The sequence below is a fragment of the Ischnura elegans genome (genome assembly GCF_921293095.1).
Source record: "Ischnura elegans chromosome 13 unlocalized genomic scaffold, ioIscEleg1.1 SUPER_13_unloc_3, whole genome shotgun sequence".
Lineage (NCBI taxonomy): Eukaryota > Metazoa > Arthropoda > Insecta > Odonata > Coenagrionidae > Ischnura > Ischnura elegans.
Window position 1 is genome coordinate 1425876 of NW_025791659.1, and position 72089 is coordinate 1497964.

General features: G+C 37.5%; 1 protein-coding gene and 1 long non-coding RNA gene across 2 annotated transcripts; both read right to left on the reverse strand.

Annotated features, from left to right (window-relative positions):
* Positions 1-3968: 3968 nt before the first annotated feature.
* LOC124172822 lies at positions 3969-7837 on the reverse strand. Its single transcript, XM_046552313.1, has 2 exons — positions 6765-7837; positions 3969-5946 (listed from the first exon to the last, which is right to left on the reverse strand). Exons 1-2 carry the CDS (start codon positions 7818-7820, stop codon positions 5941-5943), a joined length of 1062 nt encoding a protein of 353 aa, XP_046408269.1. The 5' UTR covers positions 7821-7837; the 3' UTR covers positions 3969-5940.
* Positions 7838-12048: 4211 nt separating this feature from the next.
* LOC124172824 lies at positions 12049-45239 on the reverse strand. Its single transcript, XR_006868283.1, has 5 exons — positions 44869-45239; positions 42111-42200; positions 39552-39641; positions 29280-29359; positions 12049-13494 (listed from the first exon to the last, which is right to left on the reverse strand). It is a non-coding gene; the product is annotated as an uncharacterized LOC124172824 (long non-coding RNA).
* Positions 45240-72089: the final 26850 nt, after the last annotated feature.

The following is a 72089-nucleotide window of genomic DNA, read 5'->3' on the forward strand; positions in this document are numbered from 1 at the left end:
AGCATTAAACAACAACTATAGGTATATTAGCAGGGATAAGTTCCAACGAATAAAAATCTTCCATCTGCAGCCAGTTTCTTGCAAGCGAAAATCAAGAGAACCCGAAAGCTGCCGCCCACCTTCCATGAGTCGATGACGTCACGAGGGATCTCGTTTGTGGTAAACCCAACTCATTAAATAAAAGCCTTGATAATTTAGGACTACATATCCGAAGCGCTGGCCTTGTATGATTTTTCGAACAAAAAATATGAAATGCTAAACTACGAGAAATTCTAAACTAGTGAAATTGGCAAAGAAAAATCAGATCAATCTCTGCGGAAAGCGTAGTAAGAGTACTCTTTACGCTGAACTTTTATTACTAATGATCACAGAACTTAGAGCAATCTGTTTGGACCACTCTTATTTAAAATACATTTACTCTTTTTCTTCCCCTTTGAAATTTTTCTTATTCTCTAAAAATTTTTTTCCTTATAATTCATTGCCAGCCGTGGTAGGTTTACCATTGACAAGAAATATTACGTCGTTGCTGGATAGCAGGATATTTTTAAGTAATATTAAAAAAAAGACCTCAGTAGACCTTGCAACGCACGGACTCGAATGATATATCTATAATAGATTAGAATTTTTATATTAGCTGTAATAAAAGGTGCGACCCACTTTTATGTCAGTAAAATCTCTCCTTTAATTCAGAAACAGGACCTTTCAAGGATGAATATATATGATTGAGATCACGGATGTTAGGAAACAAAACTAAGATTTATGCTGTTACGAACAGATGACTCAAATTACCAACGATGTTATGCGTTGCAGGGACGCAGTTAAGAATAAGGCTAAGGAGGTGCTTTAGGCGCAACTAATACTTAGAGGTGTGGGGGTATCGCATACCCACCTGGGTAAGCAGGAGTTGCGTGGGCCCTCCTCCAAAAAATGTTATGAATAGTGGTTCGAAATTGCGGGTTTTACGGCTTTCTGAGGGATGTTTAATCAAGCCTAACACTATTCTATAAGTAATATCGATCCAAATAAGTAAAATGGATTACACTTACAAATTTCTCTGAGCTCTGGGGGGGAATGGGGTTTTTATCCCCCAAAACCCCGTCTCGCTGCGCCACTGCGAAAAACGATCATTAAACTCCCCTGTTACAGTTTTTCCTTTTTCCACGTATTCGATATTGATTATTCCATATGCATCCCAAACATCGTTTCCATGACCCTACCGGCCCATTTTACCATCTTCGCCTGCTTTGGAGCCTTTATCTTCAAAACTTCCTTGTTTTACCTGTGTATTTGCCTATGCAGTATTGCGATGAATCCATACTTCATCGAAGATAATGTTTCAACGCGGAAAATCTCCATGACTGCGAAGTAAAAGCACCCAAACAACCTTTGAGTTGACCACGCCATTGTCTTTACTATCAATTGTGAGCAAACGTGGCAGTGATCTTACCGATATTTTTTACAAGTTTTCGCTCAAAATTAAAGCAATTATGCATTGCGATGTGCTAATGGCCGCAAACTAGGTATAAATTCACGTCCAAAGTTGGGAAAACGCAACATTATTAAGAAATGCAAAAAGGTGTTTCAACTGAATTTTATTGATAGAGAATTCACTTTTTTCGATAAATGTAAGGTAAAACTTATTCATAGAGATATTAATGACACTTCATAGGTATTTCAATATTTAAAAAAAACTCAAAAAATGTCTATAATCAAGTCACCTGATACGCAAGATAAATATGTTTTCCTAAGAGTAGCTATTTCCTTTATTAAGTTCTCTAGTCGTCCATATAAACGTCAAAATTTCAATTAATAGATGTTACAGCTTATATTTCGTCGGGCAGTCAACATTAAGCGAAAATCGGATCGGAAAAATAATGTTGCCTCTTTACAGCTTTGCCCCTATTCGGTATCTATAGTAAGTTAGGCAATCCGCATTACCTTCCATTGCCGTCTCGTAGAAATATGCCGTTTTTACTGTAAAATTATGATTACTTAGGATTATCTACGCCTTTTTTATGCCACGTATTTGACAGAAATCGTAATGTTTCATAACTTAAATTCATAGATATTATTTTTCCAGTGAGCTGTTGTATTATTTAACCTATCCAAAATATCTAATTTACGCATTACGGTTTGAGAGAATTTAAACCATAACGAATATCTGCTAAGAAAAAAATGTACATGTATTTCACATTTTTCATTGTCATTAATTCTATCGTTGCAGATTGAATTACAATAATTAACGTCTAATAATGAAATACATGAATGCATTTTGGTGCAATGAAACACAAAATTTGTACACTCATATAAATTTTGAAAATGAGGTTGGTGACGTAAATATAGGTGCTGATATTGACGGAGCCTTTGAAATACAGGACGAGACATCTGATGTAGTGCATCATGGCGATCCTCTTTCTAAACACCCAATAAAAGGTATTAGTAATTTTCGTTAAACTCATTTTCAAAAGGCGGAGTTGTGTCCTAAGTGGAGGAAGAACTAAAGAATTGCATTAATGTTTTCTTCTAATTCCCTAGGCGGAATTTGTGGACAAAATCAAAAAAAATTGCGTTGATACACTTCAATTTAAAAATTTTACCAAGTCTTTTAATGATTTTGTACGAGAAAAATTACGTATTTCTCAAATAAATATTCTATTGATGACAATAGGCATATTTTGCGTGTCAGTAATAGATATCAGAAAAGTTCCGTTATTTCAATGTTTTAGGTGATCACCGACTTCAACAACAAGATATTGATCGAAAGAAGACGATAAGGCGTGGATTTGGTTAGGAAATCATTGAGCCAAAGCATATTTATATTAGTGAAAAAATAAACTTTTCAAACAATTCCTCTCTGGACGGAAATGACACATTTGTAAATCGTGGCCTATATTTGTAGACTTGAATTAGAAATTTTTATTATTTGGAATACTTGCGCATCATTTGTCAGTTGACGAGCAAATGATACCTCACTTCGCCATAGTGCCTAAGTGTTCTCTAAAAACAAGTCGTTTAGATTTGGCTTTAAACTTCGGTGATTGTGTTCTTCAGACGAGTTAAGGATTCAACCAGGCGATGGTAAACGACTTTGATCGAAAGTTAGGCTAGGAAGCAAGTGTTATTCTGGAATTTCTTAGGGTTATCCCTGAACCCTCTAATAATCGTATGTTTTTCAATCACTTCTTTATATCGTGCATACTATTTATTGTTTGAAAGAAAAAGGATTTTTGACACTAGCACCATGCGTGAAAATAGATAGGGTGAGTGCCTGATATAATTTAGAGAAAACAACGGTATAAAACCAAGAGGAACGCGAAAACAAGCATTTGATGAAGCCGTAGGTCAGTATTGTTTGATGGAATGATAACTCAGTTGTCACTGTAGACAGCAATACATGTTCTGTGCTTCCATTGGGCACAGGGAAACGTTTCAGCAGACAAAAAATACCATTCCACAGCCTCGAGTTATTGGGGAGTGTATTAAATACATAAAATGTCTGTACATACGTAAATATGTAAATTCAAATTACCGCATTAGAATTCGGGGGGAAAAAGGTCCTAGTTAATCAACCTATGAATGGAAGGAAATGCAATAAAGTTACAATAACAGAGGCTTGAGCTGGATATTTATCATTCTTACTCTTTAAATGGATTCATATCATATGCATAACAAAATTTAAAAAAATATAATAATACCTTTGATTAGCGATTAGATTAAAACATTTCAAGGATAAGGTGGGCTATGGAGCACAGCACTAAAAAGCATCATGGAAATTAGTAGGTGAACATCAGAAGGTCCTTCTGCACTTTGTTACAAAATTTGTCATGATTGAATCTTATACACCTGATACGGGATACAGCTTTCAAACCAAAATAAATCACTGAAACTTTGAGCCATACTACATTTATTTTATCTGTATGAAGCATGAAATGCAATATTGGATAAAGCTCCACAACAGTCTGCAGCAAAAATTAAAAAAATTCTGGTTTAATCATATCACATTCAATGAAATGCTATTTCCCCAAATGTGCCTTGAATGGCATTGTATGCAATAAAGTGTGATACCATATAAGTAATTTAGTTGCACAAACAATATGCATACATTTACAACTACATGATAATTGATTTGATTATTGAAAAAATAAATACATTAGGTACTTCCTCTTATTATCATGACATTTTTAAAAAGAAAAATTAATGTGAAGAAAAATAATGCAAAATAAATAAGAACAGGCAATACCTTCAGTGAAGATATCTTGCCATTCCTCTTCAGAGATAAGCCAACAGATACAAAAGAGATTCAGAAATGCATTGTTTTTCTCAATGATATGCATTCATTATCCTAGATTATCAATTACAAGTAATAATCATAAAGCAATTTACATATAAAATATTAACCATGAGACATAATTATACAATATTTATTAAAATCCACATATAATTACTGCAGATTAGTTAATGAAATAATTATATTATATTTATATCTAATGGAAGATATTTAGAAAATATGAATGGTTAATCTTGTCTTATCAACTTGAGTGTTGTAGCACAGGTAAAATTATCAATTCAGAAATACTATAGAAAAATCAATTAATTAAAATGGATTTTCTTTTGGAAAAAAACAACACATCATATGAACCACATTTCTGTTACCCTCAGGTAGCAGAGAGACGATAGATATTGTTTAACAAATAATAAAATTACAGAAACGAATGAGTAACAAATACTAATGCCGAAAATAAGAAAAAAGTAATATAATGAAGCATTAAAAGTAATAAAAAAACCCAAATCCATTTATCAAATGGAAGATTGGACAAATAAAGAGCCATTTAAAAAAATATGCCCTAGATATACGATGAAACCAAAAGGAAGGAGGCCTCAAAAAGGCATGAATTAAGAATAGCTACATTTCTTATAAAGAGAACTGGCAACATGTATAACCGTTATATTCACTACAAACCTTGAAAACCAAGCACCAATCCTGAGGATTAGGAGAAATTTACTGTTGCTTATAAATAAGCAGATGCACATTTCCAGTCAACTGAATACTATACAAAGGATATGTGAATGTTGGAAATATATACGTGCATGAATGATTGCAATGATCTTCTCTAACGTCAATGAAAGTTTGAAAAAGACCAGCAAGAATATAAATGGACTAAGGTCACAAACATGTAGGAAAATGAATTTAAGAACCTATTTACTTAATGATGACATTTTATAAATGCCTTCCAACTAGGAAAAACTGAAAAAAAAACATCTTAACTATTGTATGTCAAATATGACAACATTGTAAATTGATGTTCTACATCACATTTAAATTGTATAGCATATCTTTGAAATTAATAATCTTTGACGAATAATTCCAAACTAAAGGGAAATGTCTCTCAAGTGAATGGGTCAAACAAGGTGAGAGCAAGGAACTAAAACAAACTAATGTTGATCAAAGGGTTACACAAACATGAGTACATCCGGCAAAATATGATTATAAAATTGGGAAGATCTGCATATCATGCAAATAGATTTACGTGCACGATTGCTTTCAGATAAATTGTAGGATTACATTGGCAAGCCAAAATGGTACGTTCCTTCCATTTACTTATAGCGCAAATGAGATGCAAAGTGATATAATAAAAAATAAAAAAATCATTGTGGCATGGTCAGGAAAAGGCTGACGATATTATGTGTCGACAAGACTAAAACAATATGCACCTAAAATGTGATTACCTACCGAATGAAAAAGTGCCATGTAGCAAACATTAAATCAACATTAAGGTCTTATTATAATCATACAATTGGTGAAAATATTGCACTTAATACACAAGTAATTCAGTTTACCAAATAAAAGCTGAGTGGCTTAAAGAAAATAAATGAATATGAAGAAAATTTTCATCTTCAGGACTGGCTCCATCACAATCTCCTATGTATACCAGGCCAAATTCATCTCTGAAACAGAAAATATAAATAAATAAAATGAAAAGTAGTGCAATCACAATCAAAATGCAATGTCAATATTAGTTAAATATTCATAGTGAGATAAAATATTACCTCTATTTACACAAATGCAATGGCAGTATTTATGAGCATCAATTATTAAATATCTTCCAACAAACCAAACAATGTTCTACAAGAATCTTTAATTTTATAATTGAAAAATATTGAAAGACTTTATTATTGTTTTGAATTCAATTATGAATCAATGGATTGGTATATCATGGATTTGAATATAGGCACTCTTCGATGTCGTGATATTATTTTATCTTTAACTTCGACATTTATCCATTAGATTAGAGTTTTTAGTTTAGAAGTCACTTCCTTAAACTTATGACGCATAAGACCTTAAAAACATGTTACCTTTTCACAAGAAATCTTCATCTTGGAATATTGAGAATTAGAATGTTGGCCTAAAATGAATTGCATTTAAATGTTCTAACACTACAAAACCCGACTCTCATTAAATCAAACTACTCATAGAACACATGAGAGGATGAACTCCAATGTACCAGAAGTTTCATTTCACCTTTACTTGCCAACCAATGTACCAGAAGTTTCATTTCACCTCTACTTGCCGAACCAATGAGTTGCCCACTTTTGGGAAATCATGGAAAATTAAATTACGAACAAATCTTTCAATTATTTAAAAGTTTGTTTGCATTTACTAATTACCGATTTATTGGTTAAAACGGCTTCAAATGATGATTTAAATGTTTTAATGAAGACCATGATGTAAAGAAAAACCCGTAAGAAATAGACATATGACCCACCTTTGCACTGGCTAGAAGTGTTCCCATCACATTTTTAGAATAAAGAGAGAAGAGGAGAGGGAAATTCCTCTGCAGAAAAGCTCTTCCTTCTGTGGATCCATAATCAGCGATAATCCGAGGGACAGCTGCCGCAAGCCAACATACCTTTGCCTTCGGTGTCTTCCCAAACAATGCACGATTGATCCACTGATGTAGACTCTCTCCCCTCTTCCTCCTCTCCTCCAACTCCTCTATAGCCCTCATCCACTCATGCTCTCGTTCCACATCTCCCTTGCTATATGGCCTCCCCTCATTATCAAAAACCAATTTCAGGGATAATTGTGAGAGGGCCAAAGCTAATATAGAACATACGAATTCCTCCCTATCACCAGAACAATCCTCGGCACCCAAATATACAGTCTCACTCTCAAAATCACAAAATGAATACCAATCACTCCCATTCCACTGAGTCCCATCCAAATGCACAACCTCCTCCTTCATCCTTCCAATGTCATCAGATTCCATATCCACTATCACCTTCACCCGATCATCCCCACACAAATATTTAATTATGCAAGCAGTAAATTCATCCTCATCACACAGTCTCTCATACAATCTACGCATTCCATCAACTCCACTTCCATACACTATTCTAGTCTTTCGCATCATGGCGTCCACACACTCCTGCCTTGCTCTGGCCGGATCGGATGTAGGTTGACTAAAAGATGCCTCCCCATGAAGACCACACTTGATACACGTCACATCCTCAGCTGTTGACGTCACGGATTCTTCCAGACAACGCAACAGTGCATCGCGTCCACACACTTGCGCTTTCAGTTCCTCCAACGATGAGCTCAGCTGTCGCACAAGATATTTCATCTCTCGCCTCAATGAGTCCACAGAGGACTTGAGAGATGCAATATCACATTCTGGGCTAGCCACGGGTGTCACATGATCAGTGCTGTTACTCGAAGATGCTGCTAGACGACGAAAAATAACTTGGTCTCTCCTGTGAACCAATGTCACCAAATTCAGAACTTTTGAGCGTTCTACATCATCAGGGAACTGCCGCACCATCTCCTCAGCCGAAGACAATGCAGGGTCATTCCACGTCAAATCACCCAGAAATTTTCAAAATGACACCCACCGACTCGGATTTTAATGAAATTTTTGTCACTAGCTACTATCACCTATCTAATGACCCATGTAAAATATTTCCTCTCTCACTCTCATAGTTTGCAAGATATGAGGAGTCGAAGTTTGAGATGTTGGCTCAGAAGTGGTGCTCGTGGGAGTCAAATTCCAGAGTGCAGGGCACAGGGTAAAAATCCATAACTCAGAAACCACATAATATATTTGAATGAAAATTTGACCCCTTGTCTATCCAAGTACATAGCTTCCATAGTAATGTCTTTTATTTCCCTTGCATTGTTATGTTAGCCAAAATGATGTCAACAGTTGTTAATTAGCCGATTTTTTTAGCTCAAAAACATTACTTCATATTTTCAGAATTATCACCAAAAGGCAGAGCAGTTAACTCATCCAATTTTTTTTTAAATTGAAGGTTAATATGTGCTCCAATATACTGTGAAATAAAAATGGTGGTGTTTTGACTGCCACCATGAGTATTTCAGGTTTTACTTTTTTTCTGCCCCCGTGAGAGGGATTTTGGACACGTACTGTAAGATAATAAGTATAAGTGTATCCATACCTTCATGAGGATATATTTGAAATATTGGTCAGTAAATCTAAGACCAAACATGTAGTCTAGTGAATGTGGCTCTTGTTCATACGATTGTTTTTAATAACAGTACTTGGCTTGTGGCAGCTGAGGGGAAAAGAGTTCAAATGGCTCAGAAATGTGAAATGATGCTTTTTTTTCCTGGAATTTACCCATTTTTCAAGTGTTTAGTTTATGGAAAAATTGGTATCAAAATACATTAGACTCTTACTGTGCATTAGAGGATAAATGGAAATACTAATTTAAGTAAAATTATTTAAATAATACACTTCAATGTGTTTAAGGCATCTCCTGAACATCTCTGGAGGCTCTCACGGGCAACTAAACGCTTAACAATACCACCACTTCCATCACATGGGGATTTTCCATGGCTTGTAGCAAAGAATGTCCATGATGACATTAAGGAGAAATCCTGGTAATGCTTGCAAAGATTGAGAAATTTTTTGCAGTTCTTGTACCGTCCTGCACAACCATCACTAAAGTAACTCAGTTTTTTGACTAAAGTAAATGTTTCCCTAACAAAGCAAAATATTATTCTTTGGGTTTCATAAAAAAAGCTACATCATGCTCCAAATCATCTGACAAGATGCATAAACTGGAAATAATAAGCTGTTTAGTCAGGTGATCTTGAGTATAAATCACAACAGGGTGTACCGTGCAACTATCACTTGTCCAGTGATACCCTTGTGCCTCATCCTGGATAACATATGAGTAGTTCTCATTGAAGTCAAAGAAAACAGCTGCTTCATGGGGTCCAAGATTTTCTTTCATTTGCTTAAGGTAGTTTGCCTGTACCTTCGTAATAAATGAATGGGGCACCAGTTTTTCCACTCTTTCAATTAAAGTTAATCGGTACTCATCAAATGTCGCAGTGAAGTTCACCAGTTGATATCTGTCCTTGGAAACCGACTGACTGTATGAAACTTCATCTCTGGGGTCACATTGTTCAAACTTTTTCAGCAGTAAGCTTTTCAATTTTTCACGTGAAGGACTCTTAGAGCAATGTCGCAGTATACGGTCCCTATTATTTCTAGAGCACACGAAATAACCAATTAGGTCCTGGCTTGTTTCCTCTATATTACAGGCATTAAGCAGTAGGTTGACATTTTAATGAATTGTGCAAACACACGCTGAATGCGTTCCAGGAGATCCTGCTACCACAAACCATTTTGGACCTAGGTTGCAGAATTTAGAAAAGCCAATTTTAATTCTGGGGAAGTCAAATTTAAAAGTGGAATACAATTCCTTCAAGTTAGCAAGTAATAATCTCTTCTGAACATGTACATTTTTGGAGATACTAATGGAATCTTTCTTTCCAGGCATCATTCTGGAGTACTCATCACTTTCATAGAAAGTCCTAACTAATTGTAATGTTTTATTTTTGCCTTCCCTTTTCTCACTTCAGGAGCAGCTAATTTTCCATTGTCTCTGAAAAGTTCTCTTGCTTGGCAGGCAGTGTACTCACTCACATGAAACTCTTCCATTACTTTCTTCCTGCTCCATGAAGTTGGTACCAATGATAACAGATATACCTTTCCTTGATGAGTGCTTGATGTGTCAACTTTTTGTTTGATTAAGTCTATGAGCACATCCATATCATGAACTTTCTGAAGTACAGTGGAACCTCGTTAAAACGAGTACGGGCTATAGCGACACACCCGCTATTACGAGAGAATAACGATGCACCGTCAATTGACCCTATAATAAGAGTGTTAAAAAAATTCGTTTTTACGAGACCCTTTCGGTGTTGGCTCTCGCCATAGCGAGGGTTTAACCGCCGGAAAACTTTCATGAGCCTCCTTAACCTCTGTAATTGCTAGCGATCTGTTAGAAATGAAGTTAATGGAGTGCTCAGTCTCAAATTTATGTGGTAAACTGTCGTTCGATAAATATAATGATTGACGAAACAATGCTCTGCATGATTTTTATTCAGTGCGGCGCTTATAAATTGTTTGAATAGTTAGTCGTTATTTGAGTAAGGACATTTAGTGATGCAAAGAAACATCGCCTTTCGTCTGGATTTATGCTTATGTTTATCGGATAGATGTTTATCTGTCGCCGCACCACTCCTGTTCCTGTATATCTGTTTGCAACAGGTATATTGGCTATTATTTGCTCCACCTCCGGTAAAGCGACAATTCGATATAGCGAGTGTTTATTAGTGCACCGTGGGGTGTCGTTATATCGAGGTTTCACTGTAGTTCTTTTGGCAGTTTTGGGTCATCCTTTTATGGAGATAATTCTTTATCAAGAACTCTTTAAACTTTCCTTTTAAAATTACTGCATGCTGACTCTACTTTCCTTTTAGCCTAGGTTGACCTTCTGTGAGATGATATGCCATGAAATTTTAAAGGTGACTCCTCTATATCTTGCAGCGTTCTGTTAAGTAGCTCAGTTGATTTTTCTTGGGATACTGTTGTTTGAAATTTCAAAATACTATCATTGCTGTCTTTATCTACTGCTTCAACATGAGAAAGCTCATTTCCAAACCTGGATTGTTTCTGTACTTCCTCCCTACATGGCTGGCATATTTTCATTCCTGGCACTAATTTCCGAAGAGTTGGGATTTTACAGGCCTTTTCTGCAAATTCAAGACTTGCATTTCTCAGTGATTTTGATATTTTCTTCTTGTGGCTCTTAAAAGGATCAAGACAATATATTTGGTAGGTTTCATACTTTTTCAAATAGTATATTCTGTGATGTTCGCAGACATTGGATAGGACTTCCCAAGGTACACCACTTCTGAGAGATAACAGCTGTTTTTGAAGCATACTCATGCATACTCATGATCTCAATTTTGTTCAGTTGCACCACTGGTGTGTAGCTTTTTTTGAGGCAATCAGATGCAGTTACTTTTCCAATGCTGCACAGTTCAATAATTTGCTCATTTTGAAGCATAGTGAAGACACTAACCTTTTTTAATGTTGAAGTTCATGATGAGCAGCTACGCCTAACTCATAGCACACACAATTAATGTACTGTTAAATATACACTGATCGTACACACAGAATAAACTTGGACACCCATGGAGCATCTTCACACAAGAAGACTTGGCAGAAGACTAAAAGTGGTACCCTAGAATCTATTTTGATTTATCATGGCCTCACTGTGATACATTGAAACATTTTATTCTTCCTAATGTAGAGGTTGCACTTAATTCTCTTATTCCTTGGGGAGATGGAATAACACTGGAAAGTGAGGCTGAATAGGTGGGATTGTATTACCTTCTCAAGTTTGTCATGTAATACAATCATATGTGAGGCAGGGGAGAAGGGCACACAATGTCAGCATTATCTCTCCAAGTGAAATAGAAATTTAATACTCCAGTTGCCATCAAGGAATGTGGATATTGGTGACAACCTACTGCATATCTATAAGTAATACCATTTGCTCTGCCAGCTCTTCCATCACCAAGGGTCTGGAAGACCGTACTTCTTCTGTGAAAGTGAGGGTAACTTTGTACAACTCCAGTTCAGCGGGACTCATTTAATAACTTTTTCACAGATCTTAATAAACTTGTACATTGCATGTGCTTATGATGACCACTGTTTTTTTGGATTAGTGATTTCTAAACACGAGGAAGAACATGATGTGAAAGTGAAATTTATGCACCCATATGGAAAATCCCTATGTGATGGACTTGGTGGTACTGTTATGCGTCTAGTTGCCCGAGAGAGCCTCCAGAGATGTTCAGGAGATGCCTTAAACACATTGAAGTGTATTATTTAAATAATTTTACTTAAATTAGTATTTCCATTTATCCTCTAATGCACAGTAAGAGTCTAATGTATTTTGATACCAATTTTTCCATAAACTAAACACTTGAAAAATGGGTAAATTCCAGGAAAAAAAGCATCATTTCACATTTCTGAGCCATTTGAACTCTTTTCCCCTCAGCTGCCACAAGTCAAGTACTGTTATTAAAAACAATCTTATGAACAAGAGCCACATTCACTAGACTACATGTTTGGTCTTAGATTTACTGACCAATATTTCAAATATATCCTCATGAAGGTATGGATACACTTATACTTATTATCTTACAGTACGTGTCCAAAATCCCTCTCACGGGGGCAGAAAAAAAAGTAAAACCTGAAATACTCATGGTGGCAGTCAAAACACCACCATTTTTATTTCACAGTATATTGGAGCACATATTAACCTTCAATTTAAAAAAAAATTGAATGAGTTAACTGCTCTGCCTTTTGGTGATAATTCTGAAAATATGAAGTAATGTTTTTGAGCTAAAAAAATCGGCTAATTAACAACTGTTGACATCATTTTGGCTAACATAACAATGCAAGGGGAATAAAAGACATTACTATGGAAGCTATGTACTTGGATAGACAAGGGGTCAAAATTTCATTCAAATATATTATGTGGTTTCTGAGTTATGAATTTTTACCCTGTGCCCTGCACTCTGGAAATTGACTCCCACGAGCACCACTTCTGAGCCAACATCTCAAACTTCGACTCCTCATATCTTGCAAACTATGAGAGTGAGAGAGGAAATATTTTACATGGGTCATTAGATAGGTGATAGTAGCTAGTGACAAAAATTTCATTAAAATCCGAGTCGGTGGGTGCCATGCCTGGGTGAACTGACATGGAATGACCCTGCATTCTGTTGACTGTCATCTGTAATGTCTGTGTCTGCTCCTCTCGCCAGTAACTCCTGCACCCAATCAGCCTTCCCAAGTCCCACACCAACATGCAAGAGTGTTCTTTGCCGTGGATAACGAACATCGACATCTTCCAACATCTCCAGCAGCTCTTTATGCTGGAGTAATGAACCATTCACCAATCCAGCAAGAAGCCTCTCCTCAACAAATTGCTCAGCGCCGCTAGCAGAAATATTCCTTGCCATTATTTCGAAAGAATGAAATAATTATTTAAGAGTATGTTGGATTCAGAATACAGGGAGTGGCCAATGGGAACCAGGCGAGGTAGCGTTGGTCAGCGAGGAGTAACACACGATCTCAGTGTTGCTACGAAAAGATGAAACGTTGTCTGCAAAAAAAAACAATGAATATCAAATCATTACCTTGAAATTTGTCAATAACAGTGTGCAAACATAAAAACTAAAGCACAATCTTGTATCAAATGATGACTCTGTGAGCCGAAACGGGTCATACGCATTGAATTGTTGTGGAAAAGTGCTGCCCTCTTGTATTCAAACAAAAAAACTTTCCTGAGTAACAACTTAATAGCGGATGCCGGCATGGATGGAAATGCATTAAAAAATTATAAATATTTGCATTTTTACTTTCTGAACGGCAAGTAAAGTGTAATTTCTCTTTTGTCAAATCAAGCGAAGTCCAGGTTTTCCTCACTTCCTTATCTCCTCTAAGAAATGCAAATTATCTTAGTTCTCTATTGCCTTCCCCATACACACCATCACTTATATTATGTAACATTACTTAACCATGGGACTACCGAATCGACTGCGTAACCTTGAAATATGTTGAAAATGGACAATAGCTCCTTTTCAAAGATTCCATCTGACATGCATAATTGGTGATCCTCTTATCTCCATCATTCCATTTTTACGCTGAAGTGAAGACGTGACTAGGATGGAATCATTTTCAAAAGGGCGAAGAGCTTCAGGACAAAGCCAAAATTGATGGAAGTCATTAGCGGAAACTTCCTATGAAGAAGGTATAGTAAATCGTGTCTACTGGCACGACCAATTCCTCAATCACTGAGGCAATTTTGTCGAGAGAACACCACAAGTATGGTCAATATTTAGCAAAGGAATAATTTCTAATTCATCACTTCGTCTTTTGTTCATAACACTTCGGAAGTTGAAGAAAAACAGCCCTAATACATTATTGAATTTTATGAGCTGTGATATGTCCACCTTTCACAGAACTTGATCTTACGAAATTGTTATTCTTCATAAACTTATATCCGGTTATTGAGAAGCAGAACCCTGTCAAAATCCATTTCTTAGCAAAGGATATCCTAAATATTCCAAGGCAGTGCACCCCGGGTAAGGAAATAAAAGATAAGATCTTTAGCCCCAGCGGAGGGCCACAATCACCCCACACCACCCCTGCTTGTCTTCCTTACGAACTCCTCCCGTCCACTTCATATCTCCCCCTGACTCTTCAGTAAAAAAAGAATATAGTCTATTCAGATTTTAGAGGCGGCCTCATATTGTATATGTTATACTGGAGCAAAAATTTACTATCTTTCACTCGTTAAACGTTGAATATTTTTACTTGAAAATTAGAAAAAGAAATTCTGCTTCCTATTAAAGAATAAAATTTCCTTAGTTGCCCCCTGATTCTTAAAAAAAAAGACAAAATTTATAGTATGGTTATCATTGCGTTTGTTTTGGTTTGATTATCAATCATAAAATACCATTAATTTTAAAGAGAATATTAAGGTACAATAATTGTCGTATGTTGATCATAATCCTAATTATAGGAAGACACTGGCATTCACAGGCAGGATATTAATTTAACTGTGATATAAATGAATATATAGCAAGCACTACCTCTCCATACACATTCTCCTATCTCCTACAAAATAAACTCAAATGCCTCTGGAAGCATCCCTTACGCACATAAGACCACAAATACTTATTTTAAGGGACAAACAGCAGTGAAAACGATTGTAAGAACATATTTAGACACATTATCTCATGCCACAAAGTCAAATTTGAAGGAAAAGAAGATATATGAAGTAAATAGAATGTATTAAAGTTTTATAATAGTCGCTAGTCATAATAAATGAAATATTAAAAGTTATTAAACTGTAGATCACCCACATTTCTCCTTTAGTAATGAAATGAGTTTATAAAGGAAGAGGTATGCGGGGTTAGGCGAGAGAAATGAGCCCCAAGTTCCTTGTTTTCCTTTGTGGAACCACGATCTTCCAAATAAACTTTTTTCTAATTATATTCGACCACAACCATTAATATTCAATGACCTTGATCGCCTGTTGCCGCAATTGAAACAACCTCCTCCATCTCATAATCCAGCTAGCCTGCCTTTGTTAATTCCGCCATTTTGACTTTGCTCTTGACCGCTTCGAAAAGAAATTCTCGTGGTGAACGTATCGCCTGTCGACCTCTGCTCCAGAGCACTTCCATCGAGAGCGCACTGTAGCGAATGTAGTGTTCTTTGGACCTCACTCCATGGTAACGGAGATTTCTAAATAGTCTTATCCACTTTCAGAAATATACTCCTATCACCTCACCTTGAAGAGTAGCTCACTGAGGATCGTATCTTTAACTTATTGTTTTCAGGGTTTTTGGGATTGTGCTAATTGCATCCCAGCTAGCACATTATAAGCCATTGAGATAAGATGAAAGGAAGAAATACAGAAGGCGATTATCAAGTAAGCTTTTATGGGTTTTTTACAACCAGGCCGACAAACATCCAGAGCAATGACAAAATGGATGTCAAACTTTCAGCAATTCCGTAGATTATTCTATCAATTCAGAATATTCATTAAGGGATTTATGTATTAGAATAATTTTTCCATCTTTAGCACTTCTATAACATGAGTAGAAGTAGCATCAAATGGCCATAATTTGAAAATCATTCGTGTTTATGAACTGATGGCAAAACAATGGTCAAAAGAAAATACGGACGGAAGAAAAAGAGAATTTCGCACGATTAGCGACGTAGAATAATATAAAAATGCCGTAAGGTATCTCTAATATACATATTGTATTCAACGCGTTACTAGCGATAAATTAAAATTCATCAATAATTTATCGTGTGGGCCTTGATAATTTCAGTCGTTCATGCATATAACAGCAACTTTTTTCTAGTTTATTGAATTTAAAACTGTTAACTACGACTATTATTTCAGCAGGTCTGTTTTGTTTTAGTTGTTGGGAAAATTTAGTTGTGTCTGCATCTCTAAAAAAATTAAAAAGTGAAATGGGGACTAATGCTTTTTCAGGACGTGCTTTTCTTTATTTTACTTTTCTTGCCTACTTTCTCCGGCAATATTTGCAGAATATTTAAATAACTTTTATGTATCAAGAATCAGTGAGACCGCATCTTGACCATTTTCCCCATTTCTAAAGACAGAGATGGCCTTTCTAAAGCATGACTTCAATCACCCATTGTTTGAAAAATGAAATTTTATATATTCTCGAAAGTGAGATGAGTGTATTATAGATTTTAACACCATTTTAAAAAAATCAAAAAATAATCAGTTCTTAAGAACTGACTAATGCCTGCCTCTGATTGAGGCAGTTAAATAGCTATTAGGTACTATCGTTTTCAAAAGTATGTAGACACCCACGAGCCCCACTAAACTGATGCGGTAGGGTCGGTAAAAACTTGGAAGGTTGGCACATGAGGTAGCCTGCATCCCTCACCAGTACGCCAGCAATAGCCGACGAGGAAGGACGCGGGGGCGACTGGGCTAGCGAGACAGGAGTCAAACTACAGGCTCAAATGCCCTAGCGAATAGAATGCTCTGAAGAAACTCACGTCCACGCACAGGTTGAGAGTGTTTTCTTGCTAGCTCCATGGCGAGGATTACCTCTCTTCAAATAAAATAGAAACTGTGAATTTTGTGGAAGTAACAAAGTGTTTTTCATTATTAATATGGAGGGAGCCCTTCCACCACGTAAAAGCTTCAAGTTTCGATTTAATCAACATAATAGATATAGTTTACTCGATGTTAAATTAACACCGAATTTTTTACTGACTAATTTTTTTAACATAAATTACTCAATCTGCCTTAACACATTTATTTCAAAGCAAGTTTATTCAAAGGGTGGAAATAACCGGGAAAAGTGGCAGAGGTTGTATTTTATCCTTGCTACTGTCAAATTGTTGTCCGATCGGTGCGGTCTGGTCAGGTTGGTTGGTCGGCTATCTCGGAGGCCCCCGAGGTTGAAGGCCCCCACAACGCTCGCGTCTATCTCGAAGTGTATATGAAAGGTGCAATAAAAAAACTCAGATTACTTTAACCAAATTATTTTTAACAAATATAAAATTCTAAACTCTGATTATTTGCTTAATTTACAGCTTAAGCAGTATACAAAGTTTGTAAAAAAATAATGAAATAAAGGTTTTAGAAGATAAAAGAGAACCTTATGCTTCTTGAAAGGGTTATTCGAAAGTTATTTTGGAGGGTTTTTAGATTTCAGTGGGGTTTTAAGTTACAAATATACTAAATAGATAACAGAACCATCACACCTATCTAAATTTTTAAGCTATGTAATTTTTATTTTTCTTAGTATTTTTATTTACGAAATTGCTACCTTTTATTAACTTTAATCTACATTTTAAGAGCCAGAATAGCGTCAAAATCCATTTCTGGGCATGCGATTTCCCAAATTTTTCCCAAGGGCCCCAGCCGAGGTCACACAATCATCCCAGGCCGCCCCTTCGTCCGTTTTTAAGGGTAAAAGATTTCATGTACCAATTTACTTCCACTTAATCCTTGGAGATTGCATTTCACACTCTTATTGGAAGCAAAGCGTTGGTGCTTTTATTTACATAACTTCCCACACTGGTGAACAAAGGTTTTGTCCTGAAGACGTCGTTGGATGATCTTATACGCATTTTTTGCTAATTCGGAATCTGGGCTTGGATCATTTCCATCACGTCTAGTTTCATTGGGACAGCTGAATGTATGTTTTTTTCTTTTACAAAAGTAGTAATTTATTTCATTTACATATCATAATAGCATGAACAGGTAAAAATAATAATTTCCTCTCATAACATGTTGTCCTACGATGGCATGCCTTCCTATCCCAAAATATATAATTAAACTTGCAGTAACCTATCGTTTTTTTCGATGCGCTGCATAATCAGCTTCCACTCCAAATAAGTATGTGACTGTAGGCGCGTAAAGACGTGAGTTTTTCATCTGCAGACGGTTTGAGAATTTTGTTGCTCGCAGGAAATGTCAGCTTATTACATTGTAATCGTTGTGAAGTGTCTGAGCTTTCATCGTGGGGTCAATCCATTTCAAATCACCGAGGTCATGTTGCTCAGCATTTTTAATTATCCTGAATTTTTTATCATTGGTTCCCTTCAAGTAGACAATCACAAAACACTATTTGAAAAAAGGTCACAAGACATACTTTTTTTGGCAGACATTTTTAAAAGAGCGAATTGACCTTTAGGTTTACTACTAATTTTTATTGTTTAAACAAGTCCTTTTTGTTTATTATTGCTTCAAATGACTTTCAAGTTACGCCATAATGTGCATAAATGAATTTTCTTCAAAATAAAACAATAATCACTGCTTTATGGGCCGTGGTTCCTTAGTAATCAGCATTTATGTGATTTTTCATTTTTTACTCTGAGGCCTGACACTGCAATGTTCAAGGGGCGGTAACTTTATGACGGTTCAGTTCTGAGCAGAGATAAAGTCATCGTTATTCATCATAAGGATACTGCTTTCACATATATAAATTTCAGAGAAATCGGTGATGGTCACCTGTCACCCCTCTGCCTGATTTGAGATGAAATCCCCCCTAAACAGAGCGTGAACTACCGCGATGACTATTGTTACGTGTGCGATGAAATTTCTTTCAAGGCTAAGAGGAGGAACGTGGCTTAAAGATGGACACAGTGTTTTAGGCTTTATTTTGACTGTCCGTTGGGTGACCTGGATACAGGATTGGAGCCTTCTGTGATATGTAGCAGGTGAGAAGGGCTTCTCACTGGTTGGACTGATGGAAAACGTCATATGAATTTTTCCGTCCTCATGATTCGGCGGGAAGCTAAGGATCATATTTCTGACTATGATGTTTATGAAACAGAGATTAAAGGAATAACACCGAAATCAAAATACACAGTAAAAGATCCAAACAACCTAGAATCAGCCCCACACTTGAAAATACCAGTGGTGGAACCACACAAAACTAATGCTCGCGAATATTCAGAAAGTATGTGAGAATGATGGATTCGAAAACTCGAAAGACCCAATTTTCGGACCATACATACCTGATAGACCTCATCTTATGACGCAAGAGGATTTAAGTGATCTATTGCGCAATTTAAATTTGTCTAAAAAGCAGAGTGAAATCTTAGAATCACAGTTGAAGGGTTGGATTTTGCTAAATCGAAATACAAAAAAATCACAGCTGTACATTTTCATGAAAACAATCTTAATTTTTGCAATGATGTCCTCTCTGATAAGGATACTCTTAGTTTTGAATACAAAACAGATGACTAAGTTCATTGAATCCCTTAACGTCAGTTTAAAGGCTGTTTTCTAACATAATGGAATTGAACTCCCCTCAAAAGCATTAGCTCATGGAACTGACATGAAAGAATCTTACCAGAATGTGCAGTAAATTTTTCTCTACGCAAAATCTGTGGAAAATTAAAAGCAGCTGCATTTTTACTAGTTATACAGCTGGCCAACACGAAATATTATTGCTTCTTCTGCGATTGGGATAATACGGACAGAAAAAATTATTGCTTGAAAAAAGATTGGCTATAACGTAAGTACTCGTTCTTGGATTCCAAAATGTCCCTTTTAACTTTTTTGCGATCCTCAAAATATTATTTTGCCAACTCTAAGTATTAAATTAGGGCTTTTTGAAAATTGTGTAAAAGATATGTGCAAAAATGGTGCAGGCTCTACTTATTTGAAACAAATGTCCTAAAATAAACAGATGGTAGAAAGATTTTTTATTGGGCCACAAATATTTTTAGGAAGCGCTGAAGATTTGGGAATTTTGACAGCAAAAGTTCAACAAGAAAGCGCGTGGAAGGCATTCAAAAATGCATTTGAAGGTTTTCTAGGAAAGAGAATGGCTAAATATCATCAAGATCTGGTAGTTAATGTAATTAAATTGCACAAAAAATGGGCTGCTCTACTTATTCAAAATAAATCACTTCATCGGCTCACACCTGAACTTTTTTTCTACAAACCTTGGCACCGTTAGTGATCAACACGATAGGTGTTTCCACCAGAATATTTTACTAATGCACGAACGGCACCAAGAAAGGTTCAGCAACATGTTATCAGATTACTGGTGGACAATGAAAAGGGATTCGTCAGAAGCTAAATATGCGAGAAAATTCCGAGTAAGTATCCATTTTTCATATTATTTTAACTGACAATTTATTTACTTAAACTCCCTTAAATCCCCGTTGAGTTCGATTGTCCTAAAAAAAACTTAACATGATAGAAAACATCTGGGCCCAGATTCGGAATCAGCCAGATAAATACCAGAGGATCACTCAAAAACATGGCTAGAACAGAAAAAAATATTTTTTTGATTGATCAGTGTTATCGATTGAGTTGCAAACATCATGCTCTAGGGATATCATTCTGATTTCAACAACGAGTGTATCTGGCTATTTATTGAGTATTGTCCATAATATGAGAATAGATTTTTATCAATGGAAATTTGACAGTAGCAAGGATAAAATACAACCTCTGCCACTTTCCCCGGTTATTTCCACCCTTTGAATAAACTTGCTTTGAAATAAATGTGTTAAGGCAGATTGAGTCATTTATGTTAAAAAAATTAGTCGGTAAAAAATTCGGTGTTAATTTAACATCGAGTAAACTATATCTATTATGTTGATTAAATCGAAACTTGAAGCTTTTACGTGGTGGAAGGGCTCCATATTAATAATGAAAAACACTTTGTTACTTCCACAAAATTCACAGTTTCTATTTTATTACCAGTTTCGGCTATTAAACCATTTTCAAATACATTTTTCAAATATATTCATTATTAATATTATGTTGATTTTATCAATTGACCTTTCAAAAAAAAAAAAAAAACAAATACTATTGGCTCAGATTCGAAACCCCCCCATGACTTCAGTGCAACAAATGCGCGTGAAGTAATCCTACTCGGCTACGGGGCCACATACAAGAGAGGTAATCCTCGCCATAGAGCTCGCAAGAAAACACTCTCAACCTGTGCGTTGACGTGAGTTTCGTCAGAGCATTCTATTCGCTAGGGCATTTGAGCCTGTAGTTTGATTCCTGTCTCGCTAGCCCGGTCGCCCCCGCGTCCTTCCTCGTCGGCTATTGCTGGCGTACTGGTGAGGGATGCAGGCTACCTCATGTGCCAACCTTCCAAGTTTTTACCGACCCTACCACATCAGTTAAGTGGGGCTCATGGGTGTCTACATACTTTTGAAAACGATAGTACATATTATGTTGCGATTGGACAACACCTCATGGAATTAGTGAATTTCATTTAAATTGGATTTTCCTAACAGTGTTTATCAGCTATGATACAAGTACGAGAGAAATATTTACTATCCATTCTTACCATACATAACGTTTAAACTCTTTTGATCGATTGCATTACATTAAATCTAGCACTTGAATGGCATGCTTATTTTAAGTAAGGCAATCACACAGTAATGCATAACCCATAAAAAAAGCTTAGATTACATGCGTTTGTATGTACTTTTCCAATGGTTTAGGCAATCCGGTTGAAATTGATATTCGCTCCTTCCTCGGCTCCCCTATTTGCAATACAGAGAAGGCAATCCTGTAACATTAAATAAATTACTTCTGTTACTGAAATGGGAAAATTATTATACTCGTATGAAGCAAACCTTTCTGTTATGCCTATTTAAACTTACAGAAATTACAATCCAATATGATGGACAAATACTTCTCAGATAACAGGTGTTGAAGAAAATACGGCAGATCAATTTGTAAGATGCAACTCGCACGAGATCTGCTCATCTCATGACTAAGAAAATGGCCTTAACACCCACATAGAACGGGCTTATCTAATCTTTAGTGCCTCATAAAAAATGGAGGTGTAGGTGTTGCCAATTGACGACATTGCTAGTCATCGCTTGGGCGAAAATAATGGCCATTTTCTCCACTGAAAATAATGGATAAGAAGGATAGATATCTTTCTAACGCTTTTTTTTCGGGATGATTTTTTGTGAGATTACAGAGATGTGGGATCACGAGACGAAGATGAAGGTATAGGATTCTGAGCTGAACACAGGCTAGCCTCTACCCCACGGGTAATCCAGATAAGACAGCTGACCAGCATTGTGCTCACAATCAATTGTCTCCCTCTATTCTGCCAGGAATGCCATTAATGCAGAATGGAGGGAGACCACCTTTAGTCCGAATAGCCTTTTCCGAATATATTAGCCGGGAAAGCATCAGAGTTTGATTCAAGAATATTTGAATTGTGCATTTCCAAAATGTAGTAAATGACAAAATTTGAAAAACGTACTTTTCGTACTAAAACACATTGTAAATATCATATCATTGTATTGTAAAACAGTTTGTCGGGATAGTCCTGCATCTAGCAGGAGAAAACAGAACTAGAAGTAGCAGTTTCTTCCTCCGTTTCAGGAAAAAGAGAAAAGCTTTTTCTTTCCCTGTAAAATTTTACTATTGGCACTTAAAATGTTTCGGAAATGCACGATTCATGTATTGTTAGAAACTCAAATTTATGTCAACTTCACAAGTCTATGGTTCATATTTAGCATTAAAATTCCCCTATTTGCCGATGATGTCATCTATTGCAAAATCAATGATTGCTCTGACTTAGAAATACTATCTTTGGTTTAGAGTAACGTTCATTAGTGCATCCTAGACTGATAGTGTCTCAAACTGAATCCGAGCGAATGCAGAGAGGGAAATTTCTTGAGTTCAGTGGTGTAGCCAGGGGGGGATCTAGGGGATCCGGACGGGTCGGGGGGTATTGCAGTCGATGTCCACATTGTCTCTAAATCATGTCAACGCGTTCGATAATATTATTCAAATTGGAACTAATGTTTTCTTAACGTGAAATAGCCTAAGCTTTTTTCCCCACAAAGCCATATTTATAAGCTGTCTAATAATTGAATGGTACTCACGAAGACGACTTATGCTGCACACTTCTTCCTACATTAGTAGTTTTTTGATATTTTTCTTAGTTTCATTGCTTGGAAGAAGAGTACTTCAGAAACTGTCCAGACACAGTACAGCATGAATGCGGCCAAAATACCGATATCGGCTCTTCCACATGAAGGCTGTTGTCATCTTAACGAGGGATACATGAATGCGGCCAAAATACCGATATCGGCTCTTCCACATGAAGGCTCTTGTCATCTTAACGAGGGATACATGAATGCGGCCAAAATACCGATATCGGCTCTTCCACATGAAGGCTGTTGTCATCTTAAGATAAAGCGGCGAGATTCGGAAAAATTGTGAGATCACATGTTCAACAATTCCATGAAAAGCTACAAGAGAACATTGTGATATTGTATGGTTCTCTCCAAGACCACTTACTGTACATACTTCTTTCAACCTTAGTAGTTCATTTGGCATACATTCAGTACCCTATTTTTATTTTAACCTGTCTGAGCATAGATATTCCTGTATATCATTGTGAGTTTTGCATTTACATATTATGGATATACAATCAAACCGATTGCAGTTATTAAGCCCTCAATTTAAATTTACCCTTGATGATGAATTTTATTTACGATTACCGGGTTGTAAATAAGATGGAGAAACTTAGGACAATCTTTTTAATTTTTGGTTCATCTCTATACGGGAGACTCAGTAGTAAGGTTCCAATTGTTGTCCTGTCATTTTTTTTCGTTCCCATGTATCTTTAAATTAATATATTTATGGCGCGACTTATTCATAGAATTTGGTTAAGCAGGAGAACATTAATGAATGAATATTACTTGCCTTGGGAATTAGAAATCAAGGAAAAAACAACGTAAAAAAATTCAGTAACCTCATCAGAAAAATCCACAATTTGAAGCAAAAAAGAATAAAAAATTTAATAGAAATTCATAGTGTTTTTACAGTTAATCAGCCTAACACTAAGGTATAAAGAAACTCGTATAATGAATGCACCCACGCATTTATTCTGTCGGTTAACAATGAAACAACAGAAATAAAATATTTTTATTAATTATGGAAAATGAGCTACTGCAAACAATGACACAAGACCCTCTCTTATGTAAGTAAAATCTACTTTTTTAAAGCAGAAACAGGATATTTCATGGATGAGTATATGACTGAAGACAAGAAAATAACACCAAGGATTATACTATTATGACCAGATGACTCAAATGGCACCGTTGTTGTGCGTTGGCTTTAGCTGGACTGATCATTTACAGCAAAAAATAATATTTTAATGCAGTGTCAACTCATAAGTTCCAGTTTTTCATCGGTTAAAAAAAGGCAACTTTTCAAAGTCACATTCATCATTTCAGCCGTATATACGCCTGTTAAATTTGAATTATGGGTGCCGCAAATTTTTTGTACCTTCCAGGATACAATAAAAAATACAGAGAAAAAGAATATTCATAAGGGAAGAAGAAGGAATATGTTTTGGAATATTTGCAAACAATATTTTGAATGAATGAAATCAAGCATGCCAAAAATATTGACGTGTTTTGTGCGAAGAATTTTTTCCCCGAAATACCTGAGCTGTCTAATCTAAGCTTGAGGACACAGGAGCATTTCAAAGAGATGTTCAAAAGCTGATTGCAGAAGGAATTGTAATTCCCCCCAGATGAATATCAACATCTCCCTCTCACATTCAGTGAGTGCAAATGATTACCGGGCATGCATAGTTGGCAAATATATGCAGTGTGTAAAAATAATCATTCGTTTATATCAATCATCACATTTTTAAAAGTGGAGTTTTATTTCAGGATTTTGTTTCAGACAAGATGAAATTACCTGTAAATGTATAAAATAATAATCAGTAAGAAAGAAATATTGGCCCCATTTCCGTAATTTTGAAAAATCTACGAACAGGTGCTTTATTCAAACATTATTCTCCTCAATGCCCTTAATGTCAGTCATTTTATTTCACGTAATACGACCTATCAAATATGCCAAAAATGAATAAGTGTGGGTATATTTTCCAACCGACTATGCTGATGATCGCAGGTTCAAATCTCGTCAGATTCATTTGTTTCACATAAAAAAATATTGACGGCACTGGGACTCACACCCAGGACACCTAATATAGGTTAGAGGAGCAGTGCACTAGACCACACCAGCACGGCCATAGTAGAGACGTAGCAATTACTTAAGGGACGTCATGCTTCACAAAATCTTTACAAACGAATATGACTCGAACCCGGGCCTATACGGAAGAAAGCCGTGACACTTTTTCTACCTTACATATATAGCATCCGCATCCAGATACTGAACATCACTTTGGCGATGCCTCCTTGTTAGTGATAGGACTACATCTCACGGAATTGATAATGATGGATTTCATTTCAAAAAAATTACAAAATGGTGCTCCTCAACTGTGGAATAAGTGCAAGGTATACAGTAGACTCTCGTTAATACGAACAACATTGTTACGAAGTTCTCGTTATTACGAAGCAAACCGTTGGTCCCGTCGAAAAGGCCTATCCAAGCTTTAGTAAAAGAAACGTTATTACGAAATTTTCGTTTTTACGAAATTACGAACCTATGTCCCGGTCCCGGCGGTTACAATATGAACTTTATTACAAATTTGCACGCATAAGTCACGGTATTTAGGTGGATATTCACTACGCTTAAGTTTCAATAATTGCGCCACGTTTAAGTTATTCTCGTTCACTGTGCCTAAGAGCGTCAATTATGGTTCTTTATTCGGTTTACACGCAACATCATATAACTAGCTTCATTCCTGTGTAGTCAGGGTGCCCTACTCATAACCGTTCGTAAATAGGATGTACAGTCAGACCTCTTCCTATGCACATTCGATTTACGAAATTTCAGAGATACGAGCATTCAAAATTTTCAAATTTCAAATTTGATGCCTTTCGATTTGGCCGATACTACGCGGTGTGTCGCTGGGAAACTCTCACTGTGATCATGATCTGAATAAGGTATCAATGAAAATGGTGTGAATTTAGGAACTGTTCAACGTTTCGCCCGTTCTTCGTCACCGCGGGGGGCTATTTTTTCGGCTCCGAATGCATCGCAGGCCCCGCTAGATCAGTTCGCCACAAGCGTGAGTAAGCGCATACGTGTAATGCAGTGTTGCATCCCGCAGGATAACCTTACTCTGCGATAAATTACATACAGTCCGGCTGGCGAGGGTTGTCCGATTACGGCACAATAGGATGGGCGGAAAATCCTGCGCCAGCACGGTTTAAAGCCAACCGCTGTCCCCCAAACGCACCTCACACCCTCGCCTAGTCATACAACGTTGTCAAATGCATAAACGAACACCGAAATAAGCCCGATCCACCAAAATAAGCCCATTCTTCGAATCACAGAACAAGTGATTATTCCTCTATGTCCTTCACGCTCGTCGTCCCTTCCGGATCGGTTCTTCACGGAACACTTTGTAAGCGTTTCCCTTTCTTACCTGGCAGCCTTGCCCCCTCCCCGGACCTAGACTATTTTGTCTGTAATTGGACAACTCTCGGTGGCCGGACTGTAATTTTATCAACCTAGGAACAAGGTCTTGGGACGCATCGAGTTTGAATATCGGAGTTCATGTATTCGGGAAGATATCAACCCTCGATTGCGTCATGGCGCAGTCTTCTGTTGAAAAACTAAAACGCATTTTCCTGTTTATATATATTTCCGCGTAATTAAATCGCGTTTATAATACACTATTCCTTTCGACAATTCCTAAAAGAAACGTTCTTACGAACTTCGTTATTACGAACCTCCGATTTTTCGGTCCCGTGAACTTCGTAATAACGAGAGTCTACTGTACTCCGTCGAAAATCTTTTACTGGACATAACTAAAGAAATATTTGCTCTCCAATCTTACCCCACATAATGTTCAAACTCTAAAGGCCGCTTTACATGGTGAATGATCATTCGCAAGAAATTCATACGCCGGTACCACTATACGCGGTGAAAGATTTCGGTGAATGATTTCGGTGAAATTTTTGCGCAGAAATGATGCGCACCGGTGCGAATATCGATAGTGTATTTCGATTCTAACGATATTTCCGACCGTTTCTCACCACATGATTTGTTTTGGAGCTCGCAGACGATGGAACCCTTTGTTTACATGTGCGCTTCAGTATACTTTGGTATTGCTTTGACTTTCGGTGGGGTATGGCGCACTAAGTAATGAGGCGAATTAGAACGGTACGTATTGACAGTGGAAAACCACTTTAATAAAGCGTGCGTTTTGTAATCCTGTAACGAAGTACGTAATTGGTTGTTTTCGCTGCAGAGCAAAGATGATTATGCTTCAAGATAAAGTGCTCTGTAACATGATCGTAACGGACCTTAATCTTCAAATGGCTGCCCGAGGTCTTTTCCCTTCCGATTCATTTAATTATAAAGTAAGTGAAAAGATTATTTGGGGAAAATCTGCACATGGTTACTCGTTCAGAAAAATCCTATCTTATGGAGACCAGCCCCGTATTGACGCCGCGGCGTCCAGGTCCATAATAAAAGAACATAAAAAGCATAAAGCAAAAGCTCCTCAAGGCTGAAGGCCGGTCAACCATGAGTTTTTATGTTTGGAGTCCCTTCGGGTACACAGCCTTCACAATGCAGTCGAGCAAAGATCAGTTCTGTGGGAGAGAAGAAAGGTAACGGGAAGAGAAAAAAGGAAGCGACCTGTTCCATTTTCGAAAGAGTGCGCTTCAGCATCCTCATACTTTCTACAATGAAGTTGGCTCAGTGTCATCTCATTGCTTGCTATCGAAGCAGGTGAAGAAAGTGGACTGTGATATTCATGGGCTAACTTATAGGGTTTGCCCCTTGAATTATAGGCAACCCTGTGAGATTGTGACTTCCTAGGTGGGCCAATGTGATGTCACGGCTCGTTTTGGCTGGAATGTGTTCACCGAATATACAGATATTTTGTCATTAATTGGGAGTCTCACCCCAAACTTTAGCGTTCAAATCATTGAATACAGTTTGATAATTGTAAATCAAACAAAATATAGACGCAATCGAGGAGAGAAACGACGATTTTGAACTTTAAAAATCCGGAATGTTTTTTCCAAAATACTCAATTTTGAGGAATGATGTTTGTGAATTTACTCTCTTTCAAAGTAAATATTAATGATTTAAGCTATCGCATGAGTTAATTTGCTTCCAAAGTTTATATATATGATCTTAAAATTCCGAGGTGGTGCTAATGGCAAGATGGACGCCATGCGCTCATATCATTCACAGAATCATTCAAGCAAATTAGGACATGCTCGAAATTTCTTTCGGGTGAGTTCCTTGAATGATTAGAGATAGGCAATATTGTGATCCCATAGGTGAGCCAAGATAACGTAGTGGCTCGTGTTGGCTGGAATGTGTTCACCGAATAAACAGATATTGTGTGATTAATTGGGACTCTGACCCGAAACTTTAGCGCTCAAATCATGAACTATAGTTTAATAATTGTAATTTAAACAAAATATAGACGCAATCGAGGAGAAAAACAACGTTTTTATTCATTAACTATCCGAAACGTTATTTCCAAATTACTGACTTTAGACAGTTGATGTTTGTGAATTTATGCTCTCTCAAAGTACATATTAATTATTTGATCTATTTCGTGGGTTACTATGCTTCCAAAGTTTTTATATAAAATATTAAAATTCCGAGGTGGATGCCAATGGCAAGATGGACGCCGTGCGCTCATATCATTCACGGAAATCATTCAAGCAAATTAGAACAGGCCTGAAATTTGATTCGAATGATCATTCGAGTGCTGGAAATTTCCGTTATACACGGTGAATGATGGATCATTCGAATGATCTTTCGAAAGATCTTGCGAATGATCTTTCACTGTGTAAAGTGGCCTTAATTGTCGAGTGAATTAGATTACATCTTCTGCTTGGAAGGTATGCTTATTTAAAACAAGGCAGTCACGCAAAAATGAATGAATTATAGAAAAATATAGATGCTATGTATCCACAAGTACTTACTCAATAGGTTGGGAAATCTGGTTTGAATAGGTATTTGCTCCTTCCCTGGATTCCCTATTCCCAATACAGAAAAGGCAATCCTGAAATGTAAAATAAAATATTCTCTTACTTAGATGCGAACAGTATCATACTCATGTAAAGCAAACCTCTTTATTCAACGCTTTTTTAAACAGAAAACAGAAACAGAAACAGAAACAGAAACAGAAAAACAGAAACAGAAATCTCAATCCAAAATTATTGAAAAATACTTCTCAGATAACAGGATTTGAAGAAAGATATGGCAGATCATCATTCGTCACATTCAACTCCCACAACATCTGCTCCTCCAGTGCCTCAGGAAGGTGCCTTTGTACCCATAGGGAGCAGACTTATTTAATCATTACTGCCTTGTAAAATGTGTAAGTGAAGGAGGGATAGCCAATTTACGATACGGCTAGTCATTGATTGGACAAAAATAATCGCAATTCTCTCAACTGACTTTCATGGATTGGAAAGATAGATATCACTTTTTCCTCAGGTCGTTTGTGAGATTGAGATTTGGGTTCAGGTGATGAAGACTGTTAGGTTCATAATGGGTGCCTTGGCGGGCCGCTAGTTAATCAGTCTATCACTTGGCGGCATTGGAGTGCACAGTTGTATTGTTCCGGGGATATGTGCCACTCACTAGCCAGCATACCCCACAGTTGAAGTGTCAATCTGTATCCATGAGTATCTGATATATATTCTTACATTAGGCTTGAGTTATTATGTTATAACATACAATCCCATGTCCTAACAAAGACTAAGGTATGGAAATCTAACCTGAGCACACTGGCGCATTCATAAGAATTAACTAATGATGGCCTCTGATCTAGAGGATCTAGATCGCCCACAAGCTATTTTGTATGCTTTAATGTTGCAATATGACTATTTCTCGATGAAAAGAAAACTAGAAATTACACTTGAAGCAGAGTTTTGGAATAGCTAATTAGAAAAGACAGTATTAATTTCAATGAGTACCTCATACACCGTGAAGAAGAACTGTTTATGGATATTGTTAAATCCAGACTTCATTTTGCGTTCGACTAAATCCTTACACTCTTTTTGTTGATGCGTGCATATTCTTTTGGTCAGTCTATGCGTCCTGTTCATTCGTCTGTTCACCTTTCTTGCGTGAGTGTCTTGAGCTTTCCTTTATGCCGGCACGGTGCGGATTGTGCTGATGGCGAGGAATGCATTTTTGGATAGACAGTACGTACGCACTGGGCCGACTTTGCTGAGAGGGGGAATCGCATTTGTGATAACTGATTCGTTTGCACTTTTCAGTAAAGAATGGCATACCGGTGGAAGGTTCTAGAACTCACGGAGGGGAGGGGGTGGCTGGATTTGGGAAGCCTTAAAAACTGCACGCATCATTAACTCGAGGTGAGTTGTCATTTGTGATTCGTCACTCATCATTTCGTCAAGAGTCGGGACCCGCGTAGCGGGGGCCCACAGGGCCGTGGAATGAAAGTCCAACAATTGACCCGGAGAAGCCAAGGGAGGAGATCACTCTCGCGCAAGAATTAAGAGAATCAAATACACTTCTTGCAGCAAACCTGGGATCTTTCATTTCTACCGGATACCGTCCCTCCTAGAGGACCACCTTCGCTGTCCGGAATCCCTCAGCGTTAGTCCAAGATCCCTATTCTGAGTCGCCCCTTGTTGAGCTGTCCAAGGGAGGACACGACAATATAACACAAGAAATATTTGCTAGCCATTCTTACCATACTTAACGTTCAAACTCTGGTGGTCAATCGCATTAGATATAATCATGCACTTGACTGACATGCTTATTTAAAGCAAGGCAATCACACAATAATGAACAATTAAAATGCATACAATTAAATTACATATAAATACTTCCATAAAAAAGCAGTCTTTATTAACCCATTATTCCCCAGACTGCACATAGGGCTTTTAACTCCGGTTATTTCGTATTTTACGGTTAATTATGGCCTAATTAAGATTAATTTTCGGACAAAATTAATATATTCAGCATAATATATGATTTGCATAATGTTGCGTTTACGCAACGCTGGGAAAACTCCGGAAATAAAAGAAAAAAAAAATTTGAAAACTTAGGTTGAAATTCTATTTTTCATCGTCTTTTCTGATGTAATGTTCAATAATATGCTGCTCGGAATTAAACGTAGCGCTTTGAACAACATAATTATCCTTGATTTGCAAATTTGACATCTTCGCCGGGAATTATATATAGCCTGCGGATGAAATGCCGTATTCTCCCTTGACGGGCATGCTGCGGTTAACCCCACATACATGTTATTTTTCCTAAGGTGTCCCGCATGTGGACACCGAGTTTTATGCCAAATGTCATCAGCCATTGTATTGGAAACGATTTCTAGTCTCAGTAAAGTTTTACGATCTCGGACCGAGATTCTAACTGAGGAATTGCTTTGCCCGTGACTTAGGCGTAAAATCACCACGGATTCCCCACTGCACTGTCAACCCCTTTTTGGAATAGAGGCCACCTCCATTTTTTGCTCATAAAGTGGATACGGTAACAAACAACATAATTATCGAGAAAATCTACCCCTCTCATTCCCTGATTGTAATCGTTGATGATATTTCGATTTTCTACGGGAATCTCCGGGAATATCTTTTCGTCCTTACTATGGGTACCATATTCCCATACAGCGAAGTCAGAGTTATCCTGCAATCGCACTAAGAGAATATTTTTTGACCTGTCAAACGAATAGTAGAAATCCCCGTTAGGTTTTTTTGTCAAATCTCTCGAAGACATGTGTGCGCAGTTTTCCGTTCGATTTCCTCTTGCTTTTCCCGTTGAAAAATAACAATTATAACTTAAGAGTTACTAATGGATTGTAACTGATGAAGAAATTATCAAAATACTTGGCAAGAATTTTTGGAGACTAACAAAAATATTCAGCAAATTTATTACAACCCTTTCTTCTAGTGAACTTACAAATCCTAGGCATATCACTTTCAAGTTCCGCCTCACCATATGGCAAAAATTGATTGAGATAGCCTGTAGATGAGGTCAGACACCACAATGTATAACCTACTCTAAATTGTTCCCCACGAATGAACATTTTAGCTGCATGCTACCCGAAATATGAAACCATTTGTTGGGAAAATTCCGAACTGAATGGAATTTTGGTTTAGTCTATTGAGAAAAAGTCCAACTTTCAAAAATGTATCACTTTGTGTAGTTGAGAATTATTGGAGAGATGTCGATATTTATTTAATTCATCAAACCAAATCCTCATCATAAATTGCCTCACAATTGCGACAGACATCTCCTCTTGGCTTGTCCAGTACAACTTAGTGCAAGGTAAAACATGATACCCCGACAACTTTACCATTCCAATTATTTTTTTATCTGCCTCACTCTGAGTAAATGCATGGTTATTTATCTCCTCAGCGTAATTATTGAGTAGCTCAAAATTAATTCTATTAATTTTCCACTGAGAAATAAGTGACGGAGCTCAATTGGTGAGTGGCCTCCATACTGAGTAATAAGTGTTTCTATTCCCTTTTTCACACAGAAATTCGGGACTCCTACGGAGGAAGATTCTATTTTTTCACATTTAGATGAACCGCTGTTTGTTCTCTGCATCTTTTACCTGGGCGTGCGCGTTTACTGGACGATTTTTCTTTTGATACTGCTTGAGTAAAATATGATTTACCTTGCAGCACCTCCTGCAATATTCGAAATACTGAGAAGATGTAATCCCCATTACCTTGCAGCACCTCCTGCAATATTCGAAATACTGAGAAGATGCAATCCCCATTGTAGTTCCAAAGTTAAGAAAATATTATAAATCACCTCTCCTGTCAATTTATATTCTTCAGTTACCTTCTTGACGCTTCTTATAAAGTATACGCCTGAGGCGTAGAAATAACGAATAAAATTTTATTCAATTTTAAATCTGAAGGAAACCCCTGAATAAATTATTTAGCAAAAAGCCGAGCAAAAACTACTGCGGTATGATTGATATAATTACTGGATGAGAATTAAAGATGCATTTCAGAGGACAATTTCACTGATACGACCCCAACTGAAGCTAGATTATTAGCCTTACATCACCTAAGCGATAGAAGAAATAATAGGTAACTCAGGATTGCACGGAGAAAATTCCAATGAGCGACTAGAGGAACGCTCCACCTTCCATCACAATCCTGCTTCAACTAATAGGTTTCTCACCCTCTCATTCTACCATCTCTGAAAATGAATGCATCTGAAGCTGAATTTAACGTCAACGAAGTAATCCTTTCACTCAACGACATGGGAATGACATTGCTCTGTATCGATTCCACGTGTGCGTGCAACAGTTTGACTCCCCGAAGTACCAGAGTGTTCGATGTAAAATTCGTACCGATGGCCATGTTGGAATTCAAGATACCATTCAGCCTTTACTATGCAAACTCACAACCTGTGAGTGCCACAAATGCATCTAAACTGCCTCCAAAAGACTACGTTGTCGATTAAAAGCCATATTGACGATTTTCGTTATGCTTTGAGACAAGCCCTCTGGTCTACCAGACAATTCCCATCGTTGCGTAAACGCAACATTATTTACAACAACCATATTTATACCAGTAGCGATGAAAGTTCGTGACAAAAATAAACATGATGAATAAAGAAGCTTAGAACTAAAAGAAAACATTATTTCTAGCAAGATCGCCCAATAAATCTTTGTAAAAAAATATTTACAGTTTGTAGTACTTCAGCGCTTCGAAATAGGCAAATTTCGAAGTAAAATAAAAATTATTATTTTAATGAATATTTTTTCAAAAATTACTGAAAAAGAGCGAATGGTATTTCAGGAATTCAGAAACTCTGAGAAAAAATTATCCTGAAGCAAAGGTTTTTTATAATAATTTCAATTCAATAATGTTGCGTTTACGCAATGCTGGGGATTAATGGGTTAACCTATTAAAGCTCACGAGCAACGTAAGTTGCATCAAGGAAAAAATATTCTCCTTCCCTCCTGGAAGCTCACAAACATGCAGGAGGAAGAACTTATTAAGGGTTGTTCCTTCTCTTAACTCCATTATTTTTAGGGAGCGTCCGGGCAAAAAGATAACGTTGCTTTGCTACGCAGACCCTTTTAAGGTCCGTCGCCGCCAGTTGTGCTTCTGTCTCTTCGCTGCTCAGGAGTATATACCATCTGCCCAGCAGAATGCAAATTGAATTTGAATACTGCAAAATGGTGAGCAAATATGTAATTCCCTTCGAGTATATTATTTCATGATTTGGCTGGAAAATAATTTTTTCCTTGATGGTCAATCTTTTGATGCAACTGAAGTTGCTCATGAGCACGTACTAGTACTATGTTTATCTTTTCCTTAGAATTCGTATCCTTTGCCTTGAAAGATTGAATACCAGTTTAAGCTCTTCCCATGCAATCAACAAGCAGAAAAAAGGTATTTTTTTATTACTAAATGATTTTACCTAATATTGAGAAATACCATGATTTTAACGTCTATGACATTTACGAACAAACTCTTTTGTTATTTACATTTGTAGGTGCCGTGTGATTTGCAGTGAGGGCTGTTTTTGCTGAGACTGCTCGTCTATTGAGACATTCTTTTAATATGTAAGTTCATTTAACATGTTATTTATATCATATTCATTTTATGATTTTCCATATAAATATAAACTAATATGATGTATTTTCAGGTCTCCATAGCCTCTAATGGTAAATGAAAAATATATATGCTAGAGGAAGAGGGTGACGAACACGGATCACAAAAAATTATTATAACTGGAGCGGAGGAAGGTGCTGATGCTATTATGGATGAAGATACTGATGAATCAGATGACTCAAAAAGAGAGAAGAGTAAGTTTGAGGGAGGAAAGCGTACCTCGACTATTAGTTGGAAGAGGGAATAATGGTTGGCAGGGTAGCCGAAAATAGCTTTTCGGAGACTAAAAATTCCAACCAAGCATAAAGACAGAACTCCAACCTCCCGTCCAGGCTTCTACGTTTTAAAAGAACTTCAATCTATTTGTCTAGCTGTTAAACTATTCAAGCGTTGAGAACAACATTTCTTTCTTCATTTCCAAAATCCTATCACACACAAAATCTTAGCCTTTTAACTTCGAACTCAATATCTCGGGTCTATGGAATCCACTTGAATAGGACCTTGGCAACAAAATACATGGGGCATAATTTACAAAGCAACATAAATAAAGTTAAAAGGGCGTTTCCAGACAATGCCAAGTTAAATAGACTACTGGAAAAAAACAAATGCTAGAAGAGCAATAGCAACTTTTAGCACTTGTAATGCTCGAACTTGATCACATAGGTAGATAGGTAAAAATCTTCCCTCAGGAGGAACCAGAGAAACTTTTCTATAGAGAAAGTATGTTTAGAATATTTGCTTTGGAAATGAGTTCCCTATACTTTGATGCCACCTACACAATGTTATCACTCCCACTTGGATAAATCTTGGCAACGTAGTGAACATTTCGAAGCAAGGGTTACCAAGTGACATGAATGTCAATTTAGTAAAAAAAAGTAAAATGTCTGAAATCAACATATCTAAAGAAGATGGAATACATTTCACACAATGGAGAAAATGGGAGACTAGAAAAACATTACAAAGATTACTGTTTCTGAGTCTTTAACCCTGGTCTTTCAAAATTAAAACATGATATGCTACCACTCGGCTAAATCGACCTTGAAAGCAAAATTTTATATTTAAATTCAACGTGACTGTATTTTTCATTTTCTAAATGCTTATTACTCTCAACCCCAGGCATATATAGAAAAAACCCAAGTAACATTGACCATTGGGCCTCGGTTGGGGAACCGTAGTCACGGTTGGCTCATTGTGGGTGGATATGCCAATCAAATTCTGGTATTGGCCCAACGCAGATATTGTTTGTTGGCCCAACGAAACGGTTTATGCTGTTGGCCCAACGGAAATCCCCAACAATGGCCCTACGAAATGGATTATCATTGGGCCACCGTTGGGACATCATACCATTTCCTCAATTTACGCCATGAGAGCTGCAAACAAAATTCCGACAAGATCTTCAATGTAGAGATGGGCGAAATTCCATTGTAATCGATTTATCGTATCAAGTGGTTATCGGATCGGTAGCATCTATTCATTAAAAAATAGGATGGCATAATTGCTTGCTTTGACAGTCAGTGCTACCGACTATGTGCAGGCATAATAATTATTTTACCTTTGATGTATCCAATTATACTTCAAGTTGATACAATCAAATGAAGATAATGCCAAACAAATGGTAAGCTTTACCTCATCTCTCATCATATCATAATGCATCCCATTCACGTGACTTGGTAAATTAGTGGTATTCCTACACATAATGATAAATTTACTGCAATAACGACATGTCGCAGTTTTTCCCTAGTTTTTATGAAAAAATTTCCATAATTTACTTTCTAAGGGAGCCGTATAAATTTTTTCTTTCACTTGAATATCCAGTCTACTTGGATTACATTTCAAAATAACAATATAGCCACCGGCAGGGGCGCAGCTAAGAATTAAGGCTGGCAATATTGGAAAATTCTTATAAATCTTGTAGAAATTCTTATAAGAATTCCGTAAGACTTACAGGATTCTATAAGACTTACACAAATTCTTATAGGATTCTATAAGTCTCACAGAAATTCTTGTAAGAACTCTGCATTTCTTAGAATTCTATAAGAATGTTGTGCGGGTCGCATACCTTTCGGGTTTTTATCCAGCAGGCGTGTCACCATAACTTATTCTGGCAACTGATAATTATTTAAGGAATTCTACATAGGATAATTTTTGGAAATTATGTATAACTCTTTTTTAAGTAATGTTCTGCTAATTTTCTAGTGTTTTCAGCATGGTATTTGACATAAATGGTTCCAAGAAGCGGAGGCTTCTTTAATGCGACTTGTTAGTACATATATCCCGGAGGGCACATGAAAAATTGTAGACTTATAAGATCTGTCTGTTTCGAGTCTAACTTAACCGATGGAAGTCCATTATGGGTCGTGAATAAGCACGATGTATAATACGATTGCATACGTTCCAGGATATGGTTCACATGGTTCCCTAGCAACCTAACAACCAAGACTTGTTTGGTTGTTAGGGCTTTGTCTTTGTGATAGCAGCTAAATGAAATAAGTTGAGTGCTTCTAACAAAAATAAGGTATTGACCTCATTTGGTAAGTCTTACAAAACTGGCATTCCTAAAATCATGTTACCTTAAGTTTCGTGGAATTTTAAACTTTTCATCATTAATTTAGATAGATCGATATGTATTTTTTTCAGATTGTGGCATATCTAGTATAAGTGGAAGTTTTAATGAAAACAGTATTTCTATGGACGAAGTGAGTGATTTAGTCCTCTCTGAAGAGAATGAGATTGAATTTGTATGAGTAAACCTAAATAACATTAATATCCCTAAATCTTGCACTTATTAATCCAATTAAGTAAAATGGACTAAACTTAACAATTTCCTTACCGAAGACCAGAGAATAGGAATTGTGAAGGCAATTGAATCAAATAACTCAGGGGTGTACATCTTGCAGTGTGACATGTTTGAAATTAAGGAGTATTTCTTTGAACTACCTCTAAGAAGTGGTACCATTGGTATATTTGTAGTAAAAAAATTAGTACCTGGATGCAAATTGCAGTCCACCCAGATTTTATCTAAGTTTGTTTTGTTGCCCTACAAAGAAGATGGACAGTTTTTGTGAGTGCCATATTGTAATATGGAAAGGTGCTGTTGACATTTTCCTAATTTTGTCCTAATAAAAATTGTCCTAATTTGTGAAAATAAAAGTTGGGGACCTTCTGAACTGATATTGATTTTTTGTTTTCCACTTTTAACCACTGTAACCTTACTTTGTCCTATAGCATTGATTTCATTTTGATTTATAGGGAGTTAAAGGTAAAGATTCTATCTACCGGTATCATATCAAGGTAAATTAATTTAACTCTCATTCTATAAAAATGAGAAATGTCAGTAAAATATAGCTTTTGTTGGGAATCGGATGGCAGAAGGGCCAACGGTGTATCGTTGGAGAGGGGTTGGCCTCTGGTTGGGAATACAAAGGCCCGACTGTAATGCTCTGTTGGCCCATCATTGGGGAATCGTTGGTTGGGATACGGTTGGCAAGGTGGCTAAATCATACCATGGGCCAGCCGCTGTGTTCCACCATCTGCCAACAGAGGGCCAACCAAAAATGTTACTTGGGAACCCTTCAACAGTATTGCTATCTAAGTATCTACAATCAAATAAAAAGGTTTTATCTTCTCTCTTGACATCACTTGTGAATAGTATCCCTGTCAGCCACTCCCGCCCCATTATCCTTGTGAAAAAAAGCAACTACGCAATAGACTTCAAACCACTCTTTGTGGTAAAGAAAAGCTATAATATAATTATGACATTTAAATAATGTACTATGCATTTTTTCCCATTGCTAATTCAATGAACTTGAAAAAGAGAGAACGAGGCTATACACAAATTAAAACATTCATCAGTCAACATCAACGCACTCAAGCATTTCCAATGCCGAAAATCAAGCCAACACGAAGGTAAGACTAAATATTTAAATAAATACCAAGGCAAAAACAATACGTGAAATTACACAGTGCCATACCCTGCAACACAAAAACCATATTCATAATAAATTGATAATGATATTCACATGGAGATTGTAATTGTGAAGGTAAAATAATCAACAGTCAACTATTTATACTAAACCACTTTCAAATGTAAAACTCATTTCTATTACTTTCACCTCCCACATAAAATTCAAAACTATCTATATTGGAGGACACAAAAAATCCACACCACACTTGTCACAAGAGCTTCCATTAGTCCATCAAACTTCTGAATGAACATTATATTGATGGGAGAAATTTCCCACTCAGCTAATCAACTGCCTGTCACAAGCACCATTATTCTTATAAACACAATCGCAATATTACATTAGAATTCCAACCTGCTACCGTGATAAATTAAAGCTCCAATGAGATTGCGGCATTTAAATATTCTAGATTTTGTTAGCATTTTTTCCTATTTTTATGGCAATGAATTTGGCCAAGAGAGAGTGAGAATAGAAGCCATCCACACTTGCACATTAACAATTATAACAAATATTATTATTCTCTAACATTTACCATAATAAGTACCACACAGGAAAGACTTACTATTTAAATAAAAACCAAGACTAATAATGAGTGCTAACAGTTCCATACCTTATAACATAAAAACCATACTCAGAATAAATTGATAATGATACTCACTCGGAGATTGTGGAGGTTCAGTCCTGGGAAGCAAGGTTAAAGCAGGATGGGATGGCACGAAAACCACAGCTTAATCACCAGGACAGTATCCTGAAAAGGAAAGAAAGTAACCATGAACTAATACAAAAGAGTATCACAAAACAATCGCATTGGCAGTACCTTTCCTCTTCGTACAATAACAGTATATACAGCCACAACTGCGTAATATGTTGTCATCCTATGGTGAGACAAATTGGAAAGTCAAGATGAAATCCAGACAACCATATTATCAGGGCAGACAAATAGTCATTGCAGCAATAATTCAATGCAAACATGTTTGTATTATTAAGTAAGGAATTTGATCTCAGTGATTCCACCCTAATCAAAAATGGGTGACACCACAGGCTACAATTAATACCTTATTTTGAATCCACACAGAACACTTACAGCAAATCACTGACCAATATTGACATATATATTTAAAACATTTTCATATTATCACAGAAGAGTCTAATATGCCCACAAAATATGATAGCTGATTCATGGTACACATGAACCCTACTCTTGACTTCCAATATTTCATTATGATACGAAAACTTTTACCCCATCAAGAAGTCATCATAGCACATGGTACATGTAAACTAAAGTACTGACATAAAACTAGCCAAAATCATTAAAATCCTCAATTAAAAACAAACTGAAATGAAGACATGACTAAATAGCACAACGGCAAAGTAATATACCATATTTGTCTGAATATAGTCTCCCCTTCTTTTCCAAAAATACCCATGGTAAAAGTAAAGAGGGGACTATATTCAAACCCTTTTTTTTTCATTTTTTCCTGAAACTCAAGCCTCAAAACTAGGGGGGGGGACTATATTCAGAGAAACACTGTAAGTAGGACCATTAAATACTATTATTACCTTCCAACATTAACTATGCTGAAGTTCTACAAACCACAGGATGATACATTACGGGCAAAAGTGACGCCCATGGTATATATAAAATATAAATCTTAGTAAAAAAACGAAGATCTAAGTAGACATAAAAGGAATCACTTCCAAAAAAATGCTTTTTATATAACCGCTAACAAACAGGAAAGCTGATAATAAATTGCCATGGATCAAACTTCATAGGCTATCCTATTGTATGAAACAAACAGTTGTCTATGAATGCAGACGATCACAATAACTCCACTACAAAACAGTTAAATACTCACCTTAGTATTAAAAAAACTGAGAAAATATTTTTTTGTACTTATAACAACAGATTTTTAACTCACATATGAGACTAAATGACATAATTAGACTCTGAACACGCTTCCTTACACACAAATAAAACCACAAGCCCTCGAAAATCTAACAAGTATTCTGATATATTAAATGTCATATCTCAATAGTCAAAATTTCCGCACACCACATACATTTAAGTATTTAAGGAACAGAATTTTATTGCACTAATAATCCATTAGTAATGGAATTTTAATATGATCCCTTGTAGAGTATGGAATGAGTGCTATCTTTGGCTCCAATAATACTGAAACTTTTGATTTCTATATAACTAACCTAAGAATTAAGAAATGATTGATAACTTTAAAAACAAAATAATTGGATTAAAGACTAAATATTGACAATCACATAAAACTTAGTCAATTCAATAACATCCAATTGATGGATATTGCGATATTGCATTACAATGATCACGAACATAAATTACATCTGTTCAAACTAAGCATACAGTTCTTGCCTCAACTTTTGCATTTATGAACAATGGAATCATTTTCATATTTTTCATGTTCCTACCATAAAAAACACTGTAGCAATCTCTCTTTCCTCCACGCATGCATTTATTTTAACCATTTTCCTCTATAGCCATTATTACAATATGAGAAATACATCAAAATGTTAGCAAACAATTTGGCACATGAACTCCAAGCCAGAATTCCAACCATCATTTAAAAGTGAGGTAAAGAATACTCATCTATTCAATTACTTACAAAATAAATAACATCTGATGTAAATCATTTATACTCAACCACTGTCAAAATTTAAACAAACGTCTACCGCTTTCACATCCAACAAATGAATTTAATTGTAACTGGTTCGGTAGTAACAAATTATCTACATCGAACTTCTTACATGTGGCTTCGAATGATGCATCACACTATTTAATGGCCGATCTACAGATGAGAGAAATTTCCAATGAGATCCTCAACTGCCTGTCACAAGCATCATAATACGAGAGAACACAATTGCAACAATATACTAACTTCCAACCTCCCACCCTGATAAGTGACAGCATTTATATGCTGTTTAAATGTGTATAATGAAATTGGATTTCAACTGCATGTATTTGCATTAATAAATCAGTTAACTTCACCAAGAGAGAGAAAAGAGAAGCAATTTACACCAAAACATTCACAAGGCAACATCAACTGCAACATTTCCCCCATCAAACGTTAAGGGCACCACGTAGGTAAGATGTTCTTATTCTACAAAGGAACTAAGACGAAAAAATCAACCAATTCCAGGCACTGAGACACAAAAAACAAAATTATAAGAAATTGATAAGGATACACACTTGGAGATTGTGGAGGTTCAGCTCAAGGCAGCTAAGTTAAAGCAGGATGGTATGGCTAGATATCCACAGCTCAGTCACCACCAGAGAATCCTGAAGAGGAAAGAAGGTCACCGTATATTAATAAAATGGTGTATCAAAAAACATTCACAAAGGCAGTATCTCTCCTCATATCAATTTCAGATACGTCTAAGTAATGTGCTCTCGTCCAATGGTGGGACAAATTGTTACGTTGAAATAAACCATAGAGTACAATTTCATCTAGGCAAAAAAAGGTTTGGATCATCATGTAACGAATTTAACTTGTGTGCAGCTATGATCAAAAATTGGTTATTTACACCGCTGGAAAGAGATAATGCCATTTTTCGAATCTAAGCAGACTCTAGAGTTTATTACGGCCCAATATCGGAGACAAAATTTAAACCATTTCCTTAATATAACAGAGGAGACAAAATTTTAAGCATTTCCATATTATCACAGAGGAGACAAAATTTCCAGCATAAAATAATAGCAGATTGATGATACACACGACTGCCTACTCATGAAGTCCTATAATTTCATCATGATACGAAAACTTTTACCCCATCAACAAATCATTGTAGCACACGGTATATTAAAACTAGAATACTGTCTTAATACGGGCGAAAATCGATTGAAATAGTTCGTAAAAACAGGCTGAAATGATGACACGACTAAATAGAAACAGTGTAACAAACGTAATACAATCGTAAAATATAAAACTCCAGACCTCCAGCGTTAATTGCGCCTTGGTCCTGAAAATCAAAAGATTATATATTACGGACGAAACACGGTTCACCAAGAGATAAAATTGTACCGAGGAAAATTGTAACAATCATAAAATCACTCCCTTCCCAAATACAAACATAAAATAACCGCGATTCATTTGTTGGAAACCATGAAGTTGAACAGCTGTCAAATATTAACTAGTATAGCATTCATAAGTACAAAGCTAGAGTTGCTCGCAGCTCAGAAAAATCAAACCTTCCAACTGCCTACGAAACATCAACTGAACACGTTGGAACTACAACAGACAGATCCTTACCACATCAAATTACTTCACCAATTACGATCATATTCGTCAATGAAGGTCGATAACAGTAGCCCTCCGGAAGAAGAATAATAAGCCAAAAAAAATATCTAATCAATGCCAAAAATACGTTTGTTCACGACTGCTAGAAGCCTTTAAGTTCAGGCAAGAGCAAACAACAGAAACACTCATTACATGGATCATACAAACGAGAAATCCACAAGGAATTCTTTGCCCCATTACTTATTTCACATGCCTCGAAGTAATGTGGTGACTACTTAATGGCAGCTACATAAAAAAACAGATTTAAATCTCGTAACTATTCCCAGCAAGACATTTGCAAACAATGAATAAATTCCTATAGGAGTTATGGTTGATTAACGCATTGAATTACGCACTACTAATTTCAAGAATTATTCATAACTATGAGACGACTACAAATTTTAAATGCAACAACCCTTGATATCGTAGGAAAAGTAGTACAAATAGAACCGTCAGGCAATGTTTATCCTCCAAAATATTATGTCGAACTTCTTAGATATTATGAGACTAACGTAAACCATTTTCATTATTTCATCATTGAAATACGAATGAATAGCTGATAATATATCATCACGAATAAAAATATAAGGGTTGTACTAGCGTACGAAACAAATAGTTGCCTTGAGTATGATAAAGTTCACAATAATTCCACGTGAAAAGAACAAAATATGCACCTTAGTGTTAACGTCATACACACGAGACCAAATCTTAATAACAATTGCCTACATTTGGAACATGGCCAACACTATTCACGATTCCTAGACTCCGGTCAAGTTTTATGTAGTATTGCTCTGCGTAATTCCTGAAAATTTCTAATTTGTACTCTAGGAAAAACATCGCAATCATAGCTCTCGACGAAGACTAGAAACAAGCTCGATTGACAAAATAAGGTGACGCCGTGTTGATAAACAAATGAAACTACGTGTATAGACACGGATGTGGTTTCCTTCAGTGATACATCACTACATAGAAATTAAACAGAGGCAGGAATATATTACTAAAATGCCGGTGAATAGCTAACACCAACATAAATCGGCACCGACAAGTAATAAGACATGCGTTTTTCATTTCCATTGAATTCTATGTAAGCACCATATCCACTACTACGTACTTACGGCTACCCACTATTGAAAATTAACCATTTCACTTTTGAAATTCATAAACGCATACCTCAGGCCTTCGCCATTACTCTGTATAACTAAATATAACATAAATCATGACCATTCAAATCGTTAATGAAATAATCGCGACGTATTTCCAGTGATAGTGAAACGACAAAAGGAGTGATCAAGCCGAAGACATTATAGTTGAGTATCACCCGACATAACTGATCTATCTGGCTTAAACGAGAAGCAGACGCTCTATATTTCGTAAACTGAGGCCCTTGCAAAGTACGTATTCTAACACAAGACAGAATTCAACAGTGAAAGCAAGCACGCAGTAAATGCACACGAAGCCATAACACAATCAAATATAAATCAAAAAAGAGATAAATTAGCAAACAAAAAGCAACTTCTCCCATTGCGGACAAAAAATCATTTGGAGCAAGTACCCGGGCAGAGCACAATCATTCTAACTCTCCTGGAGCAGGAGTAGTGGCGCGTTATATGACCTCTGATTAAAACTTCACTCCATCAAAACAGTAACATACATATGATTACTTGAACTTACTCAGGTTGGAATGCACACTCCCACAAGCCCTGATTGCGATGGAAGATGAAGAGCCCAGCGAGATGAATGCTATTAAAACTTCAGAAGAAGACGGCTCTTTCGAAGATGACAACGCGAGCGATGAGCAGGAAATGAGCTAATTTTGGCGCTAGCGCGCAAGTCAGGACAAGTTTCCAGAAGATTCCACTAGATAGCGGGCGAATTCAAATTTCCCCCACCTCGGCTTAGCTCACCCTCCCACAGGCCTACGACTTCGCTTCTGCCCCCCCTCAGAAAGAAATCTTGGATCCACCCCTGGCCATGGACGTCACCATTATTTCAGATGGGAGTTCAATCAATTTATGTTCGAAGTCCACACACTTCCAAAAATAGAGCAGTAATTAGTGGCATCGCAATATTAACGAAATGAATTTTTTTTAGATATTTAAAATCTTTTCATACAGTTCCCAGCGCCTTATACGTGAACTAATTCACCAAATTCGAAGCCTATCCCCACCCCTTCTTCATGAATACCTCCCCCCTCCTCTGTCGAAACCAAGTCCCTCTCCGTCTTCGTTGGGATGACTCAGTCAGAGTCACGAGCATCTTCCCACCCTAACCCCTTCCACGCCATCCCCACTCCATTGGATCGGAGCGTGGGAACGGCGACGACGCAGTTTCTCACAAAAGCGGTCTGTTTGCTGCAAGCGGGGCCAGCAAACGCGAACCACTCCTTCTCCTTACATTCTTGCCTCCCCTCTCACAATCTTAGTTCTTCTCTAAAGGCCGTTTTACACGGTACACGGAATTGCGCAGGTTAGAGCTGCATTAATTTCTAAAATGGCGTGGAAGTGTGCGAATGCATGAACGAAATTAGAACAGGGGCTATTTTGCCTTCTCGCATCCACGCATTCTCGCATGTGTTCTAGCAATTCACCGCTTTACACGACGCAATTTTGATTGCGCCTTCACACGTACGTCAGACTGCGCAATTCCGTGTACCGTGTAAAACGGCCTTAAGATTTGGGCGTAATGAATCAAATCAATTGGGTGATTCGGTTCACTGATTCCATCACATCTTTCTTGTGATTCTCATTTGTTCGTTAGAATGCATAACTCATCAATCACGACAACGACTTCCTTGGTGGATGACGGAAAAATAAGCATTAACAAGGAAGCAAATCTTCATGGCAATGGAGAATAACCTGATTATAGAAAGATCGCACTTGGAATACGTCACTTAAGTGTGGTACTCGTACGAGGTGGGACTGCGAGACGAAATCAACGCATCACAGTGGAGTGCGACCAAATTCGAGATGAGTTGATATAAAGAAATTGCAGTGTTTCTGACATCTCAAACGAGTTAGGAAGGGGATCTCTTCACGATCGTAGTGTGGACCATAAGCTAAATTTACATCGCAAATTTAAAGACAAATTTTTTCTAAGACGACGCGAAAATTCCTTCGCTTTTGGTCAAATTAATGAATACTGGATTATGAGACGAAAATAAAGGAAACACTTCTAAACTGAGATATCTAAAATACCATTGTTTCTCGTAATAAAAGGTGTGGAATTGGTGACTTTAATAATACAATTAATTGCGTCATTCATACGGAAAAATCATTGCATGATGGTTTTTGTTCTATTGTTCCAAGCTAAATTTACTTACAGGAGACATCGCGAGAGTGATGTTAGGGATCTGATATCTTGGAAGGTTACAACAATATGGAAAAAAACTTCAGGAAAACAATTGAATTAACAATCCGGTCGTTTGAAAACGTATCTGGCTGAAATCAAGTGAGGATTAGTTTTCTTGAGCAAATGTTCAAAATGATATTGACATATTGATATCAATTTCTGAAACTATATAAGCAAAGTATAAAATGGGTCACGGCTCCCTTCCACATAGGCCCGGGTTCGAGAGATGTTCGCACGTGAAGATTTCTCGCATCATGACTTCGCATGTGTGATTCCTCCCAGTGGCGCCCACTCCATGGGGCCTGAGGGGGCCCAAGCCCCCCCAAAAATTCGTTACAGAAGTGAGGATAAATCTGTCAGGCTTGTCAATTTTCCCCGGAGTGTCCAGATATCGGCATTCCAGCTATCAGGGTTATAATGTTGATCATATGACTCTTCTAAAATTCTTACAAAACTTAAAACTTACTACTTATAAAATTTACCGGGGCAAGGTCCCCGGTTTGGCATCCCCCCAATATTTTTTGTAAGTCTGCACCCCTGATCCCTCCGTACCAAATACCACGTGGTATTCGAGTGGATAAAGGCTCTTCATTCCCGTGCCTTGATTCGTGGGACACAGATTTGTCCCATTGCAAACCAATATTCTTTCTCTCTAATAGTTTTTGAAATCGTTGTTGCAACTCATCCACATTCGCTTAATTTAATTACTAAGTATTTTTTTATTTCACACGGTGGCATCCAGTATTTTGTTCTGCAGGGGCATAAGGATACCCCGTAATACAAAAAACGAACGCAATGATTACGGGACATATTAAAAATCTTGAATATTTTTTTCAGGGTCACGGGGGGAAGCCCCCCCCTTTGCTCCCCCTATATCCGCCAATCATTTCACAATAGTTTAGAGGTTTTAAATGGGACTCCGAATCGCGCCTTGCCACGCGAGTTTGAGGACTTGTGCAATAACTAACAAGTGAATTTCAGGGTTTTGTGCCCATCCTCGCCCCAGCCACTGCAGCCCATTGCAGTTGCTTAAAGAGAAAAAACTCAAGGGGGAGGTTCAAAAGATATCTTGAGGCATTGTCACTTTTTTAGTAAAGACAAATAACTAAGTCACTTATTAAGTCTAAGAAAGTTTTATTTAAACTGACCATACTCATGCTCAAGACATTGCCATAATATGACAATAAAAAGTTACATTGTTGTTTCAGCATTGTTAGGCAATGCGGGCGGCCCCGCTAGAGGGGGACGCGCCCCCTACAAGTGCACGGGGTGATTCCACACGAGGCAAGCAGCACTCATCCTAGCTTTGAAATGAAACCCAGTCTTTCGCCAGACACAGGCCAAACACACAGGACAGTGAGAAGAGCTCTGAGCAGAAACTGGGATAGTATTCAGGACACGAACATGCTATTATGCAAACAATAAAACTACTAGTTAGCAATATTTAAAGGAAGGGTTAGGAATTATTAATTCCTTGGTAGGAACTTGCTAATGAAATTGGAACTGAAATAACGACCACTTCCTTATTTAAATAAAATCTGTTATTATTTAATCTGTAATAAATACCCTTTAATGATTTTCTGTGGTCTTCACACGGCTTATTTACTTTACAACGTTCAGGAATTTACTTTCAAAAGCTATAAATTACCTCCGATTTGAAATTTCCGTCTATTTAGTACATCCTTGATACCATTTTTTTCTATTCTAAATCCTATCCGAATCTGCTTTCGTCACCAACATATTCTTTTGCTTGACTAAGATGATATTCGTCCAATATTCATCAACCTCTTTATTTTCTTTTGTTTTCGTATGCCAATACTCTTCGCTGTTTCCGTGCAACTGCTATGATGAGCAAATGGTAGCGGCGTAGCGAGGGAGTCGGAGGGTCCGGACCCCCAAAAATATAAAAACCCAATCACTTCGCTCCATAAAAGAAATCAAAATATCGAGAAATCATTCATTTTCGAAAGAATTATTTGACCGAAGAAGTTTCTTTCGATATTTAAATGTGTAAAGTTTTGGTTAAAACCATCTACCAGCTACACCCTTTTTAAAAATCCCCCCCCATGGTTTTGGACCCCCCGAAATTCCTGGCTACCCCACTTGGCGTATTTTGACTCATCATCAGTTGTCTCTCCCAAGTGTTGTCTCACAAACATTTTCTTTTGCTCGACAAAGAGGGTATCCGTCCAATGTTCAACAACCACTTCATTTCTTTTTTTCTGGTGTCAATTCTCTCCGTAGTTTCCATGTGACTGCGATGACAAGAAAATGGCCGATACAAGAAATAAATAAATCGGTTCTCTCCGTAATATTATTGTTGATGGCACAAAAGAAGGACTGGATGAAGACGAGGTGTAGAGTAAAACAAGGCCTTTTGTATGCTTTTTATAGTTTATTCACCCGTTGTGACGTGCAAGTGTGAGATTATTCTCATCCCCTCTCCGACCACACTTCGCTATCAGTCATGGCGACGCACATAAAGAGAACGCTGAGAAAATTCTCCCTTGCAGAGGATATTGTTTTTTTGACCGCCAGTCGAATTTCTTTTGTCCAACAAAACAGCGGAAAATCAATTCAAAGACTCGATGCCTAAATGAAATCTATTCTACGATAAATAATGTCACTCAAATGTTGAAAACAGCCAGTAATTAATGAGTAACAGATTAACCTCAAAATACTTAAACCAAAAGTTTAGATTTGAGGTTCTCATACCCATATACTGAATAGCGATCTTATAATGTAGCAAAATTTTCTCATCTCAGGTTGTCGCCTTTGGTTATAATGATTAGTTTCACGAAGGAACACTTCTACCAATGTGCTGCATTAGTATTTTACTCTTTGTCTTAGAATTAAAACAAAGGTGTACATAATCCATAGATTTGCGTTCAAAGTACTTATGTATACCTAGGTAAAGATAATTGGAGATGCAAGCTATTTACTTCTACTTCCTATGTCCCCGATTTTCTGCAACATTTCATGGATCAAATACCATACTCTAGTATTCTGTATCTGGTGCCATCAAGCTGCTCAAGTGAGTACAAAGCATTTGAGTGGGAGAATCGCTCCCTAAGGTTGCGGATTGAGACGCGATCGGGCGATAAGGATGTTAATGGGGGTCTTCTTCCGATTACGCGGCCCCCTCCGCCATGATGGCCAAACTCAGTCCACATTAACCAGATAAGAGCGAAGCCATTGGGATGATAGCAATTAGGAGACGCAGCATCCCTACGCTTTATCTCAATGGAGTTCTTGATGAGTCAAATCTCGCGTCTGCACTCATCACGGCTGGCCAGTGGTCCTCCCTGACACGATGAAGTTCTTCGTTTTAGAATCGGCCTCGTAGGTGGAGCGGAAATATAAATTTGAAGTCCAAATTTTTGGTCATCTAACACATTAACACGCAATAGTAAATGTCTGTACGTATGGCATTCAGAATGTACGCCAAAATGGGCCATGGTATGCCCAACTTGTGCGAATGCATGACTTGAAAATATAACCTATTCTAATTTGATTCATAAATTCCTACATGCTCCGGTCCACGGAAATCGTTCATGCATGTTCCATATACTTTTTAATCTCTTAAGTAAACAAGCCTTCCGTTTTCGTGTAGAAAATATGTCTTTAGTTGTCTTGAATGACTCATATTATGCAAAATTTATTCTAATCAATGACATAGCTATGGGAGGATTTGGAGGATAGATACCCCCAGATGCCAGAGAATAATTATTACCTCAAAGCTCAATTATCCAGGAAAAAGAGGAACGGAGGTAACCCCGTGGACGTCAGACGAAACCACTATGGTATTTAGTAAAGGTACCTAATCTCCCTGACTGCTGTTGGAAATTTAAGCTTGGATGCCGGAGGAAAAAGTTTAAATATCGCTTGGAGATTTTATGATGTACTCAGCAGCAAGGGAAATTCAGCTAAGAAACGATGAGAAGGCATGAGAATACAGGTTAACCCATTGCTGTTTCTAAGGGCCGTTTTACACGGGGCTCGGATTTGCGAAAGTTAGACCTGCATTTATTTCTAAAATGTCGTGGAATTGCGCGAATGCATGAATGAAATTAGAGCAGGGGCTATTTTGCAATCTCACGTCCACGAATTCTCGCATGTGTTGTAGCAATTCACCACTCTACACGACGCTATCATGACTGCGCCTTGGTACGCACTTCAGATTGTGCAAGTACGTGCCCCGTGTAAAAAGGACTTAAGTAACATCAAAATATATACATAATCACCTGCATCTAAATAATACCCTGCTAATCACCTCTAGGGTGTTTGCCAGGGGGTGATCAATCACCAGTATGCAGCATTGCAATTGGATTTCCACATGCACACCACACAGTCCAAAAAACGTTGCGCTTTACTTTTCATTACTATCAGTTCTATTAAAAAAATTTTAAAGTGCGTATTCTTTTGTGCTGCTAAGTTTAATGACGGAATATGTAGCTGCCACAATAATTATGAGACAGTAGAATGTATTCATTTCTTTAAAATGAGAAATCTTGAAATATATTTCTCTAAGAGGAAGCTCAAAGTTGAGGTTATCTAGGTTTATCACGGGAGAATGATGTCAATTAATGTAAATCGATGTAGAGGTAGACGGAGATCTGTAAAAAATTAAATGAAAAAGAAGTCCATTGAGTCTATTTCGGTGAAAAAAAATCAATTATATGAAGTATTGGGAGGCTGTATTCGGTGGCGGATCTGCGGGGGGTTGTGAAGGGGGCAATAACACCCCCATTGGGTCGAAACACTCAGTAGGGGTTACCACTTGGTACAGAAATATTTCTTCATATCTTCCTACATATTTAGCTGCTTCAACGAATTGAAATACAAATTAGCTCTAATCTTACTTAGGAGGACTTACTACTTAGTAGAACCCATTTTACGCGCTGTCGGTATTCTACAATCGAGTGATAGATGCAGAGATGTTCTAGGCAGTACCGCTGACTCCATGGAGCCTGAGGGGGCCCGAGCCCCCTCAAAAATTCTTCAAGGGTGTGAGGAGTAAATGTGTCGGGCTTGTCAATTTTCCCCAGTGTGTCGAGATTCGAGTTATCATGGTTCAAATTTGATCATATGACTCTTCTAAAATGCTCAAAAAACTTAGAACTCACAACACATAAAATTTCTCGGGGCAAGATCTCCGGTTTGGTCCCCGCAAATATTTGTTTGCAAGTTGGCATCCTTGGTTCCTGGGGGCCTATAACCCCTCCTTGGGTATCCAATTTAAACTGGATAGAATCGTAATCTCAGCCCCCCCTTGTCCCTATCCTGGATCCGCCACTGGCTGTAATCAAAGGATTATAATTGCTACGCAGAGCATAAAGATATGCGCACATTACTGCAGACTGGGCATGAGATGTAACTTAACATAAAACTGCTATTATTGAATGATAGAATGCAAGAGAGGATTTTCATGCAATTATATGCAAGCTATGAAGAATTCCTGCTAAACGTGTCCCACAAGGAGAGGTCACGTACCTTGCTCCGCCTTCTTGCGATTTCAATTTTCCAACGAAGTAATTTTTAGATAAACTCGGGTGTCAAACCATAGATTGAAAAATAGACTACATCTCATAGATAAATTCAAGAGCCGTGTGTTTTCTGACGAAGTTATCTATATCCTACGAACGCCAACATACTACGGTAGATCAGATCATATTAATAAAATTAGAGAGATAGACTACAGAACAGACTGATTCAGAATGTCTTTTCTTCCATGATCAATTAGAGATCCTAACGTTAGCGTTACAACTCAAAAATAGATTAGATGACTCGTGGTGTAGCCTGCTAACTGACATGGGTGCAGCTAGGAATTAAGGCTGGGGGGCGGTGCTACTAATACCACGGTGTGTAATGGCATGGAATACCCACAAGGATAAGCGGTAGGTGCGAGATTAATGAAATGCGGAATATTAAAGATAAATGGTTCATAATTGTGAGTTTTACGGCTTTCTGAGGGATATTTTATTCATTCTTACTCTATTATGTTAGTAATATAAATCCAATTAAGTAAAATGGATTAAACTTAAAAATTTATCTGAGCTCTGGGGGGGGTTTATCCCCCAAAACCCCCTCTCGCTGCGCCACTTGTAACATGTGTATACCTTAATACACGTTTATGAATTTTATTATTATTTTTAACGGCATGTGGTTAAATAATGTGTAATTATGCTTAAGATTTTATGTACCGTGTGGTGTGCATGTGGGAATACAATTTCATTCTGCATGATGGTAATTGATCACTCCCTGCCAAACACCATACAGGTGGCTCGCAGGGTACTTTGCAGATGTAAATGTATTGTAGATTATTAACTTACTTATACCTTAATGCAGGTTTCTGAATTTTCTTATTATTTATATGAGTGTGTTTTGTGTGTTCCACCTTTTTTGGCTGGTAACCTTAATGATTAGATCGCAAAATGTTGCCTTTGCATTAATGAGGTATTAAAATTTGCAAGCGTCCGTGACGCGCTCTGGACCGTGTGGTTGTGCATGTGGGAATGCTATTTCATTCTGCATGCTGGTGATCGATCACCCCCTGCCAATCACCACAATAGACCTATATCTACTTGTTCGACCCTATAGACGCAGCTTAGCCAATGGGCCTAATGTCCTTACTCGGCCGCTCAGGTCGACCATATCCCATCCCCTCCACGATGTCAAACAATGCTATTTGCAGTGTTTTTTTTTAATATTTGTTGCTTATCTTATAAATCAAGTATCTAATAAAGTTAGAAACGGATTCTATTTTTTCGCCTATCAGATGGAAATTTCAAGAGGAGTTTTAGCGTTAAAATCAACTAATGCCAGTTAAGTTTTATATCAGTTGATATGGAATATATAAATTTACTAAATCCGAACTTCGTTTAAAATGTAGTCACGCTGAGAAAGACGCAGGGATTTCATTTTATGTGCTTTAAAATCTACGGTAACAACAAATTTATGATCATATAAAACATGGCTATATCAGTCAGTTGATCGTGGAGTCTGTGCGCCGTGAAGGAGTCTTTTAATGCTTCTTTAATGTTCTCGTTCAGCGGCAGAGGAAAGGAATATGCGTCCCTCTGAGTCGGGTCCTTGCCTTGGGACGGCTGCGAACTTCTGCCTTTCGTTCATGCAAGAGAACTTCCTACAGGAGAGGGATAAATATCTTCAAGGGACTAGTATCGTGGAAGAAATTACCTCAACGAGGCTCCGGCGCGAAAGAATTAATTGATATTTATTGTTGTTTTTATTCCTTTTTATTTTTTATTATCTTTGGTCTATTTTTGTAATGCAAGTAGAATTAAATAATTTTGTATATTTAATTTTTTGGTTTTCCGTTTAACTATATTTTGCGCATGGTACTGGATCATTAAGCATTTTAATATAATTGACTGTTAAAAATTAATAAGAAGGAAAGACTCATAGATGAGATATTTGGCATTGTACAAGTTGCTGGAATTGATGGCTAACAATTTCAAATTTCTGTAATGAACCCATTACTGGTTTGCAGTAATTCTTTTGGGCGGTGAGGTTAATTTCACTTTCTTTATATTGCAATAACGGAAACGTAACCCCTTTCTCCACCTCCCCTTCCGGTTGGCCGGACCGAGATTTCTCGACAAAAAAACATTTAAAGTTAGTTGTCTCGAGTGTGTGAAGGAATTCACTGCAGATTCACAATGATGAAGATTATTTGCAGAGCATGTGTGAAGTCACTAATTGGCCAGAATTCATCGGAATCGACTCTTTTTTCTCTACGCCCATGTAAACTAGTAGCTTAAGAAATAATCTGCAGTTATGTTATCAATTCACGTTAAACATTAAATTAAAATAATTTAAAGGACTGCGTTACGGAAGTAATAATTAAGTGAATAAATATCTTGGACTGTTTACATGATACAAAGGTCTGTTTACATGATGGATTTAAAGTACTAGTTTGGTGAATCTGTTTGCGTGAATGATATTTGTGGACTGGAACAAAGGCACACCTACCTATCATACCTAAGGGGGGCAAGCCATGTTGTGACATTCGAAAAAATAGTTTTATTTTAGTTACATTTCTTTATTTATAGATATCATTTTTCGCGGGTTTAAAGAATACTCATTGAAAACTTTCATTTAAATTCAGTACTGATTTTCCTTAAAGACTGTTGAGATATTTTCTCCCCCCTTCCCTTCGCTGAGTACGCCCATGGACTGGAATGCAACCTGTACGAATGCATTAATCAAGCAGCAACAGATTCCATTTCCTATTCATGCATTCGCACAACATGACATCTCATGGTTCATTTTGGCGTACATTCTCGCTTTTATACATACGGGCATTAGATCAATCGTGTTTATGAATCGCGTAACCTATCGACTCCAAATTGAGAATTTCCGCTCCACCTACGAGGCCGATCCTGAAACGAAGAACTTCATCATGTTAGGGATGACCACTGGCCAGCTGTGATGAGTGCAGACGCGAGATTAGACTCACCAAGAACTCCATTGAGATAAAGCGTAGGAATGCTGCCTCTCCTAATTGCTATCATCCCAATGGCTACGTTCTTATCTGGTTAATGTGGACTGAGGGTGGCCATCATGGCGGAGGGGGCCGTGTAATCGGAAGCAGACCCCCATTAACATCCTTATCGCCCGATCGCGTCTCAATCCGCAAACTCAGGGAGCGATCTTCTAATGCAATGCTTTGTACTTACTTGAGGGAACCAGATACAGAATATTAGAGTATGATATTTTTTCCCTGAATTTATATAAAAAGCGTGGACAAAAGAAGTTGAGCAAAGAGCTTGCACTTCCAGTTCTCTCTAGTTAGGAAAATAGGCTTCCGACTTAGTCGCACAGAAATGGGAGTGTTCCCACCATCATCAAACTAATCACACTAGCCAAAGATCATAATCCGAGTTGAGAGAATATTTTTTCATAGATTGCGCTCTTCATTAAATGGACATGAGATTCTCAAATCTCATATTTAGGTGAAACCAGAGGAGTATTTTTCGGAGAATGTGTTATTCATACGGTATTGACTCTTACAATTAGAAGCATTTGAGCAACATGTTTATCGTAAATAAATTAAAATGTTTTCATGAAAACGACATATTCCTTTTAAGAGCTATATTATACTGATGACGATAACTATAATATGCGACATTGTATCTTCATTGCTTCTGTGTCTATTGTTTAGATGTTTATGTCTCCTCACGATGCTGTACTTACCCGTTTAAAGACAATGTGGGGCATATATATATATTTTTATATCCCATTAATTCACTTACTGCCTTGGGATGGAAAAATAGCCATAGTTTCAATACATTTGCTATAAAACATGCATGGGTGGATCTAGGGGTGGGAATATACGGGGACATGTGCCCCCCCAGACACTTAAAAATATGCAAGATTTTTAGTAAGGTCCCATTACCATTGCGTTGATTTTGTATTACGAGGTATCCCTGTGCCTCCCCCCGCCCGGAAACAAAATCCACGGCCTTCCTTTGCTCCCCCCCCAGAAAAATCCTTGATCCGCCCCTGACAACATGCGTAAACTCAGAAAGTCAGCGAATTGATATAGGTACTTCCGTCTCCATAGACAAAAGAAGTTCAATTAGCGATCACGAAAAGAATTTGCTCCGCAACGGACAATCTAGCCAGCTTCTTCTTTCAGTGAATATTCTAACGGAGTTACCCATATTTTACGGACGCCAACAAGCTACAAAGAATCAGATTATATACTAAATAAAATAAGAGACATAGATTGCAGAACAGACAGGTGCAGAATGTCTTTTTTCCACGATCAATAAGAGATTAATACGGCAGCGATAGAACTCATAAATAGATTGCTTGGCTTGTAGTGCAGCCTACTCACTTACATGGGCGCAGCTAGGAATAAAGGCGGGGGGGTGCAACTAATACCAAGGTGTATCGTTGGATGGAATACCCACCAGGATAAGCGGTAAGTGCGAGATTAATGTATTGCAAAATTTAAAGATAAATGGTTCAAAATGGTGAAACATACTGCTTCCTGGGGGATATTTTATTAATCTATGTAAAACTTTATGCATGTTTCTTAATTTTATTATTATTTCTAACAGAATATGGTAGTATAATTTGTTAGTGACGCTTTTTACACCGTGTGGTGTGCATGTGGGAGTACAATTGCATGCTGCATACTGGTGATTGATCACCCCCTGCCAAACACCCTAGTGGTGGATCGCACGCCATTATGTAAATGTAGATGTAGATGAGAGAAACTATGAAAACATTGAAAAGGCCTTCTTCTCCTCTTCACCTCCCCTCCATTCATTCCTTCCTTTGTCCTGTCAACAATAATACAATTGAGAGAAGTTGTGGATCGGAAAACAGCGGCCATCTGCCATCACCGCAATTACATGGAATCTACGAAGGGGATCATTAAAATCTATCCATTCATATAACCTTGCATGGATTCCTAGAGCATTCTTACATGACCATTGGCTAGTTTTGTCTTCGCATGAATAAGCACGACTTTATTTCTAATAAGCATAATATTTCCAAGACCGTACAGTGTGCATGTGTCGGTCCTCTAACAAGCTGCTCGGTCCCCGCCCTTGCAAAACACCTTAGAGGTGACCTGCAGGGTTATATCTACACATGCATAATACCCTGCTAGCCACCTCTACGGTGTGTGGCAGGGGGTGACAAATCACCAACATGCAGCATGCGAGAGGAAGGTATTATGAAATTGCAGATGAAGCAATGAAAGAAAAAGGAGATTGATGAACATTGAGCGAATATCCTCTTCGTCAGGCAAAAGAAAATGTTTGTGAACCTATACTAGAAAGTAGAATATAAGAATATTTGAGATAGAAATGTAAACCCATAATGATTTATTACATCCATAGAAATTTCAAATTAGCAGACATTTATAGGTTTTTATTGTAAAGATCTGAACGTCGTAAAGTAATCAAACCATGGTTAAAGTAACAAAATCATTAAATGGTAATTACAATAGGCAAAATAACATCTGATTTAATTTTTATCAGGAAGTGATCAACTTCAGTTTCAAATATCATTAGAAGGCTACCACCAACGAATTAAGAATTACCAAATTTCTGTATAGATATTGCACCGACCAAAAGTTTTATTTGCGTGGCAATACGTTCGCGTCCTGAGCACCCTTCTAGCACCAATAGCAAGTTTTTTTATGAATCAGCATGTATATTTTGCTGGTATGCGTAATACTTCTACGACCGTGTGGTGTACATGTGGCGGTCCTCTTGCATACTGCATGTTGGCGATTGGTCACCCCTTCCCAGACACCCTAGAGGTGGCTCTTAGGGTATTATATAGATGTAGATGCCTTGTATATGCGTATTATCAGTATCAATAAAACTTTCTCAAACTTTGCAAGTGACTTAATTATTTTTCATCACTATAAAAAAGGAGGTAGCTCAAGATATCGTTGAAGAAGAAGAGATGGATACATAATGTATTTGGTTCTGTATGAGGTTAGCGATAAGATTCAACGATAGGATAGTTGCCTTGCAGTGCCATCAGATTTCCTCTTTATCTTCAGGGGATCTTCTGAACCTGAATAATATAGATTGAAAGAATTTCCGTGATGGAATTTAGAACGGACCGATTACGATTCTAATTTTTTATCGTTCTATGGAAGATTACAACGGCAGCGATAGGCCTTTCTAACAGCTTATATCCCTTGAAGTGCATTCAGATAATCCCCTGATGATGAATAGAAAGTCGCCTTTCGAAACGTCTGCAATTACATGATAAAATGAGAGTGATAGAGTTTAGAACAGATAGATTAAGATTGTCATTTTTTATCATTCTATGAAAGACTATAGCGGCAGCGATAAGATTTACTAACAGCTTAGTTGCCTTGCAGTGTGTTCAGATAATTCCATGAATATGAAGAGAGAGTCGTCTTTCGAACAGAGGCGGATACAGATCGGGGGCGCAGGCGTCGCACGCACCCCCTTTGCGGGGTCGCTCACATTGCCGAACATTGCAGAATCACAGTTGTAACTTTTTTGTAACGTAAGATATTGACTTCTATACGTGTATAATGAGTTTAAATAAAACTTTATTCAACTTCGCACGTGGATTAATTAATTTTTTATTACGATAAAAGTAAAGGTAGCTCAAGATATCTTTTGCGCCCCCCCTTGAATTTTTCCTGTATCCGCCACTGCTTTTGAACCTTCTACATCGGCATAATACCCTGCGAACCACCTCTTAGGTGTTTGGCAAGGGTTGTTTAATCACCAATATGATGATATTGACCAATTTCCGCATGCACACCACAAGGTCATAAAAATTGACGTATAGGGGAGACTGGGGCACAGTGGGACACGGGGCACAGTGGGACAATTCATTTATTTAAACAATTTACTTGAACAAAGGGCAAATGTATTTTAAATACGTAAGTCATGTCACGAGAAATTATGCACAAAAATCTTAGTTCATCATCATATGCAGATTCACGTTAATGTAACAATATATGTTTTTTGGTATAATTTTCGTAACTTTCATGTTGTGAATATTTATGCAATTCTCCTAATTATAGCAACCTTTATTAGAAAAGACTTGGCGAATACGTTGTTTAGAGACTCTGTAATATTTGTCTAAACACATTGAATGAAAGTAACATGTTTAAAATTTTTGGTGAGAAGGATAAGATTTCAAGACATGCGGGGCACAGTGGGACGCCGACTCACGCCGCTGATTCCAACGTTGTATTTCCGTAACTGAGACGTGCTCAGATTTCATTTTATGCTTACTTTGTAGTGCATTGGTTCCAAATTGATGCATTAGGATTTGAAGGATCATATTTCAATGTAACAAGATGAATGCGATGGTGGTTGGCGTAACATGGTGAAACTCCTTCATGATGCACAAAGGTTAAGAAAACACTTAGCTGTTTCACAAAATAAAATATATTGCGACCGGTTTTGATACAGCGTATCATCATCAGGCCAGATGATGATACGCTGTATCGAAACCGGTCGCAATATATTTTATTTTGTGAAACAGTTAAGTGTTTTCTTAACCTTTGTGCATCGCGTAACAAGATGAGGACAAAAATACAAAATGTCAACTACTAGTATGTAGATAAGAAAATTGAAGCCGAAGTTAATACTTTTTGTGAAACCTGACCAAATATATGTGACAATTTGTAAAATTTCCTGAACCCCGCTACTGATATATATATGAGCTCGGTATACCTAACAGTTCAGTCTTCACTAGAGGTGAGCTTGAGACAGAAAGGAAAGAATATCATATGTATTAGCTGCTGCGACATTGCTGTTTTCTACAGGCCTGTTCAGTGAACATACGTGAAGAATATCGGGCCATTGAAGCTTATTTATTAAGGGGATTTGGAGTTAAGAATATTTTTTAAGTAAAATCATTTGTTTCAAGTTATTTATAAATAGAATTTTTGAGATTCAAAACTTATAAAATAACTTACCATGATAGTAAACTGTGGGTTACATTAGTCATTTACCGGTACTCAAATCACAACATCAAATTCTTTTTATTCGTTGATTTTTTAGATAAATAATGGTAAGTACGAGTTTGATGAATTTGTTTGCGTGAATGATTTTTGTGGACTGGAACAAAGGCCTACCCAGGATCATACCAGGGGGGAGAAAGAAAAAGAAAAACAACTATTGGACTGACAAACGAGTTGGTGATGAAAAGAGGAGTTAAAATGATTCTTGAACAAAAACTTTGTTTAAGAACTGTTGCAAAGGAACTTCAAATTCCTAAGTCCACGCTATCAAGGTAAGTACCCCTTAGTCACCATGGAAATTAAACAATTTAATGCTGTTCTAGTTACTAATTGATTTGGTATCATTTCAGATATGTATTAAAATACAAGGAAAAATGTGGAATAAATTCTTCAGAAGAGCTGCTCTTCAGACCGAAGTATGATTCACGCAGAGTTTTTACGGAAGAGGACGAAACACATTTATCAGATTATTTGAAGACTGCAGCACGACTGCACCACGGACTTTCTCCCATGCACACAAAAAAATTAGCATATGAGTTTGCTCAGAGAAATGGGAAGAAATACACGCCTTCCTGGGATCAGAAAAAAGTCGCTGGTGATGATTGGTTTTACGGTTTTATGAAGCGAAATCCTTCCACTAGCCTGCGGAAACCAGAGGCGACCTCACTGGCAAGAGCCATTGGCTTCAACAGAACGGTGGCGAGTGAATTTTTTTCCGATCTATCCGGTCTATATGTGAAACACGCATTTTCCGCCGGCAACGTATACAACCTTGATGAAAGTGGCTTCACAACTGTTCAACTTCAAGGAAAAGTGATAGCCCCTAAAGGCGAGAAACAAGTGGGTGAAATTACCTCCTCTGAAAGAGGCTCCTTGGTTACGTTGTGCTGCATTATAAATGCTCAGGGTAATTCAATTCCTCCATTTTTTGTGTTCCCTAGAGTAAAGTTCCCCCCAAAAATGCTATTGAAGTGTCCGCTAGGATCAGTAGGTGCCGCAAACCCTTCTGGATGGATGACATCAAATATATTTCTACTGGTTTTAAAACATTTCATTAAACATGCAAAATGTTCAAAAGAAAATCCTGTATTGTTAATTTTAGACTATCACGAATCTCATATTTCTGTAGATGCTAAAGAGCTAGCAAAAATAAATGGGGTTGTTATGTTCACTTTGCCTCCTCACTGCAGTCACAAACTGCAACCATTAGATAAATGTGTGTTCGGCCCTTTGAAAAAATACTATAATGATGCTTGCCGCGAATGGCTTAGAAACCACCCAGGAGAGAGAATAACAATTTACAATGTGGCTGAGCTTGTGGGTATTGCATATACAAAGGCATTAACACCTAATATTATCTCTGGTTTTAGTTCAACCGGGATATGTCCTATTAATCCAAGTATTTTTGGTGACAAAGACTTTGCCCCAGCTACTGTTACAGATCAGTTTGTTACACCGTTAGAGTCTCACTTGGCATCCATCTTGAAAGCCCAGGGCCATCCCGGGATGAAAACTTCGTTTTAGAGAACAGAATTGTCACCCCTGAGGATATACGTCCTTTCCCAAAATCTAACCGGCCAATATCTAATAGAACGAGACAGAAAAAAAAGATCTGAGATTCTGACAGATACACCAGTAAAGAAGAGACTGGAAAATGAATACCACCAAAGGGAAGCGAGAAAAAAACAGTTAACTCAAAAAAAACTCTAACAAAAGGCCGTAAGGTAAAAATGTCAAGAAAGTTAAAGGGTTTCACAGTAAACGATTGCCAAAAGGGATTGCAAATGGAGGAAATAGCCACAATTTTAGAAGAAAGTGACAAAGGTTTCCATAAAAGATGGTACACAAAATCTAAGCCATAAAAATAGTTCGATTTTGACTAAAAACATTGTATTCAGTGATGTAAACTTTATAATTTAATTATTAAAATTTTTGTTATTTGTTAAAGTATCTTGTATAAAAATTTCTTGTTCAAACCTATGTTAAAATGTTTGTTTTGCATTTATATTTTAATCATGATGTAAATAAAGGTATCTGTACACTCAATTTATTTAAACACTGTATTTTATTTACTAATGCAAGCCTGTCCCACTCTGCCCCGTGCCCTGTCCCACTCTGCCCCAGCCTGGGGCAGAGTGGGACACTTTTCAACAAAGAAGAAACTTAAGTATTTCAACTATTGTAAGTTATTTTCATTACTTGCGGATTTTTTTATAAGTTTTATAATGTACTCTTTAAGTAATGATACCAAAATTGACCATTTACCTATAATTCTGTTTGAAATAAAATCCTAAAACTGTCCCACTGTGCCCCAGTCTCCCCTACTAAGAAATTTTACTTCCACATTCGTACAAAGGCAAAGCTTGCAGACTGCTTGTGAAGGCAATCTGGAAAATAAACCTAGAACACACGAGACGTGCTGTGAGAGATACAAAGACAATTGAGAAATATGCATTTCATAATGCATCCCATGAATCTCCACGCATTCCTCCGCATTGAGTTGTCCACGCGGAGGAACGCCCGGAAGCCTAGACTTATATGAAGAAACTCGGCGGAAACGTCAGATCAAACTGAATGCATCAGATAGTGGAGTACACTGCATCTAAACTAACCTATAAGTAAGTCCTACCGCAAGTGCTTCGGTTGGAAAGGAAATGAGGCGGTTCTCAACAAAAATTCCAACAGCGGAACATGCATTATACATCCGGCGGCGAAGGTATTTTAACCGTCACGCTTATAGAGAGTTTGGATTTTAGGGGTACGCCGTAACGACCCAAATACAGCACTGCATTCGTTTGTTTAATTGCAACTTGGGAATTCCTTTCTTTCCCATTATTTTCATATCTATCAGATAGTGGAGAACATTTCATCTAAACTAACATATAAGTGTCGCTTAGATGAATATAAAAAAAATATTTTACGATATATATGTTACTCAAACGTTTCTACGAGTCAATGCCGTATGAATAACATATTCTCCGCAAAATATTCCTCTGGTTTAACCAAAATATGAGATTCTCATATCCATTCACTGAAGAGCGCAGTCTATGAAAAAATATTCTCTAACTCGGGTTATGATCTTTGGCTAATGTGATTAGTTTGATGAGTGTGGGAACACTCCAATGTGTGTACGACTGAGTCGAAAGACTATTTTCTTAACAACTAACCTAAGTAACCAACGCAAAAAATCATGAGGATAAAATAAAATGGTTAACTTCCACACACTTTTTTATTAACAACCTACCGACCCGGTTTCGACACGTAGTGTCATTATCAAGGTCCTTGATAATGACACTACGTGTCGAAACCGGGTCGGTAGTTTGTTAATAAAAAGTGTGTGGAAGTTAACTATTTTATTTTATCCTCATGAATATAAAACATTTCCACTATATATCGCCGGACACTGTGAATTATGCAAAAAAAAATCGTTTTTACAACACTATGGCTGCATCGGTATAGGAACCATGTCTCAAGAACCATGTTATTGGAAGCCAGGTTCCTGAAATTTTGCACGATCATAGGGAATCATAATATGCCTGCGAGTATGGGCGGATTTTTAACCCTGGAAACCTAAGGTAGACTCTAATAAAATCCCTAACCCACGCGACAAAAAAATTTCGTACTAGAGCGCAGCGGGTGCTTAGGTATTAGGAACCATGTCTAATTTCCAAATTTAAACATTAAGTTTGATTATATTTTCTATGATCATAGGGAATCAATATGTTACTTCGAAAACGGGCGGTTTTTGACCCTGAAGACATCAGGTTAGACTCAGAAAAAATCCCAAACCACGTGACAAAAAATTTCGTACTACGGCGCACAGGGTGCATAGGTATAAGGAACCATGTCTCACTTCCTTCAATAAGAAGTCAGGTCCATTAAATTTTATGCCGTCATAGACAATTACAATATACTGGCGAACACGGGTGAATTTTGACCCTGAAGACCTCGGTTCGACTTTCAAAAATCCCCAACCCACACGACAAAAAATTTTGTTTTTACAGCGCACCGGGTGCATAGGTATAGGGAACCATGTCTTATTTCCGTATTTGTGAAATCAAGTTTATGAAATTTTCCGCGATCATAGGGAATTATAATTTTCTTGCAAGCACGGGCGGTTTGTGACCCTGACGGCCTCGGATGAACTCGGAAGAAATTCCCAACCCACGCGACAAAAAAATTCGTTTTTACAGTGTTCCGGCTGAATAGGTGTAAGGAACCATGTTTCATTTCCTTATTTAGGAAATCAAGCTCATGAAATTCTCCACTACCATAGTTAATCATAATTTACTTGCAAACACAGGCAGTATTTAATCATGAAGATCTCCGTTCGACACTGAAAAAATTTCCAACACACTCGAAAAATATTTCGTTTTTACAGCGTTCCGGAGTTGAGTTCTCCACGCGGAGGACGCCCGGAAGCCGAGACATACGTGAAGAAACACGGTGGAAACGTCATATCAAACTGAATGCATCAGATAGTGGAGTACACTGCATCTAAACTAACCTATAAGTAAGTCCGACCGCAAGTGCTTCTGTAGGAAAAGAAATGAGGCGGTTCTCAACAAAAATTCCAACAGCTGAACATGCATTATACATCCGGCGGTGAAGGTATTTTAACCGGCAAACTTATAGAGAGTTTGGATTTTAGGAGTACGCCGTTACGACCCAACTACAGCACTGCATTCATTTTTTTAATTACAACTTGGGAATTCCTTTCTTTCCCATTATTTTCATATCTATCAGATAGTGGAGAACACTTTATCTAAACTAACATATAAGTGTCACTTAGATGAATATAAAAAATTTATTTTACGATATATATGTTACTCAAATGTTGCTACGAGTCAGTACCGTATGAATAACATATTCTCCGCAAAATATTTCTCTGGTTTAACCAAAATATGAGATTCTCATATCCATTCACTGAAGAGCGCAGTCTATGAAAAATATTCTCTCAACTTGGGTTATGATCTTTGTCTGCAATGATTAGTTTGATGAAGGTGGAAACACTCTCATGTGTGTGCGACTGAGTCGAAAGCCTATTTTCCTAACAACCAACCTAAGCAATCAACGCGAAGATAAATTCGTTTTTACAGCACTCCGGCTGCATAGGCATAGGAACCATGTCTCATATTCTTATTGGAAGCCAGGTTCCTGAAATTTTCCACGATCATAGGGAATCATAATATGCCTGCGAGTATGGGCGGATATTTAACCCTGGAAACGTAAGTAAGACTCTGATAAAATCCCCAACCCACACGACAAAAAATTTTGTTTTTACAGCGCACCGGGTGCATAGGTATAGGGAACCATGTCTCATTTCCGTATTTGTGAAATCAAGTTTATGAAATTTTCCGCGATCATAGGGAATTATAATTTTCTTGCAAGCACGGGCGGTTTGTGACCCTGACGGCCTCGGATGAACTCTGAAGAAATTCCTACCTACGCGACAAAAAAATTCGTTTTTACAGCGCTCCGGCTGAATATGTGTAAGGAACCATGTTTCATTTCCTTATTTAGGAAATCAAGTTCATGAAATTCTCCACGCGTATAGTTAATGACAATGTACTTTCGAAAACAGGCAGTATTTGATCATGAAGACCTCAGTTCGACACTGAAAAAATTTCCAACACACTCGAAAAAAATTTCGTTTTTACAGCGTTCCGGCTGCATAGGTATAAGGAACCATGTCTCACTTCCTTATTTAAGAAGTATGTTCATGAAAGTTTCCACGATCATAGTGAATCATAATACATTTGCGAAAACGGGCGGGTTTTGTCCCTGGAGGCCTTGGTTCAACTCTGAAAAAATTTCCAACGAACGCGATAAAAAATTTCGTTTTTACAGCGCTCCGGCCTCATCAGTATAAGGAACCATGACTCATTTCCTTATTTAGGAAGTCAGGTTCATTAAATTTTGTTCGTTCATAGGAAATCACAACATATTGCGAACACTTGCGGTTTTTGACCATGAAAATATCGGTTCGACACTGAGAAAATCCCCAACCCACGCGACAAAAATTTCGTTTTTACAGCATTCAGGCTGCATAGGTATACCTCAAATACTTATTTAGGTAAATGAAAGTTTTCCATGATCATAAAGAATCATAATATACTTGCGAAAACGGGCGCTTTTTGACCCTGATAACCTTGGTTCGACTCTGAAAAAATTTCCAACCAACTCGAAAAAAAATGGTTTTTATAGCGCTCCATTGGTATAAGAAAACCATACCTTATTTCCTTATTCAGAGAAGTCATGTGCATAAAATTTTTCCACGATCATTGGAAATCATTACGTACTTGCGAAAACGGGAGGTTTTTTACCCAAAGGACCTTGGTTCGACTATGAAAAAATCCTCAACCCACGCGACCAAATATTTCGCACTTCAACGCACCGGGTGCATACGTGTAAGGAACCATGTCTCATTTCCTTATTTAGGAAGTCAGGTTCATGAAATTGTCCACGATCATAGAAAATCATTATGTACTTGCAAAATTGGGAGCATTTTGACCCTGAGGACTTCGGTTCGAATCTGAAAAATTCACAACCCACGCGACAAAAATTTCGTTTTTACATCGCTCCGGCTGCATAGATATAAAGAATCATGTTTCATTTCCTTATTTAGAAAGTCATGGCCATGAAATTTTCCACGATCATAAGTAATCATGATATAGTTTCAAAAACTGCCGGTTTTTGACACTGAAGACGTCCGTTCGACACTGAAAAATTTCCCACACACTCGAAAAAAAAATCGTTTTTACAGCGCTTCGGCTGCATAGGTGTAAGTAACAATGTCTCATTTCCTTATTTATTGAGTCAGTTCCATGGAAATTTCCACGATCATAAGGATTTATAATTACCTTGCGAGTAGGGGCGGTTTTTGACCCTGAAGACCTCGCTTCGATTCTGAAAACAATCCCCAACCCTAGCAATAAAATATTTCGCACCACAGTGCAACGGGTGCATACATATAAGGAACAATGCCTTATTTCCTTATTTAGGAAGTCAGGCTCATGAAATTTTCCAAAATCATTGGGATTTATAATATGCTTGCGAAAACGGGCGGCTTTTGACCTTGTGGACCTTAAATCGACTCTGAAGAAATTCCCAACCCACGCATAAATAATTTCGTTTTTCCATTGCTCCGGCTGCATACGTATAAGGAACCATGCTTCATTTCATTATTTAGGAAGCCTGGTTCTTGATATTTTCCACGATCATAGAATTATAGTATACCTGCGTGCACGGGCGGTTTTTGACCCTGAGAACCTCGGTACGACTCTGAAATAATTTCCAACCCACGCGACAAAAAAATTCGTTTGCACAGCGCTCCGGCTCCATTGGTATAAGGAACCATAAGTCATTTCCTCATTAAGCGAAGTCATGTACAACAACTTGTTCCACTATCATAGGGAATCATTGCATACTTTCGAAAACGGGAGGTTTTTCACCCTGATTACCTTGGATCGACTCTGAAAAAATTACCAACCCACGCAACAAAAAATTTCGTTTTTACAGCGCTCCGGCTTCATTGGTATACGGAACCATGTCTTATTTTCTTATTTAAAAAAGTTAATTTCGTGGAAATTTCCATAATTCGCGTCGTAATAAATCATCATAAATCTGGCAGCCCTGCGCTGTACTCGATTGATTTCAGCCATTTAGTCTACCTCGTAAGGGTCCCACACGCTAGCAGTTAATTCCAAGTGAGGCCTCACTAGAGTCAGGTAGCTTATTTCTCTCACCTTTTTTGGGCATTTACCGAGAATTACACAATTGAAAAAACAATCTTATGATATTAAAATGTCACTATTATGTTTCTGCAATGTTAGGCAATGTAGGGGGGGCCCGCTAGAGGGGGAAAGGGCACCCCCCGTGCACCACATATATACGTACGTGTTGAATCTACAACAGGCAAGCAGTACTCGTAAAGACTTTAATCAGAAACAAACTCTCCCGCCAGACACGTGCCAAACACAGAGAACAGCGAGATGAGGATCAGATTAGAAAGCAGGAAGGGTGCTCAGGATGCGAACGAATTGCCACGCTAAGAAAACTTTTGGTCGGTGCAATATTTATACGGTAATTTGGTAATTCTTAATTCGTTGGTGGTAGCCTTCTAATGATATTTGAAACTGAAGTCGATCACTTCCTGATAAAAATTAAATCAGATGTTATTTTGCTTATCGTAAATACTATTGAATGATTTTGGTGACGTTAACCATGGTTTAAATAATTAACGACGTTCAGATCTATATAATGAAATCCTATAATTTACCTCCAATTTGTTATTTCTGTGGATGTAATAAATCTTTATGGGTTTACATTTCTATCCCTAATCCTCTTCTAATCTACTTTCTTGTATAGTTTCACAAATATTATCTTTTTCCTGAAAAAGAGGATATTCGTTCAATTTTCATCAACCTTTTTTTTCTTTCTTTACCTCATCTACAACTCCATAATACCCTGCAAGTCACCTCTTAAGTGTTTTGCAGGGGGTGACCGAGCAGCTTGTAAGAGGACCGTCACATACACACTGTACGCTCTTGGAATTATTATGCTTATTAGAAATAAAGTCGTTCTCATTCATGCAAAGACAAAGCCAGCCAATGGTTATATAAGAATGCTATAAGAATCCATGCAAGGTAATATGAATGGATAGATTTTAATAATCCCCTTCGTAGATTCCATGTAATTGCGATGATGGCAGACGGCCGCTATATTCCGACCCACAACTTCTCTCAATTGTATTGTTGTTGACAGGACAAAGGAAGGAATGAATGGAGGGGAGGTGAAGAGGAGAAGAAGGCCTTTTCAATGCTTTCATAGTTTCTCTCATCTACATCTACACTTACATAATAGCGTGCGAGCCACCACTAGGGGGTTTGGCAGGGGGTGATCAATCACCAGCATGCAGCATGCAATTAGACTCCCACATGCACACCACACGGTACAAAAAGCGTAACGTGTACTGAAAAATTATACTACCATATGCTGTTAGAAATAATAATAAAAGAAAGAAACATGCATTATGTTTTACATAAACGAATAAAATATCCCTCAGAAAGCAGTAAATTTCACCATTTTGAACCATTTATTTTTAAAATTCCGCAACTCATTAACCTCGCACTTACCGCTTATCCTGGTGAGTATTCCATGCGACTACACACGTTGGTATTAGTTGCACCCCCAGCCTTAATTTATAGATGCGCCCATGTAAGTCAGTAGGCTATACTAAAATCCATACAATGTATTTATGAAGTCTATCGCTGCCGCTATAATCTCTTATTGATCGTGGAAAAGAAGACATTATGCACCTGTCTGTTCTGCAATCTATCTCTCTTATTTCACTTATATCATCTGATCTTCCGTAGCATATTGCCGTCCGTAAAATATGGGTAACCCCGTTAGAAAATACACTGAAATAAGACGCTGAATACCTTCTCCGTTTGGGAGCAAATTCTTTTCGTGATCGCCAATTGAACGTCTTTTGTCTATGGAGACGGAGGTATATCAATTCGCTGATTTCCTTACTTTACGCATATTGTCAGGGGTGGATCAACGATTTTTCTGGGGAGGACAAGCAAGGCCGTATCCAGGATTTTTTTCCGGGGGGGGGGGGAGGTACAGGGATACCTCGTAATACAAAATCAACGCAATGGTAATGGGACCGTATTAAAAATCTTTCATATTTTTAAGTGTCCGGGGGGGGCACATGCCCCCGTGTATTCCCACCCCTAGATCTGCCTGTGCATGTTGAAATAGCAAATGCATTGAATCTATCGCTATTTTTTCCTTCCCAAATAAGTTAGTGAATTAATGGGATATAAAAAGATATATATGTCACACATTCTCTTTAAACGGGTAAGTACAGCAACAAGAGGAGACATAAACATCTAAACAATAGACACGGGAGCTATGAAGATACAATGACGCATATTATTGTTATCGTCAACAGTATAATGTAGCTCTTAAAAAGGAATATGTCGTTTTAATGAAAACATTTTAATTGATTTACGATAAAAATGTTGCTCAAATGTTGCTAATTGTAATAGTCAATACCGTATGAATAACACATTATCCGCAAAATACTCCTCTGGTTTCACCTAAATATGAGATTTGAGAATCTCATGTCCATTTAATGAAGAGCGCAATCTATGAAAAAATATTCTCTCAACTCGGGTTATGAACTTTGGCTATTATGATTAGTTTGATGAAGGTGGGAACACTCCCATTTCCGTGCGACTGAGTCGAAAGCCTATTTTCCTAACTAGAGAGAACTGGAAGTGCAAGCTCTTTGTTCAACTTCATTTGTCCGCGCTTTTTATAAAAATTCAAGGAGTAAATATCATACTCTAGTATTCTGTATCTGGTGTCGTTAAGTGAGTACAAAGCATTACATTAGGAGATCGCTCCCTGAGTTTGGGGATTGAGACGCGATAGGGCGATAAGGATGTTAATGGGGGTCTGCTTCCGATTACGCGGCCCCCTCCGCCATGATGGCCACCCCCAGTCCACATTAACCAGATAAGAGCGAAGCCATTGGGATGATAGCATTTAGGAGACGCAGCATTCCTACGCTTTATCTCAATGGAGTTCTTGATGAGTCAAATCTCGCGTCTGCGCTCATCACGGCTGGCCAGTGGTCGTCCCTGACACGAAGAAGTTCTTCGTTTTAGAATCGGCCTCTTAGGTGAAGCTGAAATTCTCATTATGAAGTCTATAGGTTACGCGATATATTTACACGATTTATTTAATGCCTATGAGTATGAAAGGGAGAATGAACGCCAAAATAAACCGTGTGATCATGTGATATCATAATGTGCGAATGCATGAATAGGATATGGAATCTGTTGCTGCTTGATTAATGCATTCGTACATGTTGCATTCCAGTCCATGGGCGTACTCAGCGTGGGGAAGGGGGGGAGCCATAATCTCAACAGTCATTAAGGAAAATCAGTACTGAATTTAAAGGAAAGTGTTCAACAAAATTTCTTCAAGCCCACGAAAAATGGTATGCATTAGTATAACATATGTAACCAAAATAAAACTATTTTTTCAAATGTCACAACTTGGCTTGCCTCCCCCTATACTATTGCTTGCCCCCCCCCCCCTAGGTATGATCCTGGGTAGGCCTTTGTTCCAGTCCACAATAATCATTCACGCAAACAAATTCACCAAACTAGTACATTAAATCCATCTTGTAAACAGTCCTTTGTATCATGTAAACAGGCCAATATATTTCTTCACTAACTTTTTACTTCCGTTTGGCAGTCCTTTAAATTATTTCAATTTAATATTTAAAATGAATTGATAACATAACTGCGGAGTATTTCTTAACCCATTTGTTTACATGTGAGTAGAGAAAAAGAAGTCGATTTCGCTGAATTATGACCAAGTTACGAACACCATGCTCTTTTAATAAGCTTCTTGATTGTGAACTGGAGTCAGTTCTTTCACACACTCGCGACCACAATTTAAAACTTTTTTTCGAATTTGTGGCCGGCCATCCGGAAGGGGAGTAGAGAAATGGGTTACATTTCCGTTATTACATTATAAAGAAAGTGAAATTAACCTCTCCGACCATAATCGTTTCAAGTGCAGATTCGGAGTAACCAGTTGTGGGTTAATTACAGACATTTTGATTTTGTTAGCCATCAATTCCAGCAACATGGACAATTCCAAAGTAAATAACTCATCTGCGAGTCTTCCCTCTATCTTTTGTTCTTAAAGATTTTAATAAGCATCTATTTTAAAATGCTTAATGTTGAGGTTCTACGTGAAAAATATAGTTTAACGGAAAAACAAAAAATATAAACAATTATAAAATACACAATTTCATCACAAAAAGAGGAAGAATGCAGGGATGCCGACTTAAGAAAAATATTGTGGGGCCCAAACCGGGGATCATGCCCCGGGAAATTTTATTAGTAGTGCATTTGATGTTTTTTAAACAAACTATAAGAGCCACATGATCAACATTAACCCTTAGAGGACCAAGGGAGGGCTAAAAAATGTCCACCTTTTTATTTTT

What these genes read in the sequence shown, in the direction of transcription:
- LOC124172822 (XM_046552313.1), bottom strand. Translation starts at nt 7,820, where the DNA reads ATGGTGCGGCAGTTCCCTGATGATGTAGAACGCTCAAAAGTTCTGAAT.